The sequence below is a fragment of the Thalassophryne amazonica genome, chromosome 2 (assembly GCF_902500255.1).
Source record: "Thalassophryne amazonica chromosome 2, fThaAma1.1, whole genome shotgun sequence".
Lineage (NCBI taxonomy): Eukaryota > Metazoa > Chordata > Actinopteri > Batrachoidiformes > Batrachoididae > Thalassophryne > Thalassophryne amazonica.
The window spans coordinates 12800525-12859439 of record NC_047104.1 but is presented as its reverse complement, the minus strand read 5'-3'; the positions used below and the strand labels follow the sequence as shown (position 1 = coordinate 12859439).

Sequence of the window (58915 nt, the reverse complement as noted above, 5' to 3'; positions counted from 1 at the left end):
AGGAACGAAATCCGTAAAGCTAAAAGAGCTTACAAAGACAAGGTAGAACATATGTACAGTAGTGGTGATCTGCGGGCAGCCTGGATAGGCATTAAATCTATGGCTTCGGTTACTAATGTCCAACAGGATAATAATAGAGCGCCAATTAAAGTACAGGGGAGCTACGATGAGGATCTGCCGAATGCATTTAACTGTTTCTATTCTAGGTTTGAGAACTATGAGGTCGCAGATAAACTCCCCCTTGAGAGCACTTCCTCTGCTACTGACGATGGTATAATCATTAGCGAGGATAGTGTGAAAAGACTTCTGAAGAAGGTTAATGTAAGGAAGTCTTGTGGTCCAGATGGAATTTGTGGACGTACACTGAGGTATTGTGGTGAGCAACTCAGTAGTGTCCTCCTCTATATCTTTCAGAGGTCAGATTTATGGAAATCATCACTTATAATTCCTGTCCCGAAAAAGTCATTTCCTAAACAGTTTAATGATTTTAGACCTGTGGCACTTACATCACTGTGTATGAAGGTCTTTGAGAAAATTATGAAGAATATGATAATGTTAAATATGAAAGGGAATATTGATCCACTTCAATTTGCATATCAGGCGGGTAAAGGAGTAGAAGATGCTAAGCTTTTTATTCTCAACTGTCTTTACAGACATTTGGAAAAGCCTCGAGTTCATGCTCGGCTTTTATTTGCTGATTTCTCTTCAGCTTTTAACTTGATGCAGCCTTGCCTTTTAATTAAGAGGTTAAGGTGTGATTTTAAATTGCCTCACCAGATGGTGGATTGGTTGGCGGACTTTTTAACGAATAGGAGACAGAGAGTTTTGGTAAATGGATGCGTTTCAGACTCCTTAGTTTTGTCCACAGGCTCACCACAGGGCTGTGTTCTTTCCCCCTTGCTTTTCATCTTATATACAGATGAATGCAGAAGTGTCAGGCAACGCAGCTATTTAGTTAAGTTCTCTGATGATACTGCTCTGCTGTCCCTTCTTCAGGGAGAGGAGTCAGGACATGGGGAGGCCCTTGCTGATTTTGTTTCATGGTGCGATACAAATCACTTGGAGTTAAATGTATCTAAAACGAAGGAGCTTATAATTGATTTTAGACGTAACAAAGGGTTTGCTATAGACAGCATTATTCATGGGAAAGCTGTAGAAAAAGTTCCTGCATATAAATATCTGGGCACTTTTTTTGATGAGAAGTTGAGATTCGACGTAAATACGGCAGACATTGTGAAGCGAGGGCAACAGAGAGTGTACCTCCTTCGCAAATTGAAGTCCTTCTCTGTCAGTTCTGTTATTATGGGTCGTTTTTATCAGTCCTTTATTGAAAGTCTTTTATGTTTTTCTTTCATCTGCTGGTTTCCTAGCCTGGCACTGAAAGATAAAAGTAGCTTGCATAGTATCACAAAGACATGTTCAAAGATCATTGGAGTGGAAACCAGAGATCTAGCTAGTTTTTGTGAACAGCAAATGGTGAGGAAGGCAAATTGTATTTTGTCTTCTCCCGGACATGTGCTGGCAGGTGAATTTTCTTTGTTGCCTTCGGGCCGTCGTTATGTTTCACCTGTCTGCAGGACGAATCGGTTGTTAAAATCTTTTTATGTGGGCCGCTGAAGAGGAGGTACTGCTGGCCCACCACCACCAGAGGGCGCCCTGCTTGGAGTGCGGGCTCCAAGCACGAGAGGGCGCCAGACCCAGAAGAAGTGACAGCTGTCACTCATCGCACCAGCTGTCACTCATCATCATCACCATAAAGGCCGGACTGCAACTCCACCTCCTCGCCGAGAAATCGACTACCATTGAAAAGGTAATTTCTCTGCTGACAGACACTTTGTGTGTATAACCTGAACTTCTGTTGCAGCCGTTTTCCTGGAGTGTTGCCTTGTCTGAGGGATTGGCGTTTGGTGTGACAGCGACGGCTTCGCCTCACACTCCAACCCAGATAAGTGGTTAAACCAGGAGCTGCACGAGTGTGTGATTGGAGGTGGAGGAGCTCCCTCCTAACTGTGTATGGACTGTGGATTACTGAGTGTGCGGACTCACACTGATACATCTTATCTCTGCTTTCTGCCAGCAGTACCAGGGTCGACAGCCGAAGAAAGAGGCCACCCGGGGACTCGGGACTTGGCGGCTCCGGTGTTCTTCAGACCGTTGGTGGTGGAAGCCGTGTGGGACACGGCTTCTCGCTCATCAGGGGTCTTCTATCTTCGAGCCTGCCCACACGTCACCTGGTGTTAATTGACTGTGCAAATTTCTGTAGATTTAGTTGTGTATTATCACAACATTAAATTGTTACTTTTTGGCTTACTCATTGTCCGTTCATTTGCGCCCCCTGTTGTGGATCCGTGCTACGACACCTTCCCAACAGGATTTCTCGGCCCAATCGTCATGGATTCCGAGGGGCGTCAACCCGAGCTTGAACGGCCAATGGAAGAGCCAGGAGCGCAGGCATCAGCGGGAGGCGTGTTGAGTGAGCTGCAGCAAATCTTAACCGCCTTCACAGCTCGGCTGGATTTAGTGGCCGAGCAGAATGTTCTCCTTAACCGGAGGGTGGAGGCTCTCACCGCCAGGGTGGAAGCGCGCGATCAGGGCGCTGCTGCAGCCACTCCTCTGGCTGGTCCTGGGCCTGTAACAGACGTTCCACTGGTCATTCAACGACCCCCCCCACCGTCCCCTGAAGCATACATAAGCCCTCCGGAGCCGTACGGAGGCTGTGTTGAGATGTGCACAGATTTCCTCATGCAGTGTTCGCTCGTCTTTTCACAGCGTCCTGTCATGTACGAGTCAGACGCCAGCCGGGTGGCTTATGTTGTTAGTCTGCTTTGAGGAGAGGCACGCGCCAGGGCTATGGCGCTTTGGGAGCAGAATTCACGGCTCCTAACGTCTTATGCTGAGTTTATACGGGAGTTCAAACAAGTTTTTGACCATCCCAACAGAGGCGAGACCGCTTCGAGCGTGCTGCTGTCAATGAGACAGGGGCGCCGCAGCGCAGCCGAGTATGCAGTCGACTTCCGCATTGCGGCAGCGAGGTCCGGCTGGAATAACGTTGCGCTCCGCGCCGCCTTCGTAAATGGACTGTCTCTGGTCCTTAAGGAGCACCTGCTGGCTAAGGAGGAACCGCGGGATTTTGACGGGCTTGTCGATTTGGTTATACGCTTAGACAACCGTTTGAATGAGCATCGTCGGGAGCAGGCCGGGGGGCGTGACCGGGCACGAGCCGTCCCTCCCCCTTCCGGTTCCGAAAGGGTGACGTCGTCCCCACGCTTCACTGCCAGAGAGCTCCGTGTGGCTACAGCTCCCCCTGCTGAGGAGGCTATGGACACGAGCAGGGCCAAAATAAAAACAAACGTCAGACAAAGGAGGCTGGCCCGCGGGGAATGTTTTGTCTGCGGCTCTTGTGAGCATATGCAGAAGGACTGCCCCAAAACGGTCAAACTACAACACCCGTCCGTGGAAATCACAGGGAGGAGATCGTGTTCCATGTAACACCTTCTACCTCCCGAGTGATTTTGGGATTTCCATGGATGGTGAAGCACAATCCCCGGATAGATTGGCCGTCTGGGGTTGTGACGCAGTGGAGCGAAACCTGCCACCGGGAGTGTTTAGGATCCTCGGTTCCTCCTGGCACGACGGCTAATGAGGAGGTTAAAGTCCCCCCCAATCTATCGGTGGTGCCAAAGGAGTACCACGATCTTGCTGACGTTTTCAGCAAAGATCTGGTGTTCACACTTCCCCCGCACCGACCGTACGATTGTGCCATCGATTTGGTCCCGGGCGCTGAGTATCCGTCCAGTAGGTTGTACAACCTCTCACGTCCGGAACGCGAATCAATGGAGACCTACATCCGGGACTCTTTAGCTGCCGGGCTGATCCGGAACTCCACCTCCCCGATGGGTGCTGGTTTCTTTTTTGTGGGCAAAAAGGACGGCGGACTCCGTCCATGCATTGATTACAGAGGGCTGAACGAGATCACGGTTCGCAACCGATACCCGTTACCTCTGTTGGATTCAGTGTTCACGCCCCTGCATGGAGCCCAAATTTTCACTAAATTGGATCTTAGAAACGCGTACCACCTGGTTCGGATCCGGAAGGGAGACCAATGGAAGACGGCATTTAACACCCCATTAGGTCACTTTGAGTACCTGGTCATGCCGTTCGGCCTCACTAACGCCCCCGCGACGTTCCAAGCTTTGGTAAATGACGTCTTGCGGGACTTCCTGCATCGGTTCGTCTTCGTATATCTGGACGATATACTCATCTTTTCCCCAGACCCTGAGACCCATGTCCAGCATGTACGTCAGGTCCTACAGCGGTTGTTGGAGAACCGGCTGTTTGTGAAGGGCGAGAAGTGCGAGTTCCACCGCACTTCTTTGTCCTTCCTGGGGTTCATCATCTCCTCCAACTCCGTCGCCCCTGATCCGGCCAAGGTTGCAGCGGTGAGAGATTGGCCCCAACCAACAAGCCGCAGGAAACTACAGCAGTTCCTCGGCTTTGCAAATTTCTATAGGAGGTTCATTAAAGGTTACAGTCAGGTAGTTAGCCCCCTGAGTGCCCTGACCTCCACCAAGGTCCTCTTCGCCTGGTCGGATCAGTGCGAAGCCGCGTTCCAGGAGTTGAAACGCCGGTTCTCGACTGCACCACTTCTGGTGCAGCCTGATCCTGATCGCCAGTACATAGTGGAAGTGGACGCCTCTGACTCAGGGATAGGAGCCGTGCTGTCCCAGAGCGTGGAGGCTGATAAGGTTCTCCATCCTTGTGCCTATTTTTCCCGCAGGTTGACCCCAGCTGAACGGAACTATGACGTCGGCAATCGGGAGCTCCTCGCGGTGAAGGAGGCTCTTGAAGAGTGGAGACACCTGCTGGAGGGGGTATCGTTGCCCTTCACGGTTTTCACGGACCATCGGAACTTGGAGTACATCCGGACCGCCAAGCGGCTGAACCCCAGGCAAGCCCGCTGGTCTCTGTTCTTCGGGCGCTTTGACTTCCGGATCACGTACCGCCCTGGGACCAAGAACCAAAAATCAGATGCATTGTCCCGGGTGCACGAAGAAGAAGCCAAAGCGGGGCTGTCGAACCCCACCGAGACCATCATCCCCGAGTCCACTGTCGTGGCCACCCTCACCTGGGACGTGGAGAAGACCGTCCGGGAGGCCCTGGCAAGGAGCCCGGACACGGGGACCGGCCCCAAGAACAGACTGTACGTCCCACCAGAGGCAAGAGCTGCCGTATTGGACTTCTGTCATGGGTCCAAGCTGTCCTGTCATCCTGGAGTGCGTAGGACCGTGGCAGTAGTCCAGCAGCGCTTCTGGTGGGCGTCCCTGGAAACCGACGTCCGGGACTACGTCCAGGCCTGTACCATCTGCGCCAGGGGCAAGGCAGACCATCGGAGGACTTCGGGACTCCTCCAACCCCTGCCGGTGCCTCATCACCCCTGGTCTCACATCGGCCTGGACTTCATCACGGGCCTCCCGCCGTCCCAGGGCAACACCATAATTCTCACGATAGTGGACCGGTTCTCCAAGGCGGCCCACTTCGTGGCCCTCCCGAAGCTCCCGACGGCCCAGGAGACGGCAGACCTCCTGGTCCACCACGTCATGCGGCTGCATGGGATACCATCGGACATCGTTTCAGATCGTGGTCCCCAGTTCTCTTCGCAGGTGTGGAAGAGTTTCTGTAAGGAGCTGGGGGCCACCGTGAGTCTCTCGTCCGGGTACCACCCCCAGACAAACGGCCAGGCAGAGCAGGCCAACCAGGAGCTGGAGCAGGCCCTTCGATGCGTCACCTCCGCGCACCCGGCGGCCTGGAGTCACCATCTGGCCTGGATCGAGTATGCCCATAACAGCCAAGTTTCGTCTGCTACCGGCCTCTCCCCTTTTGAGGCATGTTTGGGGTACCAGCCCCCATTGTTCTCGCTGGTGGAGGGAGAGGTCGGTGTGCACTCAGTCCAGGCCCACCTCAGGAGGTGCCGCCGGGTGTGGCGGACCGCCCTCTCTGCCCTGTTGAAGGCCCGGGCGAGGGCCAAGACCCATGCGGACCGCCGGCGTTCCCCAGCCCCCACATACCAACCCGGGCAGGAGGTGTGGCTTTCAACAAAGGACATCCCTCTCTGTGTGGACTCCCCTAAGTTGAAAGACAGATACATTGGACCATTTACAATCCTCAAAATCATCAACCCGGCCGCAGTGAAGCTCCAACTCCCAGCTTCACTGCGGATCCACCCTGTATTCAACGTGTCCCGTATCAAGCCACACCACACCTCGCCCCTCTGTGCACCTGGACCTACGCCGCCTCCTGCCCGGCTCATCGACGGGGAGCCTGCTTGGACAGTCCGCAGGCTCCTGGACGTCCGTCGTAAGGGCCGGGGATTCCAATATCTGGTGGACTGGGAGGGGTATGGACCTGAAGAACGCTCCTGGGTGAAGAGGAGCTTCATCCTGGACCCGGCCCTCCTGGCCGATTTCTACAAAAGACACCCGGACAAGCCAGGTCGGGCACCAGGAGGCGCCCATTGAGGGGGGGGGGTCCTGTTATGTGGGCCGCTGAAGAGGAGGTACTGCTGGCCCACCACCACCAGAGGGCGCCCTGCTTGGAGTGCGGGCTCCAAGCACGAGAGGGCGCCAGACCCAGAAGAAGTGACAGCTGTCACTCATCGCACCAGCTGTCACTCATCATCATCACCATAAAGGCCGGACTGCAACTCCACCTCCTCGCCGAGAAATCGACTACCATTGAAAAGGTAATTTCTCTGCTGACAGACACTTTGTGTGTATAACCTGAACTTCTGTTGCAGCCGTTTTCCTGGAGTGTTGCCTTGTCTGAGGGATTGGCGTTTGGTGTGACAGCGACAGCTTCGCCTCACACTCCAACCCAGATAAGTGGTTAAACCAGGAGCTGCACGAGTGTGTGATTGGAGGTGGAGGAGCTCCCTCCTACCTGTGTATGGACTGTGGATTACTGAGTGTGCGGACTCACACTCATACATCTTATCTCTGCTTTCTGCCAGCAGTACCAGGGTCGACAGCCGAAGAAAGAGGCCACCTGGGGACTCGGGACTTGGCGGCTCCGGTGTTCTTCAGACCGTTGGTGGTGGAAGCCGTGTGGGACGCGGCTTCTCGCTCGTCAGGGGTCTTCTATCTTCGAGCCTGCCCACACGTCACCTGGTGTTAATTGACTGTGCAAATTTCTGTAGATTTAGTTGTGTATTATCACAACATTAAATTGTTACTTTTTGGCTTACTCATTGTCCGTTCATTTGCGCCCCCTGTTGTGGGTCCGTGCTACGACACCTTCCCAACACTTTTATGAGGTCTGTCAATAAAGTAACGGTCCTTTTTATTTTTTTCAAAAACTATATGGATTTAATTCATATGTTTTTACGTCAGACATGCTGTAACCCTCGTGCGCATGCGTGAGTTTTTCCACGCCTGTCGGTGACGTCATTCGCCTGTGAGCACGCCTTGGGAAGGAGTGGTCCCGCCCCCTCGTCGGATTTTCATTGTCTGGAAATGGCGGAATGAAAAGGACTTTTTTTCCATCAGAATTTTTTCAGAAGCTGTTAGAGACTGGCACCTGGAAACCATTCGAAAAATCTATCTGGCTTTCACTGAAAATTTTACGGGCTTCACAGAGAATAAGGTCTGTTACTACAGCGTTAAGGACCCCTTTAAGGATGCTTGGCGTGCCGCGCTCCGAGCTGCGATGACGCGGCACAAGCCGCCGGACCATTTCTAAACGGATGGCTCTGTGGATACGAGACCGTCGTGTGGTCTTTCTCTGGTTATCACAAGAGCTGGACATCAGCCATTTTCTGGCAGATTTCACTTTTAACAAGAGATTTTGTCATGGAAAGCCGCACGGAGGCTTCGCGCGTAAAGACCGATTCGTTTTGGAAGCGAGACAAAGGAACACCTCCGTTTCGACGTGTCAGAGGACAAGTTGGGACATGTCTATCTCGGCTTTCAGTGCTTACCAGTCGAGTGAGTATAAAAGAACTTGTGGAGAGCTGGACATGTCCCAGCTTGTCCTCTAACACGCCGAAACGGAGGTGTTCCTTTGTCTCGCTTCATCAGCGAATCGGTCGTGACGCGCGAAGCCTCCGCGCGGCTTTCCATGACAAAATCTCTTGTTAAAAGTGAAATCTGCCGGAAAATGGCTGATGTCCAGGTCTTGTGATAACCAGAGAAAGAGCACACGACGGTCTCGTATCCACAGAGCCATCAGCTTAGAAATGATCCAGTGGTTTGTGCCGCATCGTCACAGCTCGCAGCGCGGTGCACCGACCGTCCTTTAAAGGGGTCCTTAAACCTGTAGTTAAAGTCCTTATTCTCTGTGAAGCCCGTAAAATTTTCACTGAAAGCCAGATAAATTTTTCGAATGGTTTCCAGGTGCCAGTCTCTAACAGCTTCTGAAAAAATTCTGATGGAAAAAAAGTCCTTTTCATTCCGCCATTTCCAGACAATGAAAATCCGACGAGGGGGCGGGACCACTCCTTCCACAAGGCGTGCTCACAGGCGAATGACGTCACTGACAGGCGTGGAAAAACTCACGCATGCGCACGAGGGTTCAAGCATGTCTGACGTAAAAACATATGAATGAAATCCATATAGTTTTTGAAAAAAATAAAAAGGTACGATACTTTACGGACAGACCTCGTATACAGTAGTGTTCAGAATAATAGTAGTGCTATGTGACTAAAAAGATTAATGCAGGTTTTGAGTATATTTCTTATTGTTACATGGGAAACAAGGTACCAGTAGATTCAGTAGATTCTCACAAATCCAACAAGACCAAGCATTCATGATATGCACACTATTAAGGCTAAGTAATTGGGCTATTAGTAAAAAAAAAGTAGAAAAAGGGGGTGTTCACAATAATAGTAGTGTGGCATTCAGTCAGTGAGTTCATCAATTTTGTGGAACAGGTGTGAATCAGGTGTCCCCTATGTAAGGATGAAGCCAGCAGCTGTTGAACATGCATTTCTCATTGAAAGCCCGAGGAAAATGGAACATTCAAGACATTGTTCAGAAGAACAGCGTAGTTTGATTAACTCATTGAGTGCCAGCCATTTTCAAAGTTCAGAACATCCCAGTGCCAGGATTTCTTCAGCATTTGAGTGTTTTTAAGACCCATAGAAAATTGGTTCTATGTCCATGTCAACAACAAACATACCACAAGAAAAGAAAAGAGAAGAAAAGAAACTGGCTTGATGACGCGTCTTTGGTGCGGGGCGTTACTATCGGAAAAGACACATTTTAGAGTCAATGGCAACGAGTGAGTTAAAAAGTTGATTGGAGAGGGGAAAACTTATACGCAGGTGCAAAAAATTATAGGCTGTTCATCTACAATGATCTCCAATGCTTTAAAATGGACAAAAAAAAAAAAAAAAAAAACAGAGACGCATGAAAGAAAACAGAAAACAACAATCAAAATGGATAGAAGAATAACCAGAATGGCAAAGGCTCACCCATTGATCAGCTCCAGGATGATCAAACACAGTCTGGAGTTACCTGCAACTGGCCTAAAGAGAAATGGAGGAATATTTTGTGGAGTGATGAGAGTAAAAATGTTCTTTTTGGGTCCAAGGGCTTCAGACAGTTTGTGAGATGACCCCCAAACTCTGAATTCATGATATGGACATTGGGCCTATATATCGCATACCAGGTATCATGGATCAGTTTGGATATGTCAGAATACTTGAAGAGGTCATGTTGCCTTATGCTGAAGAGGACATGCCCTTGAAATGGGTGTTTCAACAAGACAATGACCCCAAGCACACTAGTAAACAAGCAAAATCTTGCTTCCAAACCAACAAAATTAATGCCTCGCAGATGTGAAGAAATCATGAAAAACTGTGGTTATACAACTAAATACTAGTTTAGTGATTCACAGGATTGCTAAAAAAGCAGTTTGAATGCAATAGTTTTGAGTTTGTAGCGTCGACAGCAGATGCTACTATTATTGTGAACACCCCCTTTTCTACTTTTTTTTTTAATAATAGCCAAATTTCAGTCTTAAGAGTGTGCATATCATGGATACTTGGTCTTGTTGGATTTGTGAGAATCTACTGAATCTACTGGTACCTTGTTTCCCATGTAACAAGAAATATACTCAAAACCTGGATTAATCTTTTTAGTCACATAGCACTACTATTATTCTGAACACTACTGTAAAGGAAATAAATTGAAATAGAGGAGTTGAGGATGCCGCAGTCACTTTGATGAACATGCTCCTTAAACATTTAGAAGGGAAACGAACCCATGCTTGGCTTTCATTTATTGATTTTTCATCTGTTTTTAATACAGTTCAACCTTACATTTTAACAGAGAGACATTTACAATTTGATAGTATTGCAATTGTATTGCAACTACAAGCTGCAAGTCAGCTTGTAGTTGCAATACAATTGCAAGTCAGCTTGCAAACAAATTGGTGGTCATTATGACTTGAGACTTGACTTGGGACTTCCTGATTCATGACTTGAAAGTGACTTGATGGTGACTTAGTTCCACCTCTACTTCTTAATGTGATATCAGCCAAAAACATGGTTGCAATCTGTGCTGGCTTTGCAAGACTATGCAACACTGTGTCCAAACCAACTACTTTGTGGAACTGTCCACATAAATAGAGAAGACACACAGCCACCAAGCTCTTGCATATATTCTGATTGTAAGCACCCACAAATGTTGTGTAACAGCACAAGATCATCATGAAGTACAAATACAAATCACTCCTTCACCTGGCATAAAATGGTGCACAGCACAGTGCAAGTGTCCCTGCGAGTTTTAACCAGCGCATTTGTCATTTTTCTGTCCAGTGCCCACAGACTCTAAACAGAAAGCAGTGGCAGTAATTGTGCAGTCATGGGTGTGCTCATCTTAAAATAATGCATGGTTTGGTGCAGTGCTGGAGCATTGCTGAAGTGAGGTAGCAGAAAACAACTGCTCCATATGTCACCATAAACCTGGTCTGAAGTCAAGTGCAGGGTGTTTGCTGTTTAGTCTGTGCAATATTCATATCTGCCTTAGCTTTGTTCTGTTCTGATATTTGATCTGTATTGACATGATAGCAGCCCATTTGAGGTGGCTCCAACTTTAGATGAGTGGCACGCAATTCCTCCTTTGTGTGCCAGTCAGCTTCAATCGTGTTAAATATGAAGGGGCCTTAACAATATTTTAAAGATGTCCAGAGTCCAGAGATGGGGCATTACAGATTTGGGGGGAATATGGCCCAAGTTGCAGGCTGTGCAAATACAGTAGTGTTCAGAATAATAGTAGTGCTATGTGACTAAAAAGATTAATCCAGGTTTTGAGTATATTTCTTATTGTTACATGGGAAACAAGGTACCAGTAGATTCAGTAGATTCTCACAAATCCAACAAGACCAAGCATTCATGATATGCACACTCTTAAGGCTAAGTAATTGGTCTATTATTAAAAAAAAGTAGAAAAGGGGGTGTTCACAATAACAGTAGTGTGGCATTCAGTCAGTGAGTTCGTCAATTTTGTGGAACAAACAGGTGTGAATCAGGTGTCCCCTATTTAAGGATGAAGCCAGCACCTGTTGAACATGCTTTTCTCTTTGAAAGTCTGAGGAAAATGGGACGTTCAAGACATTGTTCAGAAGAACAGCGTCGTTTGATTAAGAAGTTGATTGGAGAGGGGAAAACTTATACGCAGGTGCAAAAAATTATAGGCTGTTCATCTACAATGATCTCCAATGCTTTAAAATGGACAACAACAACAAAAACAAAAAAAACCCAGAGACGCATGGAAGAAAATGGAAAACAACCATCAAAATGGATAGAAGAATAACCAGAATGGCAAAGGCTCACCCATTGATCAGATCCAGGATGATCAAAGACAGTCTGGAGTTACCTGTAAGTGCTGTGACAGTTAGAAGACGCCTGTGTGAAGCTAATTTGTTTGCAAGAATCCCCCGCAAAGTCCCTCTGTTAAATAAAAGACATGTGCAGAAGAGGTTACAATTTGCCAAAGAACACATCAACTGGCCTAAAGAGAAATGGAGGAATATTTTGTGGACTGATGAGAGTAAAATTGTTCTTTATGGGTCCAAGGGCCGCAGACAGTTTGTGAGACAACCCCCAAACTCTGAATTCAAGCCACAGTTCACAGTGAAGACAGTGAAGCATGGTGGTGCAAGCATCATGATATGGACATGTTTCTCCTACTATGGTGTTGGGCCTATATATCGCATACCAGATATCATGGATCAGTATGGATATGTCAAAATACTTGAAGAGGTCATGTTGCCTTATGCTGAAGAGGACATGCCCTTGAAATGGGTGTTTCAACAAGACAATGACCCCAAGCACACTAGTAAACAAGCAAAATCTTGGTTCCAAACCAACAAAATAAATGCCTCACAGATGTGAAGAAATCATGAAAAACTGTGGTTATACAACTAAATACTAGTTTAGTGATTCACAGAATTGCTAAAAAAGCAGTTTGAACATAATCGTTTTGAGTTTGTAGTGTCAACAGCAAATGCTACTATTATTGTGAACACCCCCTTTTCTACTTTTTTTTTACTAATAGCCCAATTTCATAGCCTTAAGAGTGAGCATATCATGAATGCTTGGTCTTGTTGGATTTGTGAGAATCTACTGAATCTACTGGTACCTTGTTTCCCATGTAACAATAAGAAATATACTCAAAACCTGGATTAATCTTTTTAGTCACATAGCACTACTATTATTCTGAACACTACTGTATGCCCAAGAGACAGCAGAACACATGCAGCAAGATGCAAACTGGGACAATGTGCACAACCAATCTGCTGTATAGTGTACAGTAACATCTGTGCAAATCCCAGCTTGACCAGAAAATCACTAAGGGCCCTTGGGCAAGGTCCTTAATCCCCAAGTTGCTCCTGGTGTGTAGTGAGCACCTTGCATGGCAGCACCCCAACATCAGTGTGTGAGTATGTTTGTGTGAATCGTGAATGTGAGACATAATTGTAAAGTACTTTGAGCGTGTGATGCAGATGGAAAAGCGCTATATAAACGCAGTCCAGTTACCATCTGTGCCGCATACAGATTAGAAGTCTCCATGTTCTGATGGGAAATGTCACCGAAGCTGATTAAGGATGACAGAGCTAATGTCCTGTCATCCACACAGACAAGCAGCTGCTGGAACTAACCAGATATAGTGTTGGTTAACAAGGGAAAGAAGACTGCAGTTGTGATTGATATGGCAATCCCACGCTAACAGCAACATCAGAAAGAAGGAACATGAGAAAATAGAGAAGGAACAACTGGAGCAGATGTGGAAGGTAAAGCCCAAAGTGGTCCCAGTGGTAAAAGGAACATTAGGAGCTGTAACCCCCAAAAAGGAAGGTTGGCTCCAGAAGATTCCAGGCACAACATCAGGGATCATTGTCCAGAAGAGTGCAATTCTAGGAACAAGCTAAGATATTGGTCAGAACCCTCAACGTCTGGTAGAGGACCCGAGCTTGAGGAAAACACATCCCACCCTCCACGGGGTGTTCGGGAAGGGGGTGGTGGCAATTTTTTTGATATGGCTTGCCTTTTATGCAATACATTTCTCAACAATTGATGGACCCTTCAAAGAGACTCATGAGGGAAGCCACCAAGTCACTCTTTACAACAATGAGTTGCAACAAGTTGTTGGCTTCTGGGATTCTTTTGTGATTGGAGAAGTTGTGCATCATGCAACTGTTGTCTGTTGCACCATCAGTTATGAAAACTCAGCATTTCATGTGGTCATCTTTGCAAAAGAAGAGAAACATCCCTCCTTCCATATTTTTAAACAAATACTTTCTCCTCTATGCTTCCAATTCTGTCCATTTTGTTGTTGTTGTTGTTGTTATTCTCTCATCTGGTAATTTTTAGATCACTGACTAGTAGCACCAGCACTGTGCTCATGCATGAGAAGTGCACGTCCTACACAAACCACAGTCCAGGTTGAGTAACAGCAGACACTGTCTGTGAAACAGAATTTGTCAATCTGTCGTTACTGAGCATGTTGAACAGCAACTGGTTTTCCTCGTTATAAAAGCTCAACATCAACTGTTTTTCCTTCACGTTTCCTCTGTGAGTTGGTACCAGTCATGGCAGTCATTATGTTCCAGGCGGCTCTGCTCAGCTTCCTCTTCTGCTCCGTGCAGAGCCACAGCATCCCGGAAAACAACCATCAACTCACACTGAACTCAAACTCACTGTACACATTCAGCCATTCAAACAAACAGTGCTGATCAAAACATCAAATCATCAGAGTCATAATTATCTAATGGTGCCAAAAGTCACATTTCTCAAATCCCATGAGCTGAGACGTGACTTAAAAAAACAAAAAACAAAACCGCACTCATCATTTAACCTTCTTTTTTTGTTGGTTTGTCATCAGGATGACACAAAAATCTGTTGATTCATGACGCTTGGTGCAAAGGCAAATTTATTTAAAAAACTGGATCTGCTCCTGGTGCAAATGCTTGGTGGATCTCAGATGCGCCCCCATTTTTGTAAACATCAATAAGGCAGTATCAGTGATGTTTTCATTATTTTCTCATTAAAAAAAACCCCATAACATGTTAAAAGAAAAAAAAAATACAGCTGTAGATTTTTTAATGTGCTGATAAAGTCTGGCACTTTATAGGTGGCATGTGGGTTGCTCGGCCTGATGCACTTTCTGGCAGAGGTATGTGCTGTATTGAGTGCCCCTCTAGTTTTGCAGCCCCCCCCCCCCCCCCCCAACCTGAAATCTATGTTTGCAGAAGACTAGAAGACTGGATGGGTAAATAAATATGGAAAGTAAAACACTTTGGGCCTGATTTAAAAAAAAAAAGGTATAAATACTGAACTCCAAGGATGCCAAAAACACTAAGGTAGACAAGCACGCTATTGACATTTTAGAAGCATTCATATGCTGTTCACAACAAAATAAATTGATCTAATTTACTTGACTCTTTGTTGTTTGCTTAATTTGGGAGGGGGGTGAACATAACAATTGATGGATGACAAGTTGTCCAACATAGAGAAATATTGGATGAAGAAAAGTTATATTGGACGAGGTGTAGCCAAGTCCAACATAACTTTTCTTCATCCAATATTTCTCTATGTTGGACTCCTTACCATCCATTATTTGTATATTATATAGTCTATAGTGTGTGTATATATATATGAGGTCTGTCCATAAAGTATAGGTCCTTTTTATTTTTTTCAAAAACTATATGGATTTCATTCATATGTTTTTACGTCAGACATGCTTGAACCCTCATGCGCATGCGTGAGTTTTTCCACGCCTGTCGGTGATGTCATTCGCCTGTGAGCACTCCTTGTGGGAGGAGTCATCCAGCCCCTCGTCGGAGTTCCTTTGTCTGAGAAGTTGCTGAGAGACTGGCGCTTTGTTTGATCAAAATTTTTTGTAAACTTGTGAGACACATCGAAGTGGACACGGTTCGAAAAATTAAGCTGGTTTTCAGTGAAAATTGTAACGGCTGATGAGAGATTTTGAGGTGATACTGTCGCTTTAAGGACTTTCCACGGTGCGAGACGTCGCGCAGCGCTCTCAGGCACCGTCGTCAGCCTGTTTCAAGCTGAAAACCTCCACATTTCAGGCTCTGTTGATCCAGGACGTCGTGAGAGAACAGAGAAGTTTCAGAAGAAGTCAGTTTCCGCATTTTATCCGGATATTCCACTGTTAAAGGAGATTTTTTTAATGAAAGACGTGCAGACGGATTGCAGCGTCGGCTCGCAGCCGCCGCGATGCTCCGCCACAGGAAAAACACCTCTGTTGGAAGCCTTAAGGACAAGGTGGAACATGTCCAGCTGTTAAACAATTTCTCATATACTCACTCCACTGAAAGCCATCAAAAGCCGCCTGGATTTTATAAATGGTTATCAACACGGAGGTGTTTTTCCTGTGCTGCGTCCTGTGCTGCGTCCAAAAATCTCCTTTAACAGTGGAATATCCGGATAAAATGCTGAAACCGACTTCTTCTGAAACTTCTCTGTTCTCTCACGACGTCCTGGATCAATAGAGCCTGAAATGTGGAGGTTTTCAGCTTGAAACAGGCTGACAACGGCGCCTGAGAGCGCTGCTCGACGTCTCGCACCGTGGGAAGTCCTTAAAGCGACAGTATCACCTCAAAATCTCTCATCAGCCGTTAAAATTTTCACTGAAAACCAGCTTAATTTTTCGAACCGTGTCCACTTCAATGTGTCTCACAGGTTTAGAAAAAATTTTGATCAAACAAAGCGCCAGTCTCTCAGCAACTTCTCAGACAAAGGAATTCCGACGACGGGCTGGACGACTCCTCCCACAAGGAGTGCTCACAGGCGGATGACGTCACCGACAGGCGTGGAAAAACTCACGCATGCGCACGAGGGTTCAAGCATGTCTGACGTAAAAACATATGAATGAAATCCATATAGTTTTTGAAAAAAATTAAAAGGACCTATACTTTATTGACAGCCCTCGTATGTACATATATATATATATATATATATATATATATATATATATATATATATATATATATATATATATATATATATATATATATATATAAATTTAAAAATGTAAAAGTCAAGATGATGGGTTGCACACATAATGGAGAGTAATGGAATGGTATAATATCTGTAAGTACATGTACTATACAGAATACATTTCAAAACTATAGATGAAATGTATCCTTCAAATTAATTGATTTGAAGAATATTTACATTTGACAAAGTTAATGATTGTCACTGGTGCAATAAAATAAAGAAATTCTGGAACATCTATTTTATTCTTGTGAAATTGCACGAAGCTTGTAGAGATTGCTGCATGATTTCTGAAAAACCAATTCCACAAACTTTCAAGATATCTAGTTTGGAGTTATCTGGAACAACAAATAAGTGACATTGTCACTAATAAAGTTTAATTGTATGTCCCAGTGCAGTGGGATCATTGTGCAAAGCACTATACAGTCTTCTTAAGTAGAATTTGCCACATTCATAAGTTGTGTCATATTTTGAGGGTTTTTTCTGAGGTACAAACACAATTTACAAGTAGTGTATATATTATTGTTCTTCGAAATGAAAAGCAGTGTATCAATAAAATTCAAAAAATTTACAAGCTGTCCAGACCTGCTGTAGTAAGTCAAAAAAAAAACAAAAAAAAAAAAAACAGGTTTGACACCAGATTGACTGAATATTTCATGAATGTAAGGTTTGGGAATGCTACATAAATTACATTTCATAATTACATTAACATCTTGTTTAATTGTACAATTTTCCATGACCCACTGCTGTTGCAGTAATCGGTTGTATACTGTGACAATCCTTCTGTTTTTATGTTGAACCTTTTCTTCTCACACGACACTCACTATTTCCTCCCATTTCCCAGTTTCCGCAGGACCTTTAATTCCACTAGATATGCTGTAAAGAAATAAAGCCTTTGAGGATTACAGAGTGCTGAGGATCTCTGACTCAAACTGTTCTTTGTCCTCACTGCCATTTCCTGTTTGTGCAGGTTATTCAGTTATTTGAAGTTACGAGCATTTGTTTGCTGGATCTCATGTTGCACACTTGTACAAAAAAAAGGACAATGATCTTCAATGAGGACCGTCATTGTTCAAGTGTCAGAAGAATATATTAAATAACTAAAAGGAAAAACAATAGTTGTCACGTGACAAGTTTGGGAATATACTGCGGCGCTTTGGGATTCCCTTTCATTGCTATGCTGATGACACTCAATTGTACATGCCAATAACTGCTGGTAATCTCATTCACATAAAATCTTTGGAAGATTGCCTTGCATCAGTAAGAAGTTGGATGTCTAGTAACTTCCTACTTTTAAATTCTGATAAGACTGAAGTTATGGTTCTTGGTCCAGCGAGGTAACGGCATCAATTTGATCAGCTAGCACTTAGCTTAGGTTCATGTGTTATACATCATACGGATAAAGTGAGGAACCTTGGAGTAATTTTTTATCCTACATTGTCCTTTGATCTCCACATTAGAGACATTACGAGGACTGCTTTCTTCCATTTGGGAAATATAGCGAAGATTCGTCCTATCCTGTCTATGGCTGATGCTGAGACTTTGATTCATGCATTTGTCTTTTCTAGATTGGACTATTGTAATGCTCTATTTTCTGGTTTACTGCAGTCCAGGATTAGGGGTCTTCAACTGGTTCAAAACGCTGCTGCCAGACTTTTGACACAAAGCAGAAAGTTTGACCACATTATGCCCGTTTTGGCGTCCCTGCACTGGCTTCCTGTTCCTGCAAGATCGGATTTTAAAGTACTGTTATTAGTTTATAAAATTGTTCATGGACTTGCACCTCCCTATCTGGCTGACCTGGTAAGCCCCTATGTACCAGCTCGGGCCCTGTGTTCTCAGGGTGCAGGACTTCTGTGTGTTCCCAGGGTGAATAAAAAGTCTGCCGGTCACAAAGCTTTCTCCTACCGTGCCCCAGCTCTGTGGAACGATCTCCCGGCACACATTCGGCAGTCGGATACTGTTGAGACTTTTAAGTCACGTTTAAAGACTCATTTGTTTTCCCTGTTTTATCATTAGTGTTATGATGTGTTTTTATTCTTGTATTCTTTTATGGTTGTCTTTCTTTTATGGTCCTCTTTTATTGTTAATTAATAGTTTTTTTATGTTGTGTGAAGCACCTTGAGACAATTTCATCGTGAATTGGCGCTATATAAATTAATACATTTGATTTGATTTTTTTTTTTAAGTTTGAATTCCAAAACTGAATTGAAATCCAAGTAAATCCTTATGCTTATATATATATATATATAAAAATCAGGTTCTGATTTTATCAAATTCATTCAGTTGGATTCAGTCCTGTATTTCTTTGTCTTCTTTCATATTTCAGGATTCATTTGAAGAGGTTGAGGAACACTCTTGTAAGATGGGACTTTTGTTTCGTATCATAAAACACAGTGAATATATTGTCTGAATTATGGATGGGTATTGATAATCGCCCTGTATATGTGTATGAATATCGATACCACTGTCGATCCGATTCCTTATCGATTCCCTTATCGATACCTCTTGTGAATTTTCTGTGTACTAAAATAGGCTTTACAGGTTTTCTATGTCAACATCATTTTATTGAGTCTTAAAGTAAATAAATATAAAATTGGTCACTTTATCTTTAAACTTTGGACATAATAAACTCCACATGGTGGATCCTTGATCTCTGGACATACATAGAAATAAACAAAATCTGTAGTTTTTGTCAAAGCATTTCCTTTCAGACATTATTGGCATGAATGTCTTTCCATACCTCTGAGCTGAGCTCTTGTAGCTGGCTGCACAGCACGTCAGGATGTAATTCATAAAGAATGAAGGATGTCTCATTTTGGAAAAAAAAAAAACTTAGGCGATTTATTGTCTATATTGCAGCATTTGGAAAGAGGTGTCATTTTATTTAAAGCGAAGTGGAGTCGCGCTGCAGAAATGGTTGATTACAGACCCACTGCAGGGTCTGTAATCCACATAGGGAAATGATCATTTTCCCGACAAACACCCTCAAAAACAACGACCACTCTGAAGGACCAATAAGGGAATTGTTAAGCAAAAAGACTATTGATATCGGTGGATTGAATCATTTCTTAACGATACCCAAAAAGAAGCGGTTCTCGATACCCAACCCTAGTCTGAATTCACGCAGCTAATTCTTTAAAAACTGTGATCCACAGGCAACAGCATTGAGGACGAGGACGTCTCTGTGTCCACCCTGTTAGAGAGAGCAAATAACAATGTTGGTATGTTCATATCTACAAACAAAACTATGTAATGTAACTGTTTAACTTTTGTATGAAGTGCCTTGAGTTTTGTGTGAAGCGCCTTGAGGCGACACTGTTATGAATTGGCGCTATATAAAATGAATTAACTGAATTGAATTCAAAGATTTGAGCTGTTTTCTTGTGTGAAAATGCTTCTCTGTTCTGCTCCACTGGTTCACACACTGTTTCTCCAGTCACAGACGTCTACAACTCCTACAGAGTTGTCTGGGTGTCTTGGTTGCTTTAGTCAACATTTCTTTCTTGGATTGTCAGTTTTTGAGAGCTTCCTACTCCAGGCAGAGTTACAATACAGAGAAGAAAGTTCCTTCGGCTTCTCCCTTTTTCCCCCACTTGGGGTCACCACAGCAGATTTGCATGTTGATTTGGTACATGTTTTATGCTATGCATCTTTCCTGATGAAACATTACATGAGCATTACATGAAGCATGGCCAGGGGTAGTCTTGAACCAAGAACCTTCTGATGTAGAAACAAGCGCACCAGCTGCTTGGCCACCTGATTGATATTTAAAACAATAGTCCAACACGTACTCAGTGACTTGGAAATGTTCATGTGTCCATCCCCTGATGTTAAAGAAACCTCATTTTAAGACAAATCATCACTTTTACACTAATCTTTAGCTTTACTTTGTCCAGTTACTTATGAACTCTGAAAATGGAAGCATTAGTTATATAAATGTGTGTAATTTTTAAATGATTAATATGATACTATTTTTGTTTTCCAAAGTCATTCATGATGTATGCTGTCCAATCATTCCACACTGCCAAACGAACAGGCCAAAGACATTATTAAAGCCCCAGATTACCATGACATTAATGCCTATAATGAGCATATGTAAACTTTCAACCAGAACTGTAGATTTGTTTACACAAACATACATGTATTCATACAAACAAATTAATTCAATCACATGTTTTCATTTATGTGATCACTGCTGTGTCGTTTTGCAGAAAGGGGCTTAGATGAGCCTCCAGTTGTGGAAGGAGACATCGCCATACCAACAGGCCTGCAGAATGCTGATCAATGCACACAGAGAGGCTGCCTGTGGCCCAAATCCAGAGATGGCAATGTCTATGTACCCTACCGCATCTCCAACCAGTACTGTAAGTACCACCCCTCCAACCAGTACTTTACTTATTGAATCTCCAACCAGTGCTGTAAGTACTGCATCGCTTAGCAGTGCTTTACATATTGCATCTCCAGCCACAACTGTGAGTGCTGCATCTCTAATCAGTACTGTAAATATCACATCACCAACTTGTATTGTATCTTGTATCTCCAATCAGCAGAGGTGGGACGAAGTCACCATCAGGTCACTCTCAAGTCATCAGTCTGCAAATCCCAAGTCAAGTCTCAACTCAGCTTGCAAACAATTGGTGGTCATTATGACTTGAGACTTGACTTGGGACTTGCTGATTCATGACTTGAGAGTGACTTGATGGTGACTTCGTCCCACCTCTGCCGATCAGTATTTGATGTATCACATCTCCAACCAGTGCTGTAAGAACTGCTTTGTACTATAACAATAATTCATTCATCTTCTGTACCCATTTATGCCAATCAACAGTCAAGGGGGCGCTGGAGCTGATCCCAGTGGTCTTTGGGTGGGTGGCAAGACAAGACGCCAGCCAATCACAGGGCCACATGTAGACACACAAACACATTCACACTCATATCTATGGTGAAGTTCCCAATTCACCAATTTTGCATGTGTTTGGATGTGGGAGGAAGCTGGAGCACCTGGATGGAACTCACACAAACACACAAGCACAGGGAGAACATGCTAACTCCACACAGAAAGAACCAGCCAGTGAGTGTCGCACAACCTGCTTAGTGTGATGCAACAGTGCTTATCATTAAACCACCGTGCCACCGATAATAATACAACTAATCACACATCATAAGTACAGTTAAAATTAAAGGACAATACAGATAAAACATACAACAGCAATAACAGTAGATTTCTTCCTGTTAAAAGGGAGTTTTTCCTTCCCACTGTAGCCAAGTGCTTGCTCACAGTGGGTCGTTTTGACCGTTGGGGTTTTACATAATTATTGTATGGCCTTGCCTTGCAGTATAAGGCGCCTTGGGGCAACTGTTCGTTGTGATTTGGCGCTATATAAAAAAAAAATTGATTGATTGATTGATTGATTTAATAAACATTCAACCCCAAATCAGAAAAGGTTGGGATGACATCAAAAATTAATTAAAAAAGTTATCCTTGCATCCTTGCACTTTAACCTTCATATCATTGCAGACAGTATGAACCCAAGATATTCCATATTTTATGTGATCATTATCCTTTATCCCTTAAGTTGCATTTGTGACTGTAACTGTGTATTGTAGTACCTGACAAACGTTTCCCAAAGTAATCCCTTGGCCATGTGGTTATATCAGCTATTGATGAATGACTATTTTTGATGCAGTACAGTCTGAGAGATCACAGGTGTTTTGCTTTGGTTTGGGCCCTTGCCCTTTTTTGCACTGAATTTCCTCCAAATTCCTTGAAAGATTTAACGTCCTGCATCCACATACATCATTTTCTTAAAAATAAATTACTGCTGTTTAACCTCAGGTTTAAGGAGGTTGTTTAATGATACACATTAGAGGGAAAAATATGCAAATCCCTTCCAATCCTTCTGTGATGAACATTGTTTTTAAATATTTCAATAATTGTCACAGATTTCAAGACAAACTGGATATCCTCTGCCCATCTTTTCAACTCAAAGACATTGGCATAGTAGTGAAAGTCAATTCCATTGCTGTCCAAATGCCCCGTCACACTTAGGAAGAATGAGCAGGGAGCAAGCCGAAGCACCTGGAATGAGAAATAAAGTAAAACTTTGAGATGCAGTCAGGAGAAACAGATATTCTAACAGCCATGTACAAATGCCGGTCAAATATTTAGAATGTGGGCAGAACCCGCCTTGACCGAGTCGTGTACAGTCCGTGTGCATGCCCATGAATGCAGTCCAAATGTAGTTCGAACACAGTACAAATACTTAGACTGCTGTCAGATTGCAGTAAGAATAAGAAGAATGCACATTGACTGCCAAACGATTGTGGTGTGAGTGCCACCCGAGATCTGGGTTGAAGGCAAGAAATGAGAGGGGCATGGCAGAGCCAGCATTGTGATCTACTATCTTTTGAAGACCTGCCATGTCACCCTGCTGGATTTCGAATGATATCCAACCATAGACATCCCAAAATAGACAGGTATTACGGTCACATGACCTGGAGCGCTGAGCCATCCATCTTGAAAGGTTGAAGTGCTGCAGCGATCTCTCGCTGTCAGTGGAAAATGCATGCTCTGAGCTTGTAATCACTGTCGATTCTCTGGCCGACTTCTCCACCATTATGTACATTTGAGACGTGAAAACTTGTGCTTAGGTCAATTCAGATACATAGATTTGATTTCTGAAGTCAGATTTAGCATGACTGCTGATCCTTTCTCCCGATAAGGCTGTGAATGGAATGTAAAGTGGAGCTCCTGTCAATAGAAAACTCTCTGGGTGATTCTTCTTTCTTTGCTTTCTAATCATTCGCTGTCAAAGCGAATGATTAGAATGAAATCATGAGTGGAAGAGGCAAAACAGGCAGTAAAGCCAGAGCCAAGGCAAAGACTCACTCCTCCCATACTGGATTGCAGTTTCCAGTCGGCCATGTCCACCGTCTGCTTGGTGGGGGTGGGGGGTTGGGGCAGCTGTGCTGGGCGTGTGGGTGCCAGAGCCCCCGTTTACACGGCGGCTGTACTTGAGTGTCTGACCGCTGAGATCTTCGAGCTGGCCGGCAATGCTGCTTGGGACAGTGGGAAGACTTGTATCATTCCCGGCCACCTGCAGCTGGCTGTCTGCAATGACGAGGAGCACATGAGTGGCGTTACTGGTCCATTCGGGGATCTTGGCAGTGATGCTCAATTGCAGTCGACGGGTGGGCTTGAGCTCTGACACCAACGCGCTCCGCGTGGTTGCACTTCCTTGGCGGGCGGTGGGCACAGTCCGCTGGGGGTTTCGGTCCAGCATGGAATGATTTTGTTCTAATCCTTTGCTGTCAAAGCACAGAGAGAGAGAAAAAGGTAATCAGCGAGAGAATTGACTGATGACATGAGTTTTCTATTGACAGGAGCTCCACTCTATGCTCCATTCGTAGCCTTATAGGGAGAAACGATCAACAGTTATGATAAATCTGACTTCAGAAATTGAATCTATGTATCGGACTTGACCTAAGCACACGTTTTCGCGTCTTAAATGCAAATAACAGAGGAGAAGTCTGACAGAGAATTGACAGTGATTACAAGCTCACAGCATGCATTTTCCACTGATAGCGAGAGACCGCTACAGTGCTTCAACCTTCCAAGATGACGGGGCCGAGATCTGCTCAGGGCAGGCCTTTTGTACAGCTCAAACCTATCTAGTAAATATGTGCATCCAACTTAGGAACTGATGACATGTAACCAGGGTCGGACTGGGAACAAATTTCGGCCCTGGCATTTTTCCTCTGGACCAGCCCACTATTGGCCCGACGAATCCACCCCCAAACACGCACACCCACCCGTCCATACCGAACCCCCAATGAACAAATACTATACACCTAAACACCATGAACACACACCTAAACACACACTTTCACTGTCATTTCACCTTGATCATAGCACAAAACGCGGACCCGGCGCCACAAGGGGACGTCCTGATAGCATTTAAGGCAATTACATATTTTGACGAAATTACAAGTTTAAATGACTATATATATATATATATATATATATATATATATATATATATATATATAAAACATCATGAGGTTTATGTCACAGAAATCCTACTTTACAATCACACTGCAGCCATTGTTAAATTATTTCCTTTTGCATTTATAATAAACATTTGTATTTATTTAGTGTTTGTTTTTCTGGTTGAAATAAGATATAAATAATCTACCAGACTTCAAAAAATATACAAGTTTCCATGTTATTTTATTTGTCTAAAAATAAATGTCTGAGGTTCCTTATGTTAAACAAGAAATGATCTAATCTGAAATAACAGGTGGTTTTAATACAGATGAAAGGTTTCTAAAGAACCATTTATTGATTTATTTACCTGTTTTAATTACAAGTGTTCTAAACTTTTTTTTTAACAGTAATCAGAAATTTTGAGGTAACAACAAAAAAAAACATTTCCAATGATTTTTCTTCAGAAAACTGCTCTATGAATGAGCAGTCCTGTCACACGTTAATGTTTTGTACAGATCAGTGGTTTCTGCACCAATCGGATTGGTCCAATCCATTTTGTACAGATCAGCGGTTTCTGCACCAATCGGATTGGTCCAATCCATTTTGTACAGATCAGTGGTTTCTGCCACGAGTCTTCCGTGTTTTGGCCTGACGCGTCGTTCCTATTGGACAATGCGAAGGTACGTCACAGCTCACAGTGTCGAAAGTTGGCGCACCTCATCTCGACAGAACACCAGCTCTGTGTGGAATGCAGGAGATCACTTGACCGAGCGTCTATACGTTCAAATAATAATAAAAAAAAAAATACTGTCATCACTCTTCACTCTTAGTCAGTCTCTTACAACGGTGCAGCGTAAATACATGAGCTTTCCAGGAGCGCACGTCTCCTCCGGTGCACACTTTTTTTGGGGGGGGGGGGCGACCCCGCCCCTTGTGATATATATTTTTTTTTTTTTCTGGCGCCGGGTCTGACAAAACGGAAGCAAAAGCACACAAGCGGAAAAAAAGTTTTTGTGTCTCCAAAGTGTGAGTGAGTGAGTGAGAGAGAGAGAGAGAGAGAGAGAGAGGTAATGTGTAACCACTGCTAGGATTCACACAGCAGCAAATTAAGGAGCTGAAGTCCGTAGCTGTTGCATTTAAAGATTAACAAAAGTAAAGCACAGTTAATTAAGATAAAAGAAACGATTCCAACCTTGTATCAGTAGAAGAGCGGAGAGAAGTCCAGGCGCCGAGGACTCAATCCATTCACAGGGGCGAGAGCAAACTGATTGGCCACCCTGTATGCTTCTCCATTGTCATTGACTGCTGGTCATGTCAATCATTGTGCTCGATGTAAGTCTCCGTTGTGTGATCAAACGGAAACAAAACTGAAACCTAGAATAAGACTGCGCCGTGTATGAAACACTACAGAACTTTTATTTTGACACAAATTCAGGAAGTGGCTCTGCAGCTGCGCCGATTAAATGCTGTAGCTTCACCAATCACGGACTTTCCTCGTGTTGACAGCAGCGCGCGGTTCAAGAACACTGTCTATTTCCATAATCTCTATAAATATGGGAGGGCCGGCCCATGCATGTCTAAACGTGCAGCGGCCCACCGGGCAAATGCCCAAAATCACAGATTACCAGTCCAAGCCTGGATGTAACCCGGGGTCCACTAACAATTGCATCACTGAAGTGCATGGATACGCATGTGGTCAGATCATTATGCCCATCAAATTATGATTGTGCACACTCGTTATGACCAGTGTGGCAGTTTTAGCCAACAGCTCATGCAGCACAGAAAACCCATAAGCAGGAGAACCTGGATTACATGCATCAGGCCATATATTAGATATCATATGTAAAAAGTGCCAGTGCAGCTGGTCTGCTCTGTGTCAGCCTGATCCCATCAGATCTCAGAAGCTAAGCAGAGCAGGATCTGGTTAGTACTTGGATGGGAGACCTCTTTGGAACACCAGCGGCTGTGTGTATTTCTCCGGGTAAAACTGGAGTTGCATTAGGAAGGGCATCTGGTGTAAAACCTGTGCCAATTACCAATGCGGATCTGGCTGTATCCGCTGTGGCGACCCCAAACAAAACTGGGAGCAGCCGAATGAACAACAACAACATGTAAAAAGTGCCAAGACAGGCGTGGATATTAAAGTATTACACTGCTGCCACCCACCCCTCCCTTGCATGCTCTCCCTCTCTCTCTCCCACTGTTGCGTGCTCCTCTCCCTCTCCCTCTCACCCTTCCTCCCTCCAGGAGCTTAGCTCCATGAAGGTGATCATTTATTCTATTCATACTGTAATGGCTCCAGTTGCGACATCATTCCTTCATATGAGTTTGATGTTGTAACTGTCATATGATGCGTATTACAGCTGTGACAGGCTGTTCAGATGTGCACGCTGATCTGCGGCTCTGTGACGCACTGACTCACAGCGCAATGCGTCTGAACGGGGTGTTACAGCCATGATAACATAATATTACAGATACATGTTCTACCTCATAAGATGGACTGACAATATATCTGTCACATGATGTGTATTACAGCTGTGTGGAAACCCATGCAAACACAGGGAGAGCATGCAAACTCTACACAGAAAGGCCAAATGTGGGAATCGATCCTATGACATTCTCGCTGTGAGGCAAGAGTGCCAAGCCACCATGCTGCCTCTGTCGAGACATTTCAAAATAATTTTCTCCAACAAAATACAGTGATCAAATGTGTAAAAATGTGCACTTCAGTCAAATTGGCAACTATGAATCTGACGATGAGGAGTTGATACAGTGATGATAAAATGATCATGAAGTGATGATGAAGTGTTGATTAAGTTATGGTAAAATTTGATGAAGTGATAAAATGATGAAATGAACATGACCTACCATAACCTACCATCCCTGGTTCTCAAGACCGGGCACCTAAGTGGCTCTAATCTACTCTTTTCTACTCTTCTATTTTACTCTTCCTTTTTAGATATTTAAATATACCTTAGTATACTAGCATAGTTCCACCTTAGAACTGGATATACCTTACTGAATTTTCATGAGATGCCATGTGTGTTTCAAAGCTACAAGAGAGAGGAACACCATCATCACAGGTCTTCGCTCGTTTGCTGAGTCCACCTGCATCCGCTTCACCCCCCAGAGCAGAGAACAGGATTTTGTCGACATCCAGTCTAGATCAGGGTATGAAACACAGTGCACCATACAGTAAATCTCCTTATTCTTCCTTTGGTTGCACCCCTTCGGTGTCAACTCAGCAGTTTATCTGTCTCCATCTCACCCTGTCCTCTGCATCTTCCTCTGTCGTACGAACCACCTGCATATCCTCCCTCAGCACATCCATAAAACTCCTCATTGGCCTCCCTCTTCTCCTCCTGCCTGGTGGCTCCATCCTCAGCATTCTTCTTCCTGTACACTCTGGCTCCTTCTTCTGTACATCTCCAAATCATCTCAATTTTGCCTCAATGGCTTCATCTTAGCCGCCGTTAGTTCCCCCCTGGCAGATCCCGGGCAGTCGGGAAAGCAGGCTGACTGGGTGACTGTGAGGAGGAAGCGTAGCCCTAAACAGAAGCCCCGTGTACACCGTCAACCCGTTCACATCTCTAACCGTTTTCCCCACTCGACGAAACACTCGCCGAGGATCAAACTCTGGTTATTGGCGACTCTGTTTTGAGAAATGTGAAGTTAGCGACACCAGCAACCATTGTCAATTGTCTTCCGGGGGCCAGAGCAGGCGACATCGAAGGACATTTGAAATTGCTGGCTAAGGCTAAGCGTAAATTTGGTAAGATTGTAATTCACGTCGGCAGTAATGACACTCGGTTACGCCAATCGGAGGTCACTAAAATTAACATTAAATCGGTGTGTAACTTGCAAAAACAATGTCGGACTCTGTTGTTTTCTCTGGGCCCCTCCCCAATCAGACCGGGAGTGACATGTTTAGCCGCATGTTCTCCTTGAATTGCTGGCTGTCTGAGTGGTGTCCAAAAAATGAGGTGGGCTTCATTGATAATTGGCAAAGCTTCTGGGGAAAACCTGGTCTTGTTAGGAGAGACGGCATCCATCCCACTTTAGATGGAGCAGCTCTCATTTCTAGAAATCTGGCCAATTTTCTTGGATCCTCCAACTGTGACTGTCCAGCGTTGGGACCAGGAGGCAGAGCTGTGGTCTTATACACCTCTCTGCAGCTTCTCTCCCCCTGCCATCCCCTCATTACCCCATCCCCGTAGAGACGGTGCCTGCTCCCAGACCACCAATAACCAGCAAAAATCTATTTAAGCATAAAAATTCAAAAAGAAAAAATAATATAGCACCTTCAACTGCACCACAGACTAAAACAGTTAAATGTGGTCTATTAAACATTAGGTCTCTCTCTTCTAAGTCCCTGTTGGTAAATGATATAATAATTGATCAACGTATTGATTTATTCTGCCTAACAGAAACCTGGTTACAGCAGGATGAATATGTTAGTTTAAATGAGTCACACCCCCGAGTCACACTAACTGTCAGAATGCTCGTAGCACGGGCCGTGGCGGAGGATTAGCAGCAATCTTCCATTCCAGCTTATTAATTAATCAAAAACCTAGACAGAGCTTTAATTCATTTGAAAGCTTGTCTCTTAGTCTTGTCCATCCAAATTGGAAGTCCCAAAAACCAGTTTTATTTGTTATTATCTATCGTCCACCTGGTCGTTACTGTGAGTTTCTCTGTGAATTTTCAGACCTTTTGTCTGACTTAGTGCTTAGCTCAGATAAGATAATTATAGTGGGAGATTTTAACATCCACACAGATGCTGAGAATGACAGCCTCAACACTGCATTTAATCTATTATTAGACTCTATCGGCTTTGCTCAAAAAGTAAATGAGTCCACCCACCACTTTAATCATATCTTAGATCTTGTTCTGACTTATGGTATGGAAATAGAAGACTTAACAGTATTCCCTGAAAACTCCCTTCTGTCTGATCATTTTTTAATAACATTTACATTTACCCTGATGGACTACCCTGCAGTGGGGAATAAGTTTCATTACACTAGAAGTCTTTCAGAAAGCGCTGTAACTAGGTTTAAGGATATGATTCCTTCTTTATGTTCTCTAATGTCATATACCAACACAGAGCAGAGTAGCTACCTAAACTCTGTAAGGGAGTTAGAGTATCTCGTCAATAGTTTTACATCCTCTTTGAAGACAACTTTGGATGCTGTAGCTCCTCTGAAAAAGAGAGCTTTAAATCAGAAGTGTCTGACTCCGTGGTATAACTCACAAACTCGTAGCTTAAAGCAGATAACCCGTAAGTTGGAGAGGAAATGGCGTCTCACTAATTTAGAAGATCTTCACTTAGCCTGGAAAAAGAGTTTGTTGCTCTATAAAAAAGCCCTCCGTAAAGCTAGGACATCTTTCTACTCATCACTAATTGAAGAAAATAAGAATAACCTCAGGTTTCTTTTCAGCACTGTAGCCAGGCTGACAAAGAGTCAGAGCTCTATTGAGCTGAGTATTCCATTAACTTTAACTAGTAATGACTTCATGACTTTCTTTGCTAACAAAATTTTGACTATTAGACAAAAAATTACTCATAACCATCCCAAAGATGTATCGTTATCTTTGGCTGCTTTCAGTGATATTTGGTTAGACTCTTTCTCTCCGATTGTTCTGTCTGAGTTATTTTCATTAGTTACTTCATCCAAACCATCAACATGTTTATTAGACCCCATTCCTGCCAGGCTGCTCAAGGAAGTCCTACCATTATTTAATGCTTCAATCTTAAATATGATCAATCTATCTTTGTTAGTTGGTTATGTACCACAGGCCTTTAAGGTGGCAGTAATTAAACCATTACTTAAAAAGCCATCACTTGACCCAGCTATCTTAGCTAATTATAGGCCAATCTCCAACCTTCCTTTTCTCTCAAAGATTCTTGAGAGGGTAGTTGTAAAACAGCTAACTGATCACCTGCAGAGGAATGGTCTATTTGAAGAGTTTCAGTCAGGTTTAGAATTCATCATAGTACAGAAACAGCATTAGTGAAGGTTACAAATGATCTTCTTATGGCTTCGGACAGTGGACTTATCTCTGTGCTTGTTCTGTTGGACCTCAGTGCTGGTTTTGATACTGTTGACCATAAAATTTTATTACAGAGATTAGAGCATGTCATAGGTATTAAAGGCACTGCGCTGCGGTGGTTTGAATCATATTTGTCTAATAGATTACAGTTTGTTCATGTAAATGGGGAATCTTCTTCACAGACTAAAGTTAATTATGGAGTTCCACAAGGTTCTGTGCTAGGACCAATTTTATTCACTTTATACATGCTTCCCTTAGGCAGTATTATTAGACGGTATTGCTTAAATTTTCATTGTTACGCAGATGATACCCAGCTTTATCTATCCATGAAGCCAGAGGATACACACCAATTAGCTAAACTGCAGGATTGTCTTACAGACATAAAGACATGGATGACCTCTAATTTCCTGCTTTTAAACTCAGATAAAACTGAAGTTATTGTACTTGGCCCCACAAATCTTAGAAGCATGGTGTCTAACCAGATCGTTACTCTGGATGGCATTTCCCTGATCTCTAGTAATACTGTGAGAAATCTTGGAGTCATTTTTGATCAGGATATGTCATTCAAAGCGCATATTAAACAAATATGTAGGACTGCCTTTTTGCATTTACGCAATATCTCTAAAATCAGAAAGGTCTTGTCTCAGAGTGATGCTGAAAAACTAATTCATGCATTTATTTCCTCTAGGCTGGACTATTGTAATTCATTATTATCAGGTTGTCCTAAAAGTTCCCTAAAAGGCCTTCAGTTGGTTCAGAATGCTGCAGCTAGAGTACTGACGGGGACTAGAAGGAGAGAGCATATCTCACCCGTGTTGGCCTCTCTTCATTGGCTTCCTGTTAATTCTAGAATAGAATTTAAAATTCTTCTTCTTACTTATAAGGTTTTGAATAATCAGGTCCCATCTTATCTTAGGGACCTAGTAGTACCATATTACCCCATTAGAGCGCTTCGATCTCAGACTGCGGGCTTACTTGTAGTTCCTAGGGTTTGTAAGAGTAGAATGGGAGGCAGAGCCTTCAGCTTTCAGGCTCCTCTCCTGTGGAACCAGCTCCCAATTCAGATCAGGGAGACAGATACCCTCTCTACTTTTAAGATTAGGCTTAAAACTTTCCTTTTCGCTAAGGCTTATAGTTAGGGCTGGATCGGGTGACCCTGGACCATCCCTTGGTTATGCTGCTTTAGACGTAGATTGTGGGGGGGGTTCCCATGATGCACTGTTTCTTTCTCTTTTTGCTCCGTATGCATCACTCTGCATTTAATCATTAGTGATCGATCTCTGCCCCCCTTCACGGCATGTCTTTTTCCTGTTTTTTTCCCTCAGCCCCAACCAGTCTCAGCAGAAGACTGCCCCTCCCTGAGCCTGGTTCTGCTGGATGTTTCTTCCTGTTAAAAGGGAGTTTTTCCTTCCCACTGTGGCCAAGTGCTTGCTCATAGGGGGTCGTTTTGACCGTTGGGGTTTTTCATAATTATTGTATGGCCTTGCCTTACAATATGGAGCGCCTTGGGGCAACTGTTTGTTGTGATTTGGCGCTATATAAGAAAAAAGTTGATTGATTGATTGATTGATCTCCAAAACTCTCTACCTGTGCTATTCCTCTGATAAATGTTACTAATCCTGCCTATTTTGTTCACTCCCAAAGAAAACTGCAGCTGTGACTTCTGACTTTTTGTTCACACCACCACCTCTAAGCCATATAACACAACTGGTCTTAATAACATCTTGTAAACATTCACTTTCACTCTTTAGTGCAGCAGATCAGGGGCGTAGGTTTGCATATGGACCATAGGGACAAGTCACAACCATTATTTTGGGATGGCAAAATAGTCCCTACCAATATTTAGCATTTTTGTTTATATAACAAAATCATTCACTATTTTTTTTGCGAACTCGATACTATAATTTTAGTCGTCACGTTTTGTGTTTTCGACGTGCCAGAGTGACAGAGTTACCCATGTTGCAATTTCATTGGCTCACGTTCTTCTCACATGGACGTAAACAAAGCGCATCTCGTGGCAGGCAGTGCTTCATTTGTAAAGTGGGAGGTCCCGGAGCGCAGAGGATGGGTGGCTCCGGTGCAGTGTTGCCAGATGTACGATAATTATCGTATTTGTACGATAGTTTTGCCCTCTGTACGATCAATAATGGGAATAAATCCAATATGTACGATAATTTCAGTTGGTTGCCCAAACACGCATCTCTCTCTGACACCCAAGAATCATTTTGCAGGCGTTGCACTCAGGCGGCATCAAAGACACAACACACACAGCTTTGGCCGCCCGGGACAACGTCATTTGAAAGCCCGCCCCCTCTCCATACAAAGTAATGAGTTCCATCCAATCTGTGCCGTGACAGGAAGATTCCCCAACCAACATCTTTTTTTTTTTTAAACTTTATTTCAACAAATGCAACAACAAACGAACAAAACACAAGAGCAAAGAGATATACAAGAAAAATAAAAAAGTTCAAGTTCCTTATGGAGGTGTCAACATTTTTTCTGTGTTCAACAAAATCTGCACAAGTGGCCATGGCATCGGATGACGACAGCGACCTCGAGGTTGAATTCGACTCTTTCTAGTCTGGTAATTAACACGTTTGTGTCCCTTCACAGAAAAAAAAAATCTTTCTAGTAGTGCGTTCTAGTTTCCCCATTACTATAATTACTGTTTAAAAATGTGACATAAAATTCTTTGGAAATTTAAAAAAAAAAAAAAAAAACGCTAAAATAGCTACGTTGTATGCGTTTTGTTTGTGTACGATCATATCTCCCAAAATACGATAATTTTGAGGTTTTGGTACGATAGTTTTGCCCTCTGTACGATCAATAATGGGAATAAATCCAATATGTACGATAATTTCAGTTGGTTGCCCAAACACGCATCTCTCTCTGACACCCAAGAATCATTTTGCAGGCGTTGCACTCAGGCGGCATCAAAGACACAACACACACAGCTTTGGCCGCCCGGGACAACGTCATTTGAAAGCCCGCCCCCTCTCCATACAAAGTAATGAGTTCCATCCAATCTGTGCCGTGACAGGAAGATTCCCCAACCAACATCTTTTTTTTTTTAAACTTTATTTCAACAAATGCAACAACAAACGAACAAAACACAAGAGCAAAGAGATATACAAGAAAAATAAAAAAGTTCAAGTTCCTTATGGAGGTGTCAACATTTTTTCTGTGTTCAACAAAATCTGCACAAGTGGCCATGGCATCGGATGACGACAGCGACCTCGAGGTTGAATTCGACTCTTTCTAGTCTGGTAATTAACACGTTTGTGTCCCTTCACAGAAAAAAAAAATCTTTCTAGTAGTGCGTTCTAGTTTCCCCATTACTATAATTACTGTTTAAAAATGTGACATAAAATTCTTTGGAAATTTAAAAAAAAAAAAAAAAACGCTAAAATAGCTACGTTGTATGCGTTTTGTTTGTGTACGATCATATCTCCCAAAATACGATAATTTTGAGGTTTTGGTACGATAGTTTGATATTTCATATCTGGCAACACTGCTCCAGTGCAGAAAAACAAGAAGGGCGGGGGGGAGGGGTTGCGAACAATGCTGTGCGCCACACTTAAAATAAACTGCACACCCACACACACCTTCACAAATGACACTAACACCCTGCCTTTTCCTCAGAAATTACTACATTTATGTTTGCTGTCTGTCTCTGTACTTTTTTGTCACTTTTGCGCTCTTTTTCATACTTTTGCCTCGTTTCAAAAGTCACCGAACGCACTTTACCGTAATATATGCAACACATAGCATGCTGTTGGAAAGCACGGGTTCTTGGCTTGCTGTCAGTGTTAAATTTTTCAGAGTGAGGGCTTACATGAGAACTTACGGTAATGAGAATCAGCGGCGCATTAGTGTGAAACTTCCGTGTTTTTCCTCTGCGTTATGACATCACAGGCTTCGTTTACCGTAATACACCATATATATCATTGGAAATCCCCTTTTTTTTTAAATTAGGTTGCCAGATACCTACAACTGCATTATTGATGAAGAGAATAAATTATACATCTTGGTTGCAAAAACTTTTTTTTTTGTGTGTGTGTTAGCTCCACAAGTATTTTTTTGTTGTCTTGTTCTCTCAGGTGTAGGCCTATCGAATAGATTCGTGATTTTGGGTGCAATTTTGTTATTTAAGCTATTTGTTTGTTTGCCTACATGCTTAATATTGTAAATAAAGTGTTAAATTATTCAGCATTATGTCGTCATATGTTATGTATTATGCTGTACTTGTGCGTCTAATGGTATGAGTGGGTTAGGGGGTGGTGGTGGTGGTGGGCAGGGGGGTGGGGGGGGTGGTATTGTCCCTACCAAAGCTGAGACCAAACCTACGCCCTTGCAGCAGATAAATGCATATGTCATAGCAAGCTTTGATTTTGTGATGCAAGCACCACATTTGGCACTTCTTGGCCTGCTTTTTGCAAATAAGCAGTTAGCCACTTCAGTTTCCACGGTGGCAGACTTTTTTCTTCCAAGATGGTGCCTGGTAATATGTATTTTCATCATATATGGTCTTATTAAATATTGTACTATGGACTTGGGGGGATCACTCCTGCTACCTTTCTCCACCCACTACGCCCTGCCTGCCCTCTCTTTTTCACTTCTCTACCACATTCTCCATTACTTTGGACAGCTGACCACAAGTATTTAAACTCATCTACCTTCACCACCTCTGGTCCTTTTAAGTTTGAAGCTAGTTACACTGTACATTTTATAACTGTCAGTTTTTGTTGCAGTTTGGGTAAGCCATTTTCACATTCTTTCAGGTGTTACTCGTATATATCCATCACCACTGCTCGGGACAAGGGCAGAATCAAGACAAGTCAAGTCTGGGAACATGCACTGGTGCCACGTGCTGCTGCATCCATGACACACCAGGACCACCATTGTTGCTGGATGGCTACCGCTCAGTCAGACAACCAGTCCAAGGGCAAAATGAAGTGTATCATTTGCTCTGTTGAGCAGGTGATTGGCTGTATGCTACATTCCTCCACGACCTGTACGCTGCCAGGATTCTAAAACATGCTAAGAAGATTGTGGCTGATCCATCCCATCCTGGTCACCTTCTTTTTGAATAACCTTGATTACCTCCCCTTCCCCATCTCTCTCTCTCTCTCGCTCTCTCTCTCACACACACACACATACACACACACACACACACACACACACACACATACACACATGCACATGTGTTTATATCTCTATACTTATGATGACATTCACAGACATAATGCTTCCCATCACCCCTAACCGTAAACATGACCATAACCCAAAAAAACAAAATGGGAGCCATAACCCAAAATGTCCTCACACTGATGATTTTAAACCAGAATTTGTCCTCACAAGTTCACACACACACACACACACACACACACACACACACACACACACACACACACACACACACACACACACACACACACACACACCTAGACATTATCGGTTTTGCTTGTGATACAGTCTATGCTTTCAGTGACATCATTTTGCACATTCTTGTATTTCTTTTACATTTCATATACTTATTTAAATTATCGCTGCATTCTTTAGGATGGCCCATTCAACATCCCAACACCTCCTTTTGCACAATTTTGTGTATTTTGCACACCTATCAATATTTAAAGAATCACAGTGTACATCATGATGTCGAATTTCTGTTGAATATCCCCGATTTGCGATCGGAGCGCTCTTGATGCCCTTCCGAGCAGATCAGAGCGCTCTGAACACACCACACACAGGAGAAATATCTGATAAGATTATCTTTAGCGTCATCACGATTGTCGGGGCGTCCTTAAGATTGTCGGAAGGGGAAGCTCGGGTCCGATATCGGCCTAATTATCCTGCCGTGTGAACCAGGCCTTAGTCAGGGAGGTGACCAAGAACCCAATTGTCACTCTGTCAGACCTACAGCATTCCTCTGTGCAGAGAGGAAAACCTTCCAGAAGGACAACCATCTCTGCAGCAATCCACCAATCAGGTCTGTATGGTAGAGTGTGCAAATGGAAGCCTCTCCTTCATAAAAGGCACATGACAGCCTGCTTGGAGTTTGCTAAAAGGCACCTGAAGGACTCTCAGACCATGAGAAACAAAACTGTCTGGTCTGATGAGACAAAGATTGAACTCTTTAGCGTGAATGCCTACAGTGAAGCATGGTGGTGGCAGCATCATGCAGTGGGGATGTTTTTTCAGTGGCAGGAACTGGGAGACTAGTCAGGATTGAGGGAAAGATTAATGCAGCAATGTACAGAGACATCCTGGATGAAAATCTTCTCCAGAGTGCTCTTGACATCAGACTGGGGTGATGTATCTTTCAGCAGGACAATGACCCTAAGCATATAGCCAAGATATCAAAGGAGTGGCTTCAGGACAACTCTGTGTGAATGTCCTTGAGTGGCTGAGCCAGAGCCCAGACCTGAATCCGACTGAACATCTCTGGACAGATCTGAAAATGGCTGTGCACCAACGCTCCCCATCCAACCTGATGGAGCTTGAGAGGTGCTGCAAAGAGGAATGAGCCAAACTGCCCAAAGATAGGTGTGCCAAGCTTGTGGCATCATATTCAAGACGTCTTGTCGCTGTAATTGCTGCCAGTGGTGCATCAACAAAATATTGAGGAAAGGGTGTGAATCCTTATGTATATGTGATTTCTTAATTTATATATATATATATATATAAAATATAATTTAGCAAAAAAATCTTTAAAAAAAATTCACATTGTCATTATGGGGTATTGTCTGTAGAATGTTGAAGGAAAAAATGAATTTCATCTCTTTTGGTGAAAGTTTTGAACTTGTACAGACATTCACTTATGTCGGAAGTGACATTCATCTCTGTGTCCTCAGACTTTGAGATTGAGAAACCCCTGGGAAGAGCTTATGGAGTCATGATGTCACTACAGCCTGAGTGCAGAGGACCACAGAAGCTAGAGAAGGCCATGTTTCACCTGGCTGCAGTAGATAAATGGTTATTTTAGAGATGTGGGGATAGACTAGTCTGCCTGGGTGGTTTCCATCGAGGACCCAAGGTGGTTGTTGTGGATGCGGCAACGTGTCGCACCAGCACATGCTTCTAGAATTCCAGACTTACTGGTCCCTGTCAGATCCTATGAGACTGATTAAGAACTTGTGGAGAAGTAATGGAACTGTGCTCATGTATACAGTAGATGCAACTGTAAAGCCTCAGCTCCGGCAATTAGTTAGTAGTTCTTTTGGCTTCCCTCTTTTTGGCGCTCGTTTTACCTCAAATACTTTTCCTGGCCCAACTCTACATTACATGGAGAATGGGTATGGGTGGTTTTGACCCAGCAGCCTTCTGATTTGGATACAGGCTTGGCCAACACATTGCCCACCTCTATCACTGGACAAATTCCAATGAAACAAACCTTTTTGTGTGTGTGTGATTCCCCTGCAGGGCTAGAAGGGCAATTCCAGAAGAAAAATACAAGGAATCTTGACACACCATATGACTACGGCTCTGTCATGCACTATGGAAGGTAACATCTCACCCAGCCATTAATATTCTGTCAAAAATAGGTAGCAAAGTATAATTATGAAAAGATACAAGAACATACAGTGCATCCGGAAAGTATTCATGGATTCCACTTTTTGTTATGTTACAGCCTTATTCTAAAATGGATGAAATTATCTTTTTTCTCTCAAAATTCTACCCCATCAGGACAATGTGAGGAAGGGTACAGAAACATTTCTGCTGCTTTGAAGGTCCCAATGAGCACAGTGGCTTCAGTCTTCCATAAATGGAAGAAGATCAGATCCACCAGAACTCTTCATAGAACTGACCACCTGTCTAAACTGAGAGATCAGGGAGAAGGACCTTAGTCAGGGAGGTGACCAAGAACCTGATGTTCACTCTGTCAGAGCTCCAGCATTGCTCTGTGGCGCAAGGAGAACCTTGCAAAAGGTCAACCATCAGCAGCAGCAGCAGAAACATTTTTGTACCCTTCCCCAGATTTCTACCTCTGGACAATCCTGTCTCGGAGGTCCACAGACAATTCCTTTGACTTCATGCTTGGTTTGTGCTCTGACATGCACTGCCAACTGTGGGACCTTATATGTAGACAGGTGTGTGTCTTTACAAATCATGTCCAATCAACTGAATTTACCCCAGGTGGACTCCATAAGCTGTAAAAACATCTCAGAGATGATCAGTGGAAAGGGCATGCACCTGAGCTCAATTTTGAGCTTCATGGCAAAGGCTGTGAATACTTATGTACATATGATTTCCTTTTTTTATTTTTAATAAATTAACAAAAATCGAAAAAAAAATTCACGTTGTCATTATGGCATATTGTGTGTAAGATGTTGAGCACAAACGTGAATTTCATCCATTTTGCAGTAATAAATACTGTGAGGCACTGTGAATACTTTCTGGATTCACTGTAGTACAGTGGCATAACCTTTACTAATAAAAAACCCCGCCCCCATTTGATGGCATTTTAGATATTTTCTATGTGCAATAATAATAATAACAATACTACTACTAATAATAATAATAATGAGAATGTAGGTATTTTTCAAAACTGAAACATTGTTCAATCACTCCAACCATGTGTCCTAGTTTTACAAGTACAATTGCCCAATAAGTGGAACTGATGATCCATGAAAAAAGTACTTAATTGTTTTTAACAATAAATAAACAAAAATTAATGAATAAAACCATTGAGAAGCACCATGGATTTTGTCTTAATGCATGGTTGAGCTGTAAAAGTGACTATTAATGTGCCTGAATTCTGCTTGGTGCAAGTATTGGATCAGCACGTGGTACTGGTGGACACTCAATATTAAATAAATAAGGAGCAATAGTCAAAAAAATCCAAGATGTGGACATACCTAATTTTTATACCGCAGACTATGATGTCACATGAAATCTGATTGGTTGTTATTAGTTTACTGTTGCAGTTATGTCAGCACATAAACATTCAGTAATTAATGTTACTGAACGTGGTCCAGCCTAAAAAACTCATTATGAAGGCGTGTTTCCTCCATAGGTACACTTTTTCGAGGAACCGCCAGCCGACCATCGTTCCCATCCCTGATAATGACGTAGCAATCGGCAGAGCGACCCAGATGAGTCCCGTGGACATCGTTCGGGTTAACCGCCTTTACAGCTGCAGTAAGTTTGTGTTGCATACATTATTTTCTATCTTTCATCTTCCATCTGCCTCTCAACTATTCAGCAAGTATCCTGCAACTTCTTGTAACTTTGTACTGTCAAAATGTCAGCACTGCATAATGATGTCATCCGCCCATATTTCACTTAACATGTTGTGTGTCTGAATTAATTTCAGATTCAACTGCACAAAAACCTCAATGGTAAACAAATGAGAGGAGTCAATTCTTCCTCAGCTCACAGTAAGTGGAAGAATTATTTTCTGAGTAACAACAACATGCAGAGTAGTTGGTCGTACTACCATCCATTCTCAAGAGCCTTGGGAGTAGAACCAACATGTAGACCAACCAGTCTACATGTATTTTGTGGACTGCAACATGCGATCCAGTCTCGGCATTACATCAGACTTACTTCCAGTGGATGTTGGACTTTACTACGTCTGACCCTTGTAACCAGTCCTGTTCGTGATGTTCATGGATGGATTTTATCAAGGCACAGTCAGGGAATGGAGGGTGTCCAGTTTGGTGACTTTAGAGTTGTATCTCTGCTTTCTGTAAATAATGTGCTTCTGTTCTTCAGGCAGTGACCTCTGATGTGCACTGCGCAGGTTTGAGGCAAAGTGTGAAGCAACTTTAAAATTTGCCCCTCCAAATCAGAGACCATGGTCCTCTGTTGGAAAAGGGTGGATTGTCGCCTCTAGGTCAGGGAAGAGTTATAGTCCCAAGTGGAGGAGTTCAAGTATCTCATGGTCTTGTTTGTGAGTGGGTGTAAATTGGAGCCTGAAATCGATAGACGGATTGGGGTGACGTCTAATGTTTTATGGATGCTGTACCAGACTATTGTGGTGAGGAAAAAGCTGAGCCAGAAGGAGAGACTCTTAATTTACTAGTCAGTTTATGCTCCTATCCTCACATATGGTTAGAAACTTTGAATAATGACTGAAATAATAAGATCACAGATTCAAGTGGCAGAAATTAGGTTCCTTGATCAGGTATCTGAGCTTAAACTCCTGTGCAAGGTGTGAAGCTCAACTATCTTGTCCTCGTGGGGAGGTGTTCCAGGCACATCCAACTGGGAGGAGGCCCTGGGACAGGGTTAGAAACGCCTCAGGATCCCACAGGAAGAGTTACAGGACTTGACTGAGGGTAGGGAAGTGTGGGTTGGACTGCTTGGTCTGCTGCCAGCACAACCCAGACTAACTGCAGTATGTGAGTAATTTTAATAGTACTCCATTACACTCAGCTGTAAGAAGTTTGAGAAACCAATGAGCAGTTCTCTTTGCTGCGTAGTGTACATTTTAAGCTCTTCCTAAAATGTGTAATTGAGGGAATTTTTTTCATGACTTTTTCCTTCTTTTGAAACAGGAGAATCTGAACACCAGTGATGTGTTGTGAAAGTGTAGTGACACGGACCCACAACAGGGGGCGCAAATGAACGGCCAATAGATGAGCCAAAAAGGTAACAATTTAATGTTGTGAAATGTGCACAACGAACATACAGACAATCTCAGAATATAATTACAGTCAAATCACAAAGGTGACGTGTGGGCAGGCTCGAGGATAGAAGACGTCTGTCCTGAGAAGAGCTGGAACCACACGATTTCCGCAGCCACAGAACCTGGTGAATACTGGAGCTGCCAAGTCCCGAATTCCCAGGTGATCACCGTCCCCGACTGTCGGATCTGGTACTGCTGGCGAAGAACAAAGACAGTCAAGTGTGGGTGTGTGTACACCCAGTAACAACAGCGGTGGGAATGCCACCTCCACCTCTCACTCAAAAATTGCAGAGTACTGTAGATTCCTCAGGGGAAAAGAGTGCCTTCAGCGCTCTCACAGCTTTCACCGACGGAGGTACTGGTACTCCTGCAAACACTCACAATATACAAATATTGCAATCACAAAAACGGCTGAGGATATTACCTCCAATGAAGTATGATATCTCGGCAACGAGGTGGAGATGACGTCTGGTCTTTATGGAGTGAGAGGACGTTGAGTAGATGGGTGACAGCTGTCAAGAGGTAATGAGTGACAGCTGTCACCCCAGGCTGTGTCCATGGCAGCAGCGCCCTCTCGTGCCTGAAGCCCGCACTTCAGGCAGGGCGCCCACTGGTGGTGGGCCAGAAGTACCTCCTCTTCTGGTGGCCCACACACAACAGGACCCCCCCCTCAACGGGCGCCTCCTGGCGCCCGACCCGGCTTGTTGGGGTGTCGACGGTAGAAGTCAGCCAGGAGGGCCGGATCCAGGATGAAGCTCCTCTTCACCCAGGAGCGTTCTTCGGGTCCATACCCCTCCCAGTCCACCAAGTACTGGAACCCCCGGCCCATCCGACGGACGTCCAGGAGCCGGCGCACCGTCCAAGCCCGCTCCCCGTCGATGATCCGAGCAGGAGGCGGCGCCAGTCCGGGAGCACAGAGGGGTGAGGTGTGGTGAGGTTTGATGTGGGACACGTGGAAAACCGGATGGATCCGCAGTGAAGCCGGGAGTTGGAGCTTCACTGCGGCAGGACTGAGGACTTTGAGGATCCTGAAGGGGCCAATGTACCTGTCCTGAAGTTTCGGGGAGTCCACCTGGAGGGGGATGTCCTTCGTGGAAAGCCACACCTCCTGCCCGGGCTGGTAAGCAGGGGCCGGGGATCGCCGGCGGTCTCCATGGGTCTTCGCCCTCGTCCGGGCCTTCAACAAGGCAGAACGGGCGGAGCGCCACACCCGACGGCACTTCCGCAGGTGGGCCTGGACCGAGGGCACACCAACCTCTCCCACCACCACGGGAAACAACGGGGGCTGATACCCCAAACACACCTCAAATGGGGAGAGGCCGGTGGCAGAAGACACCTGGCTGTTATTCGCATACTCGATCCAGGCCAGATGGTTACTCCAGGCCGTCGGGTGCGCGGATGTGACGCAGCGGAGGGTCTGTTCCAGTTCCTGGTTGGCCCGCTCTGCCTGTCCGTTCGTCTGTGGATGGTACCCGGACGAGAGGCTCACGGTGGCCCCCAGTTCCCTGCAGAAGCTCCTCCAGACGTGTGAGGAGAACTGGGGACCACGATCAGAGACGATGTCGGAGGGTATCCCATGCAGACGGACGACGTGGTGGACCAGGAGGTCTGCTGTCTCCTGGGCTGTTGGGAGCTTCGGGAGGGCCACGAAGTGGGTTGCCTTGGAGAATCGGTCCACTATCGTGAAGATGGTGGTGTTGCCCTGGGACGGCGGGAGGCCCGTGACGAAATCCAGGCCGATGTGGGACCAGGGGCGATGAGGCACCGGCAGCGGCTGGAGGAGTCCTTGGGCCTTCTTATGTACTGCCTTGCCCCTGGCACAGGTGGTGCAGGCCTGGATATATTCCCGGACGTCGGCCTCCATAGACGCCCACCAGAAGCGCTGCCGGACAACTGCCACGGTCCTTCGCAACCCTGGATGACAGGAGAGCTTGGAACCGTGACAGAAGTCCAAGACTGCAGCTCTGGCCTCTGGTGGGACGTACTGACGGTTCTTCGGACCGGTTCCAGGGTCCGGGCTCCGTGCCAGGGCCTCCCGGACGGTCTTCTCCACGTCCCAGGTGAGGGTGGCCACAATAGTGGACTCCGGAATGATGGGCACCGGTGGATCCGACAGCACCATTTTGACTTCGTCTTCGTTTACCCGGGACAAGGCATCCGATCTCTGGTTCTTGGTCCCGGGCGATAGGTGATCCGGAAGTCAAAACGTCCGAAGAACAGTGACCAGCGGGCTTGCCTGGGGTTCAGCCGCTTGGCGGTCCTGATATACTCCCGGTTCCAATGGTCAGTGAAAACCGTGAATGGCACAGACGCTCCCTCCAACAGGTGTCTCCACTCCTCAAGAGCCTCTTTCACCGCAAGGAGTTCTCGATTGCCGACGTCATAGTTCCGTTCAGCCGGGGTCAACCTGCGTGAAAAGTAGGCACACGGGTGAAGAACCTTATCGGTCTCTCCGCTCTGGGATAGCACGGCTCCTATCCCTGAGTCAGAGGTGTCCACTTCAACCATGAACTGGCGGCTAGGGTCGGGCTGCACCAAAACTGGCGCAGTAGAGAACCGTCGTTTCAACTCCTTGAACGCGGCTTCGCACCGATCCGACCAGGTGAAGGGGACTTTTGGAGAGGTTAGGGCTGTCAGGGGGCTAACTACCTGACTGTAGCCCTTAATGAACCTCCTATAGAAATTAGCGAAGCCGAGGAACTGTTGCAGCTTCCTACGGCTTGTTGGTTGGGGCCAATCTCTCACTGCCGCAACCTTGGCCGGATCAGGGGCGACGGAGTTAGAGGAGATGATAAACCCCAGGAAGGACAAAGACGTGCGGTGAAAGTCGCACTTCTCGCCCTTCACAAACAGTCGGTTCTCTAATAACCGCTGCAGGACCTGATGTACATGCTGGACATGGGTCTCAGGATCTGGAGAAAAGATGAGAATATCGTCCAGATATACGAAGACGAATCGTGCAGGAAGTCCTGCAAGACGTCGTTAACCAAGGCTTGGAACATCGCGGGGGCGTTGGTGAGGCCGAACGGCATGACCAGGTACTCAAAGTGACCTAACGGGGTGTTAAATGCTGTCTTCCATTCGTCTCCCTTCCGGATCTGAACCAGGTGATACGCATTTCTAAGATCCAGCTTAGTAAAGATTTTTGCTCCATGCAGGGAGTGAACACAGAATCTAATAATGGCAACGGGTATCGGTTGCGAACCGTAATCTCATTCAGCCCCCTGTAATCAATACATGGACGAAGTCCGCCATCTTTCTTGCCCACAAAAAAGAAACCTGCCCCCATCGGGGAGGTGGAGTTCCGGATCAGCCCGGCAGCTAATGAGTCCCGGATGTAGGTCTCCATTGATTCGCGCTCAGGTCGTGAGAGGTTGTACAGCCTGCTGGACGGGAACTCAGCGCCTGGAACCAAATCAATGGCACAATCGTACGGACGGTGCGGGGGAAGAGTGAGTGCCAGATCCTTGCTGAAGACGTCAGCAAGATCGTGGTACTCAACCGGCACTGCCATCAGATATGGAGGGACTTTGACCTCCTCCTTAGCCTGGGAACCGGGAGGAACCGAGGATCCTAAACACACCCGATGGCAGGTTTCGCTCCATTGAACCACCACCCCAGACGGCCAATCGATCCGGGGATTGTGCTTTAACATCTATGGGATGCCCAAAATCACGCAGGAGGTAGAAGGAGTTACAAAAAACTCAATCTCCTCCCGGTGGTTTCCAGACACCACCAGAGTTACTGGTGGTGTCTTGTGTGTGAGTAAAGGGAGGAGGGTGCCATCTAGTGCCCGCACCTGCAATGGCGTAGGAAGCGCCACCAGAGGGAGCCCTACCTCCTTTGCCCATCTGCTGTCTAGCAGATTCCCTTCTGACCCCGTGTCCACCAGTGCTCGGGCTTGAAGGGTTAAATCCCCGCTCAGGATTGTGACTGGGAGTCGTGTGGCAATTTGTGTGTGTCTCACTTAAATGTCTTGACCCCCCCTTAGCCCAGTCTCTAAGGGCGAGTGTTGACGTTTTGGCCGTTTGGGGCAGTCTCTCTGTGTGTGCTCTGTTGAGCTGCAGAGAAAACACTCTCCACGGATCAGCCTCCCCATTTTGGCCCTGTGCGTTTCCCTAACAACGTCAGCAGGGGGAGCTGTTGCCCCACAAAGCGCTGCGGCTGTGGAGCGTGGGGAGGGCAGCCCCTTTTTGAACCCGGAAGGGAGAGGGGCGGCGCGTATCCGGTCACGTCCTTCGCCTCGCTCCCGACGGCGTTCCTCTAACCGATTGTCTAATCGTATAACGAGATCAATAAGCCCGTCTAAATCCCGCGGTTCGTCCTTGGCCACCAGGAGCTCCTTCAGGACCAACGACAGTCCATTTACGAAGGCGGCGCGGAGGGCAGTGTTATTCCAGCCGGACCTCGCAGCCGCGATGCGGAAGTCGACTGCATAAGCAGCTGCGCTCCGGCGCCCCTGTCTCATTGACAGCAGCACGGCTAAAGCGGTCTCTCCTCTATTTGGGTGATCGAACACTGTTCTGAACTCCCTCACAAACCCATCATATGTCAGAAGGAGCCGTGAATTTTGCTCCCAAAGAGCTGTAGCCCAAGCGCGTGCCTTGCCGCGAAGCAGATTAATTACACAAGCTATCTTACTAGCATCAGTCGCGTACATGACGGGACGTTGTGCGAAGACGAGCGAACACTGCATAAGAAAGTCCGCGCATGTCTCCACACAACCCCTGTACGGCTCTGGAGGGCTTATGTATGCTTCAGGGGAAGGTGGGAGGGGTCGTTGAACGACCTGTGGAACGTCACTGTTACGCACAGGGTCGACAGGAGGGAGAGCCGCAGCAGCGCCCTGAGGGCGCGCTTCCACCTGCGCGGCGAGAGCCTCCACCCTGCAGTTAAGGAGGACGTTCTGCTCGGTCATTAAATCCAACCGAGCCGTGAAAGCGGTGAGGATCCGCTGCAACTCACCGATCATTCCTCCTGCAGACGCCTGTGCGCCCTGTTCTTCCATTGGCTGTTCAACAGCCGGTTGATGCCCCACGGGGTCCATGACGTTGGCCGAGATATCCTGTTGGGAAAGTGTAGGTACACGGACCCACAACAGGGGGCGCAAATGAACGGACAATGGAGTAGGTCAAATAACAACACTTTACTGTTGTGAATGTGCACAACAAATACAACAGATTACAACAATGGACAAAAGTCAATTCACAAAGATGTGTCGTGTGGGCAGGCTCGAAGATAGGAGACGTCTGTCCAAAGCAGAACCGGAATCACACGATTTCCTCCGCCACCAGACCCCGGGAATACTGGAGCCGCCAAGTCCCGAATTCCCAGGTGGCCACTGCCTCCGCGTGTCGGACCTGGTACTGCTGGCGAGGAACAAAGAAACAATTAAATGTGGGCGCGTTTGCACCCAGCAATCCGCACGGCAGGAAAACTACCTCCACCTCTCGTTGGAAAAGGAGTCTGTTATACAACGCACAAAAGTCACAAAAGGTTACTGTCACACAGTTAGCTGAGAATGTTACCTTCCAGGTAGAACGATATCTCGGCAAAGAGGTGGAGACGTCGTCCTGCTGATGTACCCCTGCTGATTGGTAACAGCTGTTGCAGGTGATGCGTGACAGCTGGCTGCTCCTGTAAGGCGGCTGCGCCCTCTGGTGCCTGGAGCCCGCACTCCAGGCAGGGCGCCCTCTGGTGGTGGGCCAGCAGTACCTCCTCTTCTGGTGGCCCACACAACAGTCTAACCGTATAACGAGATCGATAAGTCCATCTAAATCCCGCGGTTCCTCCTTAGCTACCAGCTGCTCCTTCTGGACCAACGACAGTCCGTTTATGAAGGCGGCGCGCAACGTTATTCCAGCCGGACCTCGCAGCCGCGATGCGAAAGTTGACTGCATAAGCGGCTGCGCTCTCGCGTCCCTGTCTCATTGACAGCAGCACGGTTGAAGCGGTCTCTCCTCTGTTAGGGTGATCAAACACTGTTCTGAACTCCCCCACAATCCCAGTGTATGCTGATAACAGCCGTGAGTTCTGTTCCCAGAGCGCCGTAGCCCAGGCGCATGCTTTACCCCGAAGCAGAGCAATCACATAAGCTACCTTACTAGCATCAGACGCGTACATGACGGGACGTTGTGCGAAGACGAGCGAACACTGCATAAGAAAGTCCGCGCACGTCTCCACACAACCTCCGTATGGCTCAGGAGGGCTTATGTATGCTTCAGGGGATGGTGGGAGGGGTTGTTGAACCACCACTGGAACGTTTATATCCTGCACAGGGTCGGCAGGAGGACGAGCTGCAGCAGCGCCCTGAGCGCTCGCCGCCATCTGTGCGGAGAGAGCCTCCACCCTGCGGTTCAGGAGGATGTTTTGCTCGGTCATTTGATCCAACCGAGCCGTAAAGGCGGTGAGAATGTGCTGCAGCTCACCAATCACGTCTCCTGCAGACGCCTGCGCTCCCTGCTCTCCCATTGGTCGTTCAACAGCCGGGTGACGCCCCTCGGAGTCCATGACGCTGGCCGAGATATCCTGTTGTGAAAGTGTAGTGACACGGACCCACAACAGGGGGCGCAAATGAACGGCCAATAGATGAGCCAAAAAGGTAACAATTTAATGTTGTGAAATGTGCACAACGAACATACAGACAATCTCAGAATATAATTACAGTCAAATCACAAAGGTGACGTGTGGGCAGGCTCGAGGATAGAAGACGTCTGTCCTGAGAAGAGCCGGAACCACACGATTTCCGCAGCCACAGAACCTGGTGAATACTGGAGCCGCCAAGTCCCGAATTCCCAGGTGATCACCGTCCCCGACTGTCGGATCTGGTACTGCTGGCGAAGAACAAAGACAGTCAAGTGTGGGTGTGTGTACACCCAGTAACAACAGCGGTGGGAATGCCACCTCCACCTCTCACTCAAAAATTGCAGAGTACTGTAGATTCCTCAGGGGAAAAGAGTGCCTTCAGCGCTCTCACAGCTTTCACCGACGGAGGTACTGGTACTCCTGCAAACACTCACAATATACAAATATTGCAATCACAAAAACGGCTGAGGATATTACCTCCAATGAAGTATGATATCTCGGCAACGATGTGGAGATAACGTCTGGTCTTTATGGAGTGAGAGGACGTTGAGTAGATGGGTGACAGCTGTCAAGATGTAATGAGTGACAGCTGTCACCCCAGGCTGTGTCCATGGCGGCAGCGCCCTCTCGTGCCTGAAGCCCTGTATAATAAATGTTATTGTGCTGTTTTGCACCTGTCTTAACGTAACCCTGAGAATGTATTTGTTATTTAATTTTGTTTTAGCACTCTGGGGTCAGTCTGAACTGGGAGCGAAGAGCTGGATGTACTTGTTATTATTACACTGATAGCACGACTTTGTTTTTTGTAGCCACTAACGACTGGGAGTGAAGCATGCTGGGATCATTCTGAACTGGGAGCGAAGAGCTGCTTTTATTATGTCTTTGTAAGAGAGAGAAAATAACTTTCAGATGCCTGTTGATTAAAGAAATTATGTGCGCCAGGGAGGTTGAGTTGGCCACTCACCCTCCCTTCGGGGACACACTAGAAAAAAGGGAGTAGAACCATGCTTCAACAGAGTCTGCTGCGGGTTAACGTACGAACGCCCAGCCGGTTGACAGGCGCACTCTGCTGAAGGTGTTGGCTCTCCACCTTAAAGGCGTCACGGTAAGAGAGAAAAATGCGCTGCAACCACTTGTGTTTGATGTAACTGCTTTTGTGGGGAATAAATATACGCCTTTTTATTCTAGCAAAATGCAGTCTGTGTGATCATTTCTGTGTGCCGATCTGACCGAACCTTGTGTTTCAAAACATTTTTGGCGTTGTCGGCAGGATACGGTTACGCTCAGACTACACACAGAAATGTCTTGCTTTAGATTGGGAAAGAGAGATGCGGAGGTGGCATCTCAGCAGGAAGAAGTGGTCCCGGGGTGGGATGGGATCACTTTTAAGGAAATAGGCCAGCTTCTACGGCGACGTGGGGGACGCCCTGGGCCGTGGACTGGAGCGATTCCCACCGCGACTCCGCCAGTTTTATGTGAAATGTTAAAACGGGTGGAGGTTAAAGAGAAAGCTCCGTTGGGAGGTATTCATGAAATGATGTGGATTTGTGCAGAAGCCTGGAAAGAGCGGGTTTTAACTTTAGATACAGTCCGCTCATCAGAATGTGCTAAATCATAAAAGGTGACAAGATTAGAACAACAAGTGAAGCAATTGGAAATTCAAGCCGAAGAAATAGACGGTGTACCAACTTCCGTCTTGGCTGAAAAATGTAAACAAAAAGGATTGAAAGTGACTTGTGTGTCAGGGATGCGCCCTGATATGTTTGATTTGGCCTCATTGTTGAAAGAAATTGTGCAGGGAGAAAAGAAAGGAGTGAAACCTAGTGCCCCTCCCCTACAGGAGGAGGAGGAGGAGGACTCTGATGATGATCAGCTGCAAATAGCTGCAGTCCGGAAAGGAAAGAAAGACAAAAAGAAAGGGAAAAATAAAGAAAGGCGTTCTTGGAGCTTTGACCCTTGCGAGGAAGATTAGGATGATGGTCAAACTCTTGTGGCCCGCCGAGAATTTAAACAATGGTTCACAAGTGATATTAGACCCCATGTGTGATTGGAAATATTTTGGAAAAAAAAATCAGTTCAAGTCACCTCGGCTTTAGTGGACACAGGAGCGGAGGCCTCATTGATTCATGGAAATCCAGAGAAAATAAAGGGACCTATAGTTCCCTTAACTGGATTAGGCGGACAATTGGTGTATGGAAAAAATATATCGATACTGCTTAAAATTGGAAATATGCCAATTAAAGTGTACACTGTAATAGTGACTCCAATTAATGAATGGATAATTGGCATGGATATTTTAGCTGGAATGACTTTGCATTTAGAACAGGGTAAATTTCAATTTGGGATAGCAAACGTAAGAATGATTCTGGTGGGAAAAGTAAAAATGAAACCTTTTCCCATTCCAGAGGCTACATGTGTGATTAATCAGAAACAATATCGTATTCCTGGAGGACAAGCAGAAATTACTGCAACCATAAAAGACTACTTGGAGGCAGGAGTTTTGAAACCAGTGACAACAAAATGGAATAATCCATTGTGGCCAGTCCGTAAATCGGATGGTACATGGAGAATGACTGTAGACTTTAGAGGTCTAAATAAACATACACCGGCTTTGACTTCAGCTGTACCTGATGCTGTGAGTATAATTGAACGAGTGCAACATCATAGTGGTACGTGGTATGCTGTTATAGATTTGGCCAATACATTCTTTACCATACCAATCCCAGAGGATAGGATGGAACAGTTTGCATTTACGTGGGAAGCACGGCAATATACATTCACAAGATTGCCACAAGGATATTTACACAGTCCCACTATTTGTCATAGAGTGGTGGCGGAGCATTTGGAACAGTTCCAGGTTCCAATGAGAATGATGATCTCACATTACATTGATGACATTATGCTTCAAGGAGATACAGAAGCAGAAGTAGTGGAATATCTACCGAAATTAGTGACTCATATGAAATCATTTGGCTGGGAAATTAATCCAGCAAAGATTCAGGGACCAGCTCAAACAGTGAAATTCTTAGGAATAGTTTGGAACAAATGAGAGAGGGAAATCACACAAAAAGCTAAAGAGAAAATAGCTAACTTTCCAGTACCTCACAGTAAGACAGATGCACAACGATATATTGGTTTATTTGGATTTTGGAGACATCATATTCCACATTTAGGACAGATTTTGCAGCCTCTGTATCGATGCACTAGAAAGAAAGAAGAGTTTGTATGGGGAGAGGAACAACAATGCTCATTTGATATGGCAAAGGAAGCCATACAGCAGGCTGTGTCCTTAGGAAAAATGCAATCAGGACCAGTAGAACTTCAAGTGTCTGCTCTAAATGATTATGCTAATTGGAGCTTATGGCAAAAACAAAACAGGGTACGCAAACCTTTAGGATTCTGGTCGAGAAAACTCCCAGATGCAGGTATGCGTTATACACCTTTTGAAAAACAGCTTTTAGCATGTTATTGGGCGTTGATTGAAACTGAATCACAAACGGTGGGACATGAAGTAATGATGAGGACACAAATACCTATTCTCTCATGGGTGATGAGTAATCCCACCACTCACCGAATAGGGACAGCTCAGGAGGCTAGTGTAATAAAATGGAAATGGTATGTGTCAGAGCGTGTAAAACCAGGTGAAAAAGGGGTGTCATTGCTGCATGAACAAGTAGCTGATGCTCCTGAGGAAGATGAGGAACCTTTTGAAGTTCAACCATTGGAGGAATCTCCTGTTAAAGCAGGAAAAAGGTGGGATGATTTGTCAGATGATGAGAAAAGTCGAGCATGGTTCACTGATGGTTCCTGTCAATATCAAGCAGGAAAAAGGCGATGGAAAGCAGGAGCTTTTAATCCACAATTAGGTCAGTCTCTGGAAGAATTAGGAGAAGGAAAAAGCAGTCAGTGGGCGGAGTTGAAGGCCGTGCATATGGTGGTCATGCAGGGAGGACCACAGGGCCTCCATATTTATACAGACTCATGGTCAGTGACCCAAGGACTACTTACCTGGATGCCTACATGGCATGCCACTAATTGGAAAATACATTCTAAAGAAGTTTGGGGAAGAGAATTGTGGGAAGACATTTGGGAAAAGGCTAAAACAATTCCTATTACTGTGATGCATGTAGATGCACACACTAATGGACAAGACTCAGAAGCTTTATATAATAAAGCTGCAGATCAATTAGTAAGAGTAATGATTGAATTAAGACAATCCAGCCCAGGATTGGCTAGATGGGCTCATGTCAAAGCAGGACATTGGGGGGTTCAAGGTACCCTAAAATGGGCCAGAGATCGAGGTGTTGATCTAAAATTGGATGATGTGAAAACAGCAATCACTGAGTGTGAACAATGTCAACACCACCAGAAGGGTGTACCTCAACATTTGCATGGGCAGTTAAATCGTGGAAAAAGTCCTGGTCAAATTTGGCAGTTAGATTTTATTGGACCACTGCCCATGTCTAAGGGATGTAGACATGCATGCACTGCTGTAGATACATTTTCTGGGGTCTTGGTAGTGCATCCATGTAAATTTGCAAATCAAATGGCCACACTTAAGTGTTTGAATATAATACAGCAGTATTATGGTTTGCCAGTACAGATTCAAACTGATAATGGCACTCATTTTACGGGAAATAAAGGAGTGGGCCAAAGAAAATCATGTTGAATGGATTCCCTATTACCCGCAAGCGGCGGGACTAGTAGAACGAATGAATGGGCTCCTTAAAGAGACCCTATTGAAGCTGTCAAAAGATCGCACTATGCGACAATGGAAACAGGACTTGACTACTGCAGTGGATCAGTTAAACAATCGACCTATAGGGTCCGGATCCACACCATTGATAAGGATGATTTCAGGAGAAATGATAGAGCATACTACAGAAAGCATCAAAATGTGGAAAATTGATCCACAAGCGGAATTAAGGACATTGACAACCGTTCAGGGCTAGGTTTACAGTGTCCAAAAGGGACATATGGGCATGTCCTGCCACGTAGTGGTCTATCACTCAAAGGGCTAACTATTCAAGCCGGAGTGATAGATGCAGATTATCAAGGTGAGATTGGAGTGGTTTGTAGATTGTTTGGAGAACAACCCCTGATATTGAACAAAGGGGACAAAATTGCTCAATTAATCATTAAACCTTGTGAAATGGGGTTGGTACAGGAAATACCAAAACCCGTAGTAATAACTACACGAGGAACACAAGGTTTTGGTTCCTCAGATCAAGCAGGTGCCAAAGTTTGGGTGAAACAACCTAACGGACCGCCTAAGGCGGCAGAAATTATAGCTCAAGGGAATGATGCAACTGTTAGTATACTCTATCAGGGTGAAGAAAAATGGGTAAATGTGCCTGTATCAAAGTGTTATGTAAGAGAAGACTAATCGTTGTCATTCTACCCGTAGTTACACTTGTGTTGTCTAGGCTTGATGTCCTGGTGGGAGTTGCTGATCGGGCGATCGAGGACCACAGGAGGTGTACATCGCCATGGCAACCAGTGGAAGCCCCGGGATTGGAGGTGTCGGCTGCTGGGTCATACTCTTCCTTGTAGGTGGTGCCATGGTCTCCAGCTGCTGGGGATGACGGAAGGAAACGAACACGAAGAGATACCATTGTTCCAAACAGGATGGAAGAACTCCGCCAACAACAGAACGCAAGATGATTACACCTGCACCAGTAATTGCAAACTATGGCGATGTGTGAACTGTTTTGCCAGACACCATATACCAGTATTTACTATGGGATGTAATGTCACTCTTAATGCTAGAGTGAACATGTGTGTTTTTAATATGACAAGTAAATCGTGTAGTAATGTCAATGGAACCACCTGGACTATTAAACCGTGGAGTAAAGTAATGATCAGTAATAGTACTGAAATTAAAGGGAGGAGATCATTCCTGTACATGCTGTGGGTACTACCAACAGAGGCTAAGGCAACACAAACCCAGGTTGCCCCTTTAATTGATACTTGTACTCATTTGGCACAGGCCACAATAAAAACGAAGGTATATTGGCAAGTTACCTTTCCAAAAATTCCAATTTGCAGAAGACGTCGAAGGGCGTGGTATGACACTCTATTAGGAGGAACAGGAACTGTCCTGGGGGTGTCGAATACAGTAGATAATGAGGTAACCAGAACAATGTTATCAAACACCGGGAAATACTCGTCCCAAGTAGTTCATCAGGTTGGAGAGTGGATGCCCACAGCATTGGTAGGACAAGTACAAAATACTAATTTGTGGCAAAAGAATTTCAAATGGCAATTGGCATTATGGAATGAAACATTTAATGTCTTCCAAAATTTATCTCATATGGGAAATTGGACAGCATGTGCTATACAAACTCTTCATGCTGAAGCTCAAAGAGAAAGATTTCAGCGTATAGTTACCACAGGGAACTATCATGATTGGAAATGGATTTGGAATATAACTGATACCTTATGGTTAAAGTTACATCCAGAATTTACACAGTGTAATGAAACAGTATGTACTGGACACTGGACCCAGTACAATGTGACACAACCAAAGGTTGTTTGTAAATATCAAGTGTTACCTGTGATAACGGCTAATGGTTATTGGTTCTTGCATATGGATGGAGAGTGGTTAGAACCAAAAACTAATATGACTTTTGATACCAAAATGTGTGACAAAACAGATAAAGGTATGGCCTGTGTGCTGCAAACGGGATATGCCAATCCATGTCTAACCGACTCAGAGGTTGTACTTTGTGACTGGACCAGGGAAACACCAAGAGAAATGTTGTGGCAGATCGGCCCACATGCTCTGTGTGTTGCAACAATGAGAAACAATTCACAAGTACCTTCGGTTCCGTTTACTGGCTGCCTGAACAATGTGCACTTATGGCATTGGGGAAACCGGACGTATCGTTTGACTAATTATTCTGTATCAAGTCGGCTGACTTCGGTACAATGGGATGTATTGCATTCCCCATGGAGTCTTTCCCTGGAGCGTTTCAAATGCGCATTGGAACAATCTACGGAAATTCAGCAATTAATAGAGTCACATACGTCCAACATCTCCAGTCTCATGGTGTCTACATTGATAGCTAGTGACCGGGTAAAACATGTGGCAAAATTAGTACAGCAAGCATCAGCACATCATTGGTGGGATATCTTTTCAGGGATGTCTGTCACTGCCAGGAGTACCTTAGTGCCACCTTTGATACTATTAATTATAGCAATATGTGTGATGACTTTTTGTAACACTTTTACATGTATCTATGTTATACGTTTAAGGCGAGAGGTGGAATGGGTAATATTTCAACGAATGCGATGAAATTGACACTGTTAATTCATGATCCTTTTGGAGTAAACCAATATAATGTTACATTAGACCCCACAACATTGGGTTTTGTATATGAGTATATTGTTTGGGACAGGTATAATCACGACTATATTACTCAAAATTTTGTTTGTGAATCACTGGAAGAAATGTGGGAAATGCTATGGCAGGACATAATCGTTGGAATAGGCTGGAGCCCAGCCTTACCTGAATCTGTTGGTGGTTACATAAATTGACTGGTGCAAAACACCAAGAGTGGAATGTATAATAAATGTTACTGTGCTGTTTTGCACCTGTCTTAACGTAACCCTGAGAATGTATTTGTTATTTAATTTTGTTTTAGCACTCTGGGGTCAGTCTGAACTGGGAGCGAAGAGCTGGATGTACTTGTTATTATTACACTGATAGCACGACTTTGTTTTTTGTAGCCACTAACGACTGGGAGTGAAGCATGCTGGGATCATTCTGAACTGGGAGCGAAGAGCTGCTTTTATTATGTCTTTGTAAGAGAGAGAAAATAACTTTCAGATGCCTGTTGATTAAAGAAATTATGTGCGCCAGGGAGGTTGAGTTGGCCACTCACCCTCCCTTCGGGGACACACTAGAAAAAAGGGAGTAGAACCATGCTTCAACAGAGTCTGCTGCGGGTTAACGTACGAACGCCCAGCCGGTTGACAGGCGCACTCTGCTGAAGGTGTTGGCTCTCCACCTTAAAGGCGTCACGGTAAGAGAGAAAAATGCGCTGCAACCACTTGTGTTTGATGTAACTGCTTTTGTGGGGAATAAATATACTCCTTTTTATTCTAGCAAAATGCAGTCTGTGTGATCATTTCTGTGTGCCGATCTGACCGAACCTTGTGTTTCAAAACAAGCCCGCACTTCAGGCAGGGCGCCCACTGGTGGTGGGCCAGCAGTACCTCCTCTTCTGGCGACCCACACACAACATGAGGAAACAGAAGATCTGCAGCTTTTTATCTACAAGCAAAACCAGAAATGCATCTTGCCCCCAGTGACCGTATCACTGAAAGTCTTAATGTGATTAGTACTGTTGCTGTCCTAATGACATGTAAATACCCTAAAACAAGGTTGTACTTTTGCAGTGAACTGCTTGCATGCTTGATTAAATAAAATAAAAGAATTAAAAACTATCTGCCTGTGAATGGTCTTTGTTCACTCTTAATTATATCACTATAACTTTCAGGAGATCAATTACAAGACAGCAGTATGTCCTCCAGGTAACACTTTACTTCAAGGTATTGTCATAATTGTGACATGACACTGTCATAACTGTTACCTGACACAGTCATGAACATGTCATAAACATTATGTCAATATCATAAACATTTATGACTGCTGTCATTAAGTGTCATTCGGTTGTTGTAATGACAAGTTGACATTTTTTGGGTTGTCTTGATTGTGACAACTTGACATTAACAAAATATGCATCTTTTTTGTGTATGTGGCAAGTTGACATCATCATTATTAGGTAGCACTTTATAATAACTACACCTTATTTAGCTTTAATTAAGCATGAATACATATGTAATGAATTATGCCCCGGTCACACAGCAAAGGTGATAGCTGGACGAAGCAGAAAAAGTTAAAAATCACAGAGAAAAGGTGGACGAAAGAGCCTGCGATTTTCCATCACTGAAAAGCCTGCGAATCAAGTAAACTCAAACAGAACTTAAAATTCACTGACAGCATCTGCAAAGATTTCAACAAAGGATGAACAAAAGGAACAAAACACAATCAAAACATAAGAAACAAGAAAAACAAAGCGAACGTTGACCTCGACACTCTAAACGAAATCAAAAAGAAACATTCAATATGACGTGATCGAAAGTAGGATTAAAAGCGAGCACAGCCAGCCTTATCCTCATTCTCGCAGTACTTGCAGGTGAGAGATTTTGTTTGTCTTCACAACAGCAAGTTTTCTTTGTCTTCACATTCTGAGTTCTCGCAGCGTGTGTGTATCTTGTTGCACACTTTATCTGTTAGTACTTGTCCTGACGAGTACCTTTGACGAGCCCATGGCATCAGCCACGGGTAACTGTCTGTGCCAGACAAAGGCTGCTCCCGAAGACACGCACACGCAGCCACACGCAGTCCAGTCACAAATGGTTGAAATGTGCATAAATAGTAGTTAAAGTAGTTGATAAAACCTTCTTAACACAATTATTTCTGTATGAAAACATTGCTTTTGGCAACATTGGCGAAGCGTGAGCTGCAGGAACGAAGCTGAATGAAGGTTAAAACATGCCTCCGAAAGTAAAAGAAATTCTAGATTTCTTGTTTCATTTGAGTTTCATTGTCCTTCCTTCATGCCATGTGACCGGGATTTTAGTAACAAACAATTAAGAACGACTCATAATTAATAAGTAATTAACTAATACATTTAGTTAATGCTTTACTTCTAATGAATAGCCCCATGCACCAAGTGTTTACTCATTGTTTTTCATACTCAACAAACCATGAACCCAGGCAAGGTGGTTCAGACTTCATAGAGAGGCATGTTCGGGTGTCTTTTGTCACACTTAGAGGCATGCACGCTCCACCCCTTTTTATGCATTAATGACTTCTGACTTTCTGATTGGCTGAGAAATTTACATAATGCCAGAAGTATCCTACTACAAATATTCTCGCTCCCCGTCTCGCTGTTGTTATTCATCAGCAGAGGACAGTACACCATGCAACAGCTGCATTTGATAAAAATTTGATTAGAAGTAAAGCTTTAATATACTAGTTAATTACTTATTGTGAGTCATTCTTAATTAAGTGTTACTGATTAATTACATATTTATTCAAGCTAAATTAAAGCTAAATAAGGTGTAGATATGAAGTGCTACCTGATTATTATAATTTGGTCGCGTCCCTAGGTCTTCGGGTCGGGGACAGGTCTCTCACCGTTGTCTCGGCCTACGGGCCGAGCGGCAGTGCAGAGTACCTGACCTTCTTGGAGTTCCTGGGAGGGGTACTAGATAGCGCTCCGACTGGGGAGTCCACTGTTCTTCTGGGGGATTTCAACGCCCACGTGGGCAGCGACAGTGAGACCTGGAGGGGGTGATCGGGAAGCACGGCCTCCCTGATCTGAACCCGAGTGGTGTTCAGTTGTTGGACTTCTGTGCTAGTCACAGTTTGTCCATCACAAACACCATGTTCGAGCACAAGGGTGTCCATAAGTGCACGTGGCACCAGGGCAACATGAGCCGGAGGTCAATAATCGACTTTGTAGTCGTATCATCTTATCATCTGACCTTCGGCCACATGTCTCAGACACTCGAGTGAAGAGAGGGGCAGAGCTGTCGACCGATCACCACCTGGTGGTGAGTTGGATCCGCTGGGAGGGGAGGAAGACGGTCAGACCTGGCAGGCCCAAACGTATCATGAGGGTCTGCTGGGAATGACTGGCGGAACCCTCTGTCAGCGAGGTCTTCAACTCCCACCTCCGGGAGAGCTTCTCCCCGATCCCGAGGGAGGCTGGAGACATGGAGTCTGAGTGGACCATGTTCTCCACCTCCATTGTCGATGCAGCTGCTCGTAGCTGTGGTCGCAAGGTCTCTGGTGCCTGACGCGGCGGCAATCCCCGAACACGGTGGTGGACACCGGAAGTAAGGGATGCCTTCAAGCTGAAGAAGGAGTCCTACTTATCTTTGTTGGTAGGTGGGACCCCGGAGGAAGCTGACGGGTACCGGCAGGCCAAGCGTGCCACAGCCCGTGCGGTCGCAGAGGCAAAAACTTGGGTCTGGGAGGAGTTTGGGGAGGCCATGGAGGAGGACTATCGGTCGGCCTCACAGAGATTCTGGCAAACCATCCGACGCCTCGGGAGGCGGA

The 58915-nt window shown here is 44.9% G+C and overlaps 1 protein-coding gene across 1 annotated transcript; it reads left to right on the top strand.

Annotated features, from left to right (window-relative positions):
- Window positions 1-14073: 14073 nt before the first annotated feature.
- LOC117501607 (low choriolytic enzyme-like) lies at window positions 14074-39966 on the top strand. Its single transcript, XM_034160529.1, has 10 exons — window positions 14074-14160; window positions 18849-18879; window positions 19678-19743; window positions 20734-20886; window positions 27563-27680; window positions 35342-35574; window positions 37415-37524; window positions 37775-38064; window positions 39577-39701; window positions 39877-39966. The coding sequence occupies exons 1-10, from the start codon at window positions 14089-14091 to the stop codon at window positions 39903-39905; spliced, it is 1227 nt and encodes a 408-aa protein (XP_034016420.1). The 5' UTR covers window positions 14074-14088; the 3' UTR covers window positions 39906-39966.
- The last annotated feature ends 18949 nt before the right edge of the window (window positions 39967-58915 follow it).

What these genes read in the sequence shown, in the direction of transcription:
- LOC117501607 (XM_034160529.1), top strand. Translation starts at nt 14,089, where the DNA reads ATGGCAGTCATTATGTTCCAGGCGGCTCTGCTCAGCTTCCTCTTCTGC. An exon ending in GACATCCAGTCTAGATCAGG is followed by an intron (nt 27,681 to 35,341) that starts GTATGAAACACA and finishes ACATTCTTTCAG; the next exon opens with GTGTTACTCGTATATATCCA. An exon ending in CCATGTTTCACCTGGCTGCA is followed by an intron (nt 37,525 to 37,774) that starts GTAGATAAATGG and finishes ATTAGTTAGTAG; the next exon opens with TTCTTTTGGCTTCCCTCTTT.